Here is a 71595-nt window from a genome sequence, read left to right on the forward strand (position 1 = left end):
CGGAGACGTGTCCAGGGTTACAGTATCTGTTGTTAACGTAGACAATGAGTCCCCCACCTCTGCTTTTTCCGCTGGCCTGCGTGTCCCTATCGGCTCTCACGGATGTGAAACCGCATAGGTCTACGTTAGCCTGCGGCGTTAGCTCGGTTAGCCACGTCTCCGTGAAGATAAACAAGCTGCACTCACGGTATAGTCTGTGGTTGTTCAGAGCGCACAGTTCGTCAATCTTATTCTGTAACGAGTTCACGTTGCCCATGATCACTGTCGGGATTGATGGTTTGAATCGCCTCCGGTGATCCGCTCTCCTCGCTCCAGCTTTGCAGCCTCTGTAGCTCCTCTTTAGCTCGGCCGGGATGTTGTGTCGCATGCCGGTCTGTCCCTTTGTTCTTAGTGCCAGCAGCTCCGCTCTCGAATAGATGAAGGAGCTGGTTCCAGAAGTTTTGAAAAGTGCATTATCCATCTTGTATCGCTATATCTAAGAGGTATAAGTAGAGGAAGGTGAAAAAAACTTTGAAAAGCCTAGTCTAAAAAAGTTAAAGTTAAGAAAAAAGGTGCGGTGTTGCAGAGCTACTTGGAAAGGCTGCCGTCACTCCAGCGCCATCTTGGATAAATGTGCTATATAAATAAAGTTGTATTCTCTTTGTTATTTCCTGTTCTCAGAAGGAGCATTGAGCTGTTCATAGACTGCATAAACTGCAGTATTAGCAAACTGCACATATAATTTATGTCCACTCAGGACTGTATGCTTGTCTTTTCACGTTCATATGTATATTTATATTTAGTCCCATGTCTCTGTATTCATCTGTTTATCTTAATAGTTTTGTTATCATATCTCTGTTTCTACACTGATTTTATATGTTGTTTCTTGTATATTTGCTGCTATGATAACTCAGTTTCCCTCTGAGATCAATAAAGTTTCTCTGATTCTGATGAAGACGAGTGTATTAGAAACAGCTCGTCCTTGTGGAGAAGCAGCAGCGTGACGAGCTGATGATGTTAACAGGGAAGTGGTGAAGCTGAAGGTATCACTCTGCTGTCGGTCTCCAACATGACAACATGCGGACTTCATCTGTCGCTCTGCTCCTCGGTGAGTCAAACCCTCCCTTCTTCAATTCTTTATCACAGCTCCAACACACACTAAAGGTCAAAGGTAAAGAGCCTATTTTCAGCAGCTGGAAGCTCTCGCTGATAGTTTCTCTCACATGAAATCTGTTCAGATCTGTTGGTTTTGTTTTCCTTAGTGAGAAGAAGTGATCACTACTTCTTTTGTTTATCTAAGGCTGGTTGTATCTGATATTTGTTTGTGTGTTTGGACACAAATCAAGTGGTGTATTTCCTGTAAGCACCTCATATTTAACTCGAGTGTATGAAGATACAGCAAATGACAGAAAACTGTTTCAACTGCATAAACTCTTTAAAATTTAGAAGTTTAACTCTGCGTTTCTCTGTCCTGTAATCTGGACTGACTCACAGAGCTGAAGCTTCATGTCGTGTCTGTAAGAGAGGAAAGTGACCTGTTTTCATCAAACATTAACCTTTACTCAGGAAACCACGGCTCCTAGCTGCATGTACCACATGTTCTCCTTATCTGCCTGTTGTAATCATCACTTCCTCTGTTCAGACCAGATTGACTGAGTCTAACTAAATGACTGAAGATAGTTGGTTTTTCAGAGTTAACGTCGGATTTTCCTCATTTTCTGTACGCTTTGTTCATTTTCTGATGGCGATTTAGACGAGCGGGACTCAAACGACTGTAATGTTTACTAAACAGATTTTTCAGGTCGCTCACTCAGCAGCTGATATTGCCAAAGTCGCCTAACTTTAATCCAGTGATCTCGGTGGTTTGATGGTTCATTAACTCTGATTGCTTTTTAAATGTCTCTTTTTTACTTAGCCAGTAAGAGCTGATTGGGCCTAACCTACCTTCGGCAGCACTGGCTATGGGAACCTGCTAATGTTGGGTTTAATGTTGTGATTAGTAGAATCCGTAGTTTTTTACTTACTGAACAACTACTTAGAAACCTGCAGACGTATCGATATAAAAGAATTAGGGCCTGCAAAACAAGCAGGTCAACCCCAGCAGTTTTAACTGGTCCTGATATAAAACTGCTAGGACAGGTTACTCTCTCCTGGGAAGTTGGCTGCAGCCATGCGGATTTCTGAATGGAAGAGATCCATGTACATGCCGATTTTTTAATCATCCAATGCATTAAAAAACAATAGTCATAAATAAAGTGTTTTGGTTTGTGATTCCTAAATAAACACACTAACACTAGCTACACGTTTTTAAAGGGTCCAAATCCAAGTTTCTAATTCAGTGACTCTGGTCTCCAGAGCTGAAAATAGGTTTGAGGTTCTTTTGAGAATTCTGAAGTTGGTTTAGTCTAAAATGCCTGAGTTGAGAGCAGGTTGGTGTAATTTCAGAATTTCTACCTAAAAAGAAATGAAAAGGAAAAATAGACCATTTTCCATCCCCAATATTTGAATCCATAACAATGGGAATATAACAGTTAATACTAAATGTTAAACATTATTGTGCAGCACATAAGATCAACAGAACACAGTGTGCTTTGAGGTAGGAGCCAAAAAGGGTGTAGTTTGTGGGTGTGATCACCCGTGTGTACACCTGTGAGCATGGACGCGCTTGTTTTTAAAAGGTTCCTTCATGTAATGATCTGCTAGAGGGTGTGGGGGGGCCACAGCCCCGTCCTCCAGGGCATGAAGCAGGTATGGAGGAGATCAAAACTCCAGACATCCAGAGGCCCCCAGAACACAAGAGACCAAGGAAGACCAACAGAGGGGCAGCCGCGCCACTGTCCCAATAAGAGCTGAGGAGAGTCCCAGATGAGGGCTCACTCAGCAGCCGCGGAGCAGAAGCCAGGGGGAGTTGCAGTGACGCGCCCGTGAGCTCCGCCGGCAGCCAGCTGTGCCTGAGTGACCGAGCCCCAGGCCGAGAGGCCGAGGGCACTCCACCCCCGAAGTGGCCCGAGCGAGCCCCAGGCTCCAGGCCCTGATAAGCAGCCGCCAAGGAGTGAGCCGGTGTGTACCTGGACGCCCATCCCCGGACACAAAGAACCACCAACGCACCGATGTCTGAGGGCGTCTGCCACTGGATATGAACTTTTTTCAAGACAGTGAATCTTGAAACCAGAGAAAAAATAGAGAGTTTTAACTTGTTCCATTGGCAGATTTTTTTCACTTATTTCAAGCTAAAATATTTATTAGAATTCAAATTTAGACAGAAACAAAGTGAATAATATTATTTTATTATCACGTTGATGCAGCACATGGTTCAGTTAGCTTTGTATAAACACGTGTTAGAAATGTTCTTCAATCAGCTCTTTTTACTCTCATTTCACAGCCAGTACTTTTTACTTTTACTTGAGTAAAGAAGTTGAATTAGTACTTGGAGTATTTTTAACAGTAGTACTTCTACTTCAGTACAGACTGTGTGTACTTTTACCACCTGTGTCTGAGACCTCCTTCAGGGTCCACCTGAAGCTCTCAGTCTGCTGTGGAAAAAGGAAATCCAGGTGAGTTTCTCCTGATCACCTGAGGCCGTCATTACTGTGTGAACCCACACACCACTCCTCACTCCTCCCACCCGCTGCACACAGTCACTGAGTACAGACCGGCTGATTCCTGTAAAGGGAGAGGCAGGAAGAGGCGGAGCAACAGCTGAAAAACAAGAAGCTCAACGTCATTTTGCAGAAGTGAAAGTGTGAGAGAGCAGCAGCAGAGCTGCAGTCGAGTCCTGTTTGTCTCTAAAAGAAGATTCACTGGAGTCCATCAGGTTTCTCTCAGCAACAGTGGTGAGTGCAGCTGATCACACTTCCTGCTTCTACACAAATCTTCACTCTGTTCACTTCATCAGGGTCTAGAGCGCCACCTCATTTCTCCATGGTGCCACTTAGGCTACGTCCACACTCGCCCGGATAGATTTGAAAACAGCGCTCCGCGTCCACACTAGTGTTTTCAGTCGTTTTCACAGAGTTGTGCGTCCACATTAAGACGGCTGAAAACGCTTACGTTCCAGTCCTGCGCATGCGTGAAACGCAAGACGATTCGACCGGTCTCATTTCTGTCTGCCGCTTATTCACTTTCCGGCTGTTTGAAACGTCGCGGCAAAAGGTGGAGGAAAAGCACCGAGTTTTAAAATGGACTAACAATGAGGTGGAGTTGTTGCTGCGAGTAACACAAAAGTACAAAGTTGCAAAAGCGAGAGAGAAATAAAGAACTTGAAGAAAAGCTCTGTGGAGCATGTGCAGACTGATATTCATCTTTAATAGGACTGTCAAAACTGCTGCTGTATAATGCTCTCCACTATCTTTGTTTAATTGGTCACATGACTGCATCACATGACTAACATGCATCATTGTTTTAGAAAGTCTCTGTTTTCACTGTTCACTGTGACACAAACGCACCGTCTCCAAATTATTTACTTTCCGGCTGTTTGAATCGTCGCAGCAGAGGTGAGCAGCGTGATAGGAGTGGATGTAGCTGTGGGTAATGAGAAAAGATGAAAAGAACGATTGATAACTTTTTCGTTAAGGCCGGTGCTCTGACACGGAGCCATCAACCTCTCAGTGTCTAACACTGGTCTGCAGACGGCATCAGATAATGAGCCACATTAGATGGACTCTGAGCCCACTGACAGTAAAAGGGTGAAGTGTAGACATTTGGAAGAGAGCGGCCTGACCAGTTTCTCTGACTATGATACTGTAAAGCTGACAACATGATGCATTTACTGTGGTGAGTGTGCAAAGACCATGGCAGGTGTTGTGCCAAGGTAGGGATCCCCAACAGGATCTGTTTCCCTGCGTCAGGAACATCGGCTGGGCAGGGAAAGCGGACCCAACGCACTCCGCCTCCATCACGACCAACTAGACGTGGAAGGAGTGATGTTTTAGTGACAACATGAAAGATGAGTGTGACCGTTCAGTTTGTGGGTTACAACAGAAAATTATACATTTATTGTTCTCGTGTGTTATCGGACGGGATCATTTTAACAAACCGAGGACATTTTCCTGATAATTATCTGTATCCTCCTGTAACTTTACTGTTTAAAGAGCTAAAACCTCCAACATTTCAGGATCAATAAGTCCTTATAAGACGTGTTTGTGAGCTAAAAATCAAGAATGTGGGATACTGTTTGTCTGTGTCAGCCAAACAACTTCACATCTTTGTAACGACTGTTAAAAAGATGTTCATCCTGTTGATCCTGTTCATCTGGACGCTGCACTGTACAGCAGACACGACGTTGTTCAGTTTGTGTTTGAGATGAACCAGTTTGTCTCTGAATGTGTTGCTCGGTCTCCACCAGTTACTCTGACAACTGAAGGTTCAAGATTTTTATTTTGACATTTGCACACAGGACCAAGAGTCCATGCACAGTGGAATACTTGTGCAGAGCTTTCCAAGTCAAATCACACTTTAACGATATAAAGACAGAAAAAGCAGAAGGATAGAAATGAAGTCCGGAGTAGGGTAGTCGTACTATTTTCTATATACAAAGAAAAAGAAGAAAATGTACAGACAGTGTGTAGTTCTCTACCTCTTATCACACTCACAGTATTGCACATTTGTTGCACAGATCTGTTTCACAAGTCTGTTGTGAGTGTATTGCCCGATGGTCAGTGAACCGATGATACATTCAAAGTGAGGTTAAGTAGTGCTGTGTTATTTTAAGTGTTCCGTGTGTTTTTGTTTGCCGTCAGTCTGACAGTTGTGGGGAAGAAGCTGTTGAAGAATCGTGTTCTGTGTGTGATGCTGCTGTCCGCTCTGTTGTGTCTGAGATTGTATGTGCAGCTTTGTATGTGCAGGTCCATGGATGCAAGTGTTGTTCCCATAATCCTCTCTGCAGACTTTATGACTCTTTGCAGAGCCTTCCTCTCTGTCTGTGTAGTGTTTCCATACCAGACAGTGATGCCTGCGGTGAGGATGCTGTCTATCAGTCCTCTGCAGGCCTGGGTGAGAGGGTGGTGGTTCATGCCAGCTTTCCTGAGCAGTCGAATGAAATAAAGCCTTTGCTGGGCTTTTTTCACAGTTGCTGTAGTGTTGAGAGTCCAGCTCAGGTCTGATGTAACCTGCAGTCCCAGGAATCTGTGGCTGTTTGCCCTCTCCACCTCCGTCCCTTTGACGATAAGAGGTTGCAGGGGAGGGAGTTCTTCCAAAAGTGCAGTCTTCATTCCTTGGTCCGTGTTGAGGATGAGGTGAAGAAGCTTCTGTGATGAGTAGAAACTTAAAGAAGTCCAGACGCTTTTCTCTCCAAGCTCCTCAGACTACTGACGCTTCACTCAAAAAAATAATTCATTGGATGAACGTAATTTTATCTTGCCACTTATATTCCATCTAAACAAATCATGTTATATTAATCCATCTTGATTGTGTTGTGTCAACACGATACATATGTGTAGGTTTAACATAATATTAACATTAACATTCAATTAATTTGACTTTTGTTCAATCAACATGTTTGCACCACGTTAGTCTAATTAAATTTATGTAAATCCATCTTATCTTGTTTAAACACTTTGGCACATCAAAAATCAGTCTTGTTACATGAACTAGTAAAATATTTGTTTGTTACACCAATGATAATCTTGTTGAATGAATGAAATGTAACTTATGTCTGTAGTACATGTTGTATTCATATTACATTATGTTCAACCAAAAAAAAAAATCAATGGATTTACAGCAACTTCCAATCCACCCATCTTCTTAGCTTTATCTGGGCTGCGGAAGTAATAGGGCAAGAGGGACAGGGTACATCCTGGACAGGTCGCCAGTCAATCATACAGAGACAAACAATCATTTGCACTTTAACACCTTTGGGCAATTTAGAATAACCAGTTACCCTTACAACTGCATGACTTTTAACTGTGGAGGAAACCAGAGTACGCAGAGAGAACCCACTGCAAACTTCGCCACATTGTGGATTTGAACCCAGGATCTTCTTGCTCTGAGGCAACAGCACGAACCACCATGGCATCAATCTGTCAATACAGACTTAACAAAAGTAGGGAAGCTTGATGATGCTTTATGTTGTTGTTCTTGACAAGTTAAACCATAAGAAATAGTAACAGCATACACGTGGTGTGGTTGTCTTCCTCTTGTAACCCCACTGATTTTCCTGTGGTTTGACATCTAATGTGATCTTGTGAATTTCGTGACTCGACCCCCAAAATCAAATTGGGTGGTTGTTACATGCGTAAGATCCAAACTTGTAATTTGAACTAAATAATTCCATGTTTCTATGGTGAACGTAATTAAATCATGTAGCATCTGCATGAAATTCAGCAACTTAATTTGTTCTTGTTGAGATGACATCATACAAACTAGTAAGAGCGGTTAGTTGCCTGGATCCAGCCACTCTTACTAGATTGTATGATGTCATCTCAACAAGAACAAATTAAGTTGCTGAATTTCATGCAGATGCTACATGATTTAATTACGTTCACCATAGAAACATGGAATTATTTAGTTCAAATTACAAGTTTGGATCTTATGCATGTAACAACCACCCAATTTCATTTTTTTGAGTGTTGTTTCTCTCTTTGTAAAATGAAATTTAAAGAGAATTTTGAATCAAATGTTTCTTTTCTTTCTCCCTCAGAGTGCAGACATGTCTGCTGCCAGCAATCTGCGATCTGAAGATCAGTTTCTGTGCTCCATCTGTCTGGATGTGTTCACTGATCCAGTCTCTACACCATGTGGACACAACTTCTGCAAAACCTGCATCAGTCAGCACTGGGACATGAATCAGAGCTGTCAGTGTCCCATGTGTAAAGAGACTTTCTACACTCGACCTCAGCTGAAGATCAACACTTTGTTCTCTGAGATGGTTGCTCAGTTCAGACATGAAGCTCAGCAGAAAGCCAGCAGCAGCAGCTCAGAGCAACAAGCTGCCAAACCAGGAGAAGTTCCCTGTGACGTCTGCACTGGAACCAGACTGAAGGCCCTGAAGTCCTGCCTGGTGTGTCAGACCTCCTACTGCCAGACTCACCTGGAGCCTCATCTGACAGTGAAACGTCTGAAAAGACATCAGCTGGTTGACGCTGTGGAGAACCTGGAAGGCAGGATGTGCACGAAGCACGATAAACTCCTGGAGCTGTTCTGTAAGACCAACCAGACATGTGTCTGCATGCTCTGCCCTGTTTTAGACCACAAGAACCACGAGTTTGTTCCTCTGAGAGAAGAATATGAAGGAAAGAAGGCAGAGCTGGAGAAGACAGAGGCTGAGATTCAGCAGATGATCCAGAAGAGACGACTGAAGATTCAGGAGATCACAGAGTCGGTGAAGATGAGTAAAGATGCTGCAGACAGACAGAAAGCACAAGGTGTTCAGGTCTTCACGGCTCTGATGGAGTCTGTTGAGAGACGCCTGAAGGAGCTCATGAAGGAGATCGAAGACAAACAGGAAGCTACAGAGAAACAGGCTGAAGGTCTCATCAAAGATCTGGAACAGGAAATCTCTGAGCTGATGGAGAGAAGCTCTGAGGTGGAGCAGCTCTCACGCTCTGAAGACCACCTCCACCTCCTCCAAAGCTTCTCCTCCCTGAAAGCTGCTCCACCCAGCAAGGACTGGACAGAGGTCAGAGTTCATCCACCATCATATGAGGGGACTGTGGGGAGAGCTGTGGCTCAGCTGGAGGAGACAGTCTGGAAACCCATGAAGAAGAAGCTGTTAGAGGCTGAGCTGCAGAGGGTGCAGCAGCATGAGGTGGATGTGACTCTGGATCCTGATACAGCTCATCCTGAACTCATCCTGTCTGATGATGGAAAACAAGTTTATCCTAGTGATGTGAGGAAGAATCTTCCAGACAACCCAGAGAGATTTTCTCAGTGTCATTGTGTTTTAGGAGAGCAGAGTTTCTCTTCAGGCAGATTTTACTTTGAGGTTCAGGTTAAAGGAAAGACTGCCTGGACTTTAGGAGTGGCCACAGAGTCGATCAACAGGAAGGGAAAAATCACACTGAGACCTCAGAATGGTTTCTGGACTGTAGTGCTGAGAAATGGAAATGAGTACAAAGCTCGTGCTGGTCCTTCAGTCCGTCTCTGTCTTCATCCTGGTCCTGAGAAGGTGGGGGTGTTTGTGGATTATGAGGAGGGTCTGGTCTCCTTTTATGATGTAGGTGCTGCAGCTCTGATCTACTCCTTTACTGGCTGCTCCTTCACTCACAAACTCCACCCATACTTCAATCCCTGTATGAATGATGGAGGTAAAAACTCTGCACCTCTGATCATCTGTCCTGTCAATCAAACTGATCAACGACTGATTTTATTGGATGAATGATTGATTTTTCTTGAAGGGAACAAATGAACATATTGAGTGTAAATCCTCTACAGTCTCCATGTTTCTATAGAATCTGATCATCAGGACTCTGATTCACACTTTGATTCTCATGGAGTTTGATTTGAACAGAAGAAAAGTTGAATCAGGAAATGTTCCCACTGATGGAGACTCGAGCTGAAGAGCAAATATCAGAGAACAAATGTCCAAAAGCTTCATTTACAATAAAGTTTGTTTAATGCTTTGAGTGAATCCAGACTCATGTGTGGCTGTTATACGGAGCATCAGAGTCCAGCTGAGTTATGTTGGATACAAACTGCTTATTTTGGCTCTGTGAGGAGTTTTGTTCACTGAAAACTGATGAGACGGATAATATTCAAAGAACTCTGTAGAGATTCATGCATCCATGTTCTCCACCTGCAGGTGTGGAGGAGAAAGGTGGAGCACAGACTGCTGCATCCTTCCAGTCACATCATTTTGATGATTATATTTCCATGTTGTGATGATTTGGGTTAAAGACAAACAGAGTTGAACGGCTGCAGTCACAGCATGAAGACGATGCTGAAGCTGAGCTGTCAGTGAACGTGTTTCACACACAATAATTTGAGGTCTCTACCAGTGTCTACAGTGGTTTTAAACATACAATCTACTGAAACATGTTTTTCTTTATGCTGTACAAACTATTTGATCACAACATCTTTGCTTTTTTCCTCCAATCGTTTATTCTGATTATTTTATTTAGTTTAACTAACAAAAGCTTAAAATTTAACTCTTAACCTGATTTAAACGTTTAAATCAAGTAACGCGTTACTGCCCATCTCTGCTCCTGACACAACAGTATCACTACAGGTTTTGACAAAAGTCCAGCTGGAATTAGCGATGGGATTTCCGGCTCTTTTTAGAGAACCGTCTCGCTCGGCTCACTAAAAAGAGCCGGCTCTTTCGGCTCCCAAGCGGCTCTTCAGGTTGTTTTCTTGCTTTAATTAATTTATTATTAACAACAATACAAAATTATGCACAAAAGGGATTACTAATGTAAAAAAAACCCTGTGGTTTTATTTATATATGTTTATATATAAATATATACGCTGGCCCCTAGAGACAAAGTGTCACAATGTTTGAAACAGACTCACGCACAGACCAGGTATCCTTGGTAAAGAGAGAGTGCGTTTATTTACAGTGAGACACCAGGTGAGAATATATATACAGTGTGGCGGGGGAAAGGGTCCAGGGTCCGGGGGGAAGCAGGGATTAATCCCATACATGCTCTCAGTGGGTTCCAAACACACACACACTCGCTCGGGTCCAGGGCAGATCTATATACACACAGAGAAAGATGTCCAGGTTAGGGATAGTCTCAAACTCACAGATACAGGTTCAGGTCCGCCGTCATAAATAGTGCTCCAAATCAGCTGGGATCGGCTGCAGGTGTGACGGTGAGCACAGGTGCGTGGGCCAGGGGCGGGAGCCCGTAATGAGCACCGCCCCAGCAGAGGAGAGAGAGCGCAAAGGAAAAAAAAACAAACAAAACATGTTGCCAAACACAGAGTGAGCCAGCGAGGCACGAGGACCACGACACAAAGCAAACTCCAAAACACATTTCTAGCTTTAACTGAACTTCCAAACAGAGCAGATCACTTAAATTACACAATAGAAAGCATGTGTGTATTGTTTGTGAATTTATACTAGTGATGTTCGATTCGTGAACGAATCGTTCAATACTTCAGAATCACTTTACTGACTCGTGAATGATTCACAAGCCCAACTGACTCACTGACTCATCCCTGTTGCTGTTAGCAAACTAACATATATTTCTAATAGTAGAAATATAGTACTCTAATAGTACTCACCCCCTCCCTTCCTGTGCTGAATCGTAAGCAGTGTTGGGACTAACGCGTTATTAAGTAACGCGTTACAGTAACTACGTTATTATTGTGGTAACGAGCACGGTAACTAGTTATTATGCCAAAACCGGGAACGCGTTAGTCGTTACTGGGATTTAGATAGGCTCGTTATTTGTTACTTCGTGTGGTGGCTATCGCGGAGCTTCCACAGATTCAGGAACATTAGCAAGTGGTGGAGGCAGCAGGTGGATGAAGGAAAAGGGAGGCAAGAGGAGAGACCCGAAGCGGCCGCCGGTCCGAGTGTGAACTGAACTTCAGGTAAGAAGTTATAACCTGCAGTCCATCTGGGTCAGATATGAACCAAGTTTAGTTGGAGTTTATTTTCGTTATGTTGACTTTTCCGTACTGCGTGCTAGCTAGCATGACGGAGTTTCTATACAGCTGGGTGGTGCTATGTTACTGATGTTGAACTTTATTTTGTTCATAGGTTAATTATTAGAGTTGCCAACCGTCCCGTAAAAAACAGAATCGTCTGGTATTCAGAGAAAATATTACTTTTCGTCTTGAGGTGAAAAGGAACAGTTTGCCCCGGACTTCAGCTACAATGAAAAAGACACAAAGCTGGAGTTATTCTGTGTTTACGCTGCACAGCTGCCTCTTCTCCTCTCATTCTCTGCCCCTCCCTCTCCTGTTGCTACTTCAATCATGAAACTGATCAATGATCAGCTGATCGGCTTTTCTCTCTTGTTTGTTTATCGCCCACTTTGCGCCAGAAAGAGGAAACCAGCGGATGTCGCGCTAAACAACAGCAGCGCGTTTAAGCTTGATCAGCTGTTGTTAGAATTTATTTAATATTAATTTCTAGTATCAGCTGATGTTTGCTGGAGCCACAGCTGTAAAGCTGCTGGTCATGATATGGTTTGGATATGTGGTGAGAGGGAAACATGAAGATGAAACCAGGAGATGTTCTTACTGGATCATCAAAGCTGAACAGGTGATGGAGAAACAGGTTTACCTTTTAGGTGACATGAATGAGTTGAAGGGAAGTTATGAACTGTTTCTGAGAGACAAATAACACCAGGATCCTTTTCTAAGTAGCTGACAGCTGGTAACTGTGGAGGGGCGGGTCTAGCAAAGTGTTGCCAGGGGGGCAGGTAGGGCATTAACGGGGAGAGGGGGGCACAAGGAAATACTTTCTTATTCTCATTTAAAATGTCTCACTTTTAAAAAAATAATTATCTGAATCTTGCAACAAACAATTGATAGATTGATGCATATATACCATCAGAACAGTGTACATCACTGTCACAACAGTGTTTGTTTTCATTCAAAGGCTTTATGATTTTTCCTATAATGGTGGGCCGGTCTCTAGTCAAAATGCCCGGGCCAATTTTCTGTCCCAGTCCAGCCCTGTATGCAGCTCATCTGCAGTCTGGTGTTACCTACATCTTCCTACTCAGAAGGCAGAATTTCAGAGTTCTGAGTACAATCGAAAGCACCACGACTGCAGTTTTTGTGTTGAGTGTAACATGACGCTGTGACGTAGGCTAGAATCATGGCAGCAGTCAACGACGGTCCAGGCGTGGGATTTCTCTCGTGGAAATATGCACATTATCTTTTCCTTTCTATTGGTAGGTGGCACAGTGCACTGTGGCAAGTAAGCAAACTAGAAGACTGGCAAAGTTATGGAAGAAACACATTAACAAGAGAATTCTGAGTAAAACCAAAGTTACTTTCCCTAGTAACTAGTTACTCTGAAAGTAACAAGTAACTTGAAGTAACTGAGTTACTTTAAATTAGTAACTTAGTTACATTACTAGTTACTCCTATCAAAAGTAACTTACCCAACACTGATCGTAAGCATAAGCGAATCACTCAGGACTTGCTCATATATATTCAAATAATTTTAAAAAATGTTCATTTACCTGTTACTACCACACACCAAATCCGGTCGTTGGTACTTCCTGGCTTGTGTAGCCACTAGGTAACAAAACATCAACACTGCCCCCTAGCATCCTGGAGCACTTCTTATGTACGTGCTTCGGAGTTTGTATGTGCTTTGTCTGTAGGGGCCACCATAAATATACTTTTTTATTCACTCCACATAAAATGTAATAAATAAATCATATAATACAAAAAACAACTAGTCACAGTTCAACTTTTAACTATTTAATAATATGAAATATAATATGAAAACAAAAAGAACATGCATATTCTGTGTCATATCGGCCTGCATGAATAAACTTTCTGAATCCTTTATCATCTGCAACTGGATCCACGGCTCGCGATAAGGATCCGGCTCGTGTCGTTCACTTCAAAGAGTCGGCTCTGAGAGTTTCCTTCGCGACCGACACATCACTAGCTGGGATAACCACATTTACTCAGGGCCTTCTTGATGTGATGTTCCTCCTGGCCGCTGTGTCTGTGGGGATGGTGTTCGCTCTGTGTTGTAGCGTCCTGATGACTCCCAGTTTGTGCTCCATGCTGGCAGACGTCTTCGGTTTAGAATCTTTTATTATTTGTCTCTTGACAAGACACAAATGAAAAACTACAGGCCGATCTCAAATCTCCCATTTTTAAGTAAGATCATTGAAAAAGCAGTTTCTCAACAGCTCAGTTACTTCTTAAAACAGAATAACTGCTACGATGCCTTCCAGTCAGGTTTTAGACAGAACCACAGCACTGAAACCGCTCTGACAAAAGTGTTTAATGACATATGTCTGAACACAGACAGTGGAAAAATGTCAGTCCTAGTTTTACTGGATCTCAGTGCAGCATTTGATACAGTTGACCACAACATATTACTCAAACGACTGGAGAACTGGACAGGTCTTTCAGGAACTGTACTAAACTGGTTCAAAACATACTTAGAAAACAGGAAATACTTTGTATCAATAGGTAACTTCACATCTGAGCAGACAAGTATCACATGTGGAGTTCCCCAAGGTTCCATCTTGGGACCCCCTCTGTTTAACATTTACATGCTCCCACTGGCACAGATTATAAAGAACAACAAAATAAACTACCACAGCTATGCAGATGACACACAAATATATATCACAATGTCACCAGGAGACCGAGGTCCTGTACAGGCTCTTGGTAAATGCATTGAGGAAATTAATGACTGGTTGTGCCACAATTTTCTCCAACTAAACAAAAACAAACTGAGGTAATAGTCTTTGGCGCCAAAGAAAAACGATTACAGGTCACCAGAGAACTTCAATCTATACATCTAAAAACCACAAACCAGGCGAGAAATTTGGGTGTAGTGATGGATGCAGACCTAAACTTAGAAAAACACATTAAGACAATAACAAAATCAGCTTACTATCACCTCAAGAATATTTCAAGGATAAAAGATCTGATGTCTCAACAGGACCTGGAAAAACTAGTCCATGCATTCATCTTTAGTAGGCTTGATTACTGTAACAGCATCTTTACAGGTCTACCTAAAAAATCAGTCAGACAACTACAGCTCATTCAGAACTCTGCTGCTCGAGTCCTCACTAAGACCAAAAAAGTGGACCACATCAGTCCAGCTCTGAGGTCTTTACACTGGCTGCCTGTCCGTCAGAGGATAGACTTTAAAGTCCTGATGCTGGTCTATAAAGCTCTGAATGGTTTAGGACCAAAATACATCAGTGACCTCCTGACCCAGTATGAACCTTCCAGATCCCTCAGGTCATCTGGATCCGGTCTTTTATCAGTTCCCAGAGTCAGAACCAGACACGGAGAAGCTGCATTCAGCTTTTATGCTCCTTATATCTGGAACAAACTCCCAGAAAGCCTCAGATCAGCTGAAACACTCAGTTTATTTAAATCCAGGTTGAAGACTCACCTGTTCTCAGCTGCATTTGAATAAAGCACCAAATCCACACTTTTAAGCTTAAATTTCAAAACTTACATTAACTACTGATCTTATCTATTTCTGATTTTATCTGTTTTGATTTTATATACTGTTTTGTTTGTTTGTTAAGCTTAAATTTCAAAACTTACATTAACTACTGATTTTATCTACTGTTCTGATTTTATCTGTTTTGATTTTATATACTGTTTTGTTTGTTTGTTTGTTTGTTAAGTGGGTTTAGAGCTCTGGGTAGCTCCCCAGCTGGGTCTAGACTGGGTCTAGAGAGTATTTTAAATTCAGGGAATTTAAAATAGAAAGTAGCTCGTCCACAGAAGGACTGGTAGCTCCCCTTACGATAAGGGTTCAGATCGCGCAAACAGGTGTGAAATGTGTGTGTTTAGTTAGTTTGTTTGTTTTAATCAATTTTAAATCATGCTTTTTATTTGTTTTTGTTTCTAATGTCTCTGTAAAGCACTTTGAATCACCTTGTTGTTGAATTGTGCTATACAAATAAATTTGCCTTGCCTTGCCTTGCCTTGTTTAAATCCTCGTCTTTCTCATTCCTGCAGAAAGGACGCTGTCATCAAGTCTGAGTCAAGTCACCTATCAGGATATGAACTTCAGACAATCAGCCAATAAAATTACAGATACACACTCACATGTTGTTTTCTCCAGTCTGAGGACACTGCAGGTACACATTCAGCTGTTATCCAACAAGCTGTTGCTTCACAAAATATGACTATAACCCTTTGTCCACTGTGGATCCTTGTGATAATTTCTTTGCTCCTCTATTCTTCTTGTCTTTTCATCTCCTGGATTCTCTTTTAACCATCTACTCATTCTCGTTCTCTTGTGCATCAGGGCTGAGTTACTGATGGAGTTTCCCAGATCAAATTTAAAGGAGGATGGGAAGAAGAGGATTTTCTCTCTGCCAGTCCCGTCAGCTCCCTGCTAAGATTTAGAGCTTGTCCTGTTTTTCAGTATGAAGGCCCTGGTCATCTGTTTTTCTTGCCATTGCTTAAAAAGTGTACATTCTGCATCCAAATGTCCAGCTGCCTTCAACTTTGATGTTTGTCTTGGCCAAAAATAAGCCTTTAGTTTATTCCTTTGTTTAAATAAAAATCTCTTGCTGATAAACTGAACTCTGGCTGTGGCGTCAGAGAAGCGCTATATAAGTGCTACATAAGAACCAGTCCTTCTACCATTTACTAAAAGCAGGCTTTTGCCAGAGATGCAAAGGGATTTGTAAAGAATTAATTTTTAGTGTACTATATTTCAGGCAGTTGTTGCATGGAAGTGGCTGTTACTGAAAGTCCAGCACAGCCTTGTAGTGACAGCCAGTGATTGGCATTTTGAAATGATAATAATAGCATAATGATTTAAAATTCCAGGTTCCTAATGAAGGTCTTGCAGATAAACACACAGCAAATTCAAAAATGTTAAATGTTTTGGTGTTAATAGTCTTCTTGCAAAAGTAGAGTTAATTTTACTCTAAGCAGAGTCACATTCTTTTAATGTAACTCTGAGGTGTAAAATGATAGTAGTTAAAATCGAGTGTTAAAAATGAGTGTTTCTCTGTCAAATCTGGAGGTGTTACAATGGAAACATTAACTCTCGACCTCTTAACTCTGAACTCCTACGGGGGCTATGACACCAATAGAGTAAATTCACAGACTCCGCCCCCAGCACGGCTCCAATCGAAGCTGAAGTGAAGCCGTTTCAGAACATTTTGCTCTACATATTTGAGTTGTTTGCCATGCTTGGTAAGTCATTTTTTCAAAGATTGTTTCAATTATTATTATGAGCTTTTACTTCTGTGGCTCTTTGGAGTTGAGACAAAGCTGTGTGAAAGGCATTAGCCATGTTGCTCGCTGATAGCATAATATTCTGTTTTAGCTAGCTGAAAGGTATTGTTTGCGGGCAAATACCACAGCCTTGAAAAAGTTTGCATGTGAATTTTCAGTCAAACTTTTGGTCAAACACACCTAAAACAATGTGTAGAATGTGAAATGTTGGTATAATGGTGCTACTTGAAGCCTGAAAACGATCGCCCATAAAAAAAAACACGAGCAAACAGCAGTAGCTGACGTCCTGACTGGGTTCTATGTTAGCATAGATCCCTCCAGAGTTTTGTGCACACGGTTTAGGTAAAAATGAAAAAGGTTGAGGTTTTACATTTAGTTCAGTATTACCTGTTGCCTGTGTCCTTGTCTTTTGGGAAAATACTTTACACAAGTAATGGCTCAAAGAGGATTCCTTTTTTTTTACTGTGCTGCAATTGTTTACTGGATTATTTGTGCCATTAATTAGTGTCAACTAATTTTTATTCAATCTCCGCACAGGATATGCTTGTGAAGATGGAATATGGGGGAGAGCAGAGGTGCGTTGAAGTTCCACAAAGGGATGAATGAAGGACATGCATATTGTATTGAAGAAATAAGTGATGAGAATGCTGTTATTTGCATTTACCATGTCAGACCTTTTGATAAACAAAATTCTAATGAAAGTGAGAACATGTATACTGTTACATCTTTCAGAAAATGTTTTGAAATTGTGGTGCGCAGTTCAGAATAAATGTTTTTCAAAAACCATTGCATCTTTTTAGTAAATGTTTATTTCCAAAAGAAATTTCTAGAAGTTCAGAACAGTAAAATTCCCGCTTTTTAGAATGAATTAGAAGATAACTCTTACGTAGTTAAACTAAAATACTCTTTGAGAGTTAATATAGAAACTCTTAACACCAAGTGTTAAATTATCAACTCCAGACAGATTTGGTGTTTAACACTAAATCAGAGTTGACGTACCAACTCTCCAAAAAGAGTTAAATTAACACTCTCTGGTGTGGACCCATATAGACACTTTAATAGTGTTGAAATCAAATCCGACAGTGTTAATTTGGACATGCTGGATTTGCTGTGCACCCAAAGCTGCTGAGAGCCTGAGTGGGGAGCAACAACTCAAACAAACAACAAATCAGTGGAGTTTACTGGTGTGTCATTCCGTTACAATCGAGGTCAGTGGCTTTTTGATTTTTGGCAATCAGGCTGGAGATATTTAAGCCTCACACTGACGTTCCTTCTCCACCAGTTAGTCAGCTACTCCATGTTGGAGCTGGCTTTTATGTCCCTTGGTGTCGTGTGCCTTAGTTTTCCACATCTCTTACTCTACCTTAAGCTCATCCCTTGGACCTCGAACAACTTACCTTCACTCTGGAAATCTCTCCGTGCCTCACCGGCCTGCCATCCCGCTCCATCCAAACCTGTGGAACGTAGATCAGCCAGCTCACACCATCCAACTCACCTGGACTCACACTGCACCTCCCTCAAAGCGTTTTTCACTCCAACTCCCAGTGAGCTATAAATACAGCTAAACTTACCCTCTCCAGTGTTTCCCCTTCTTCTAACTCCGTTCTCCTGACAGCTAGACCTAAGTTGTCACGCTCCAGTTACCCCTCCAACCCAATTTGCCCTTTTGGTCCACAACCACGTTACCAGGTTTCTCATGCCAAGTCACTGTTACATTCTGTGTCACTGTTTTCAGCTACTGCCAAGTGTTAACCTGTGCTACACCAATAAATGTTGTTAAACCCTGCTTCTCCTCCAGGGTTCTGCTCAGTTCTGGCCCTCATGACACGTTCATTTAATCATCAGAATAACAGCACGCTGTTTTAATTTTTATATAAAGAAAGGATCCTGACATCCTGACACTTCCTGAAAAGACAGGAAGTGATGTCACTCTACGCTGCAAAGACAAAACTGGTGGCATAGTCACTGCTTATTTCTAATTTAATGGACAACTAACCGAAACAGAGCACCATGATTAATGTGCAGCAGTCTGATGAAGGTCTCTACTGATGAATTTGGATCATCTCCTCAGAGTTTTCTGAGGGTCAAAGGTCATAACACTGACATCACCTCCTGTATAAAGACAATCTGCTGAGCTGATCATAAACTGACTGAACCAGCTTTATCATGTCTCCTGCAGGTCCTCCAACCACAGCCTCCGTTACAACAACAAACACTCACACCACCTATTCTCCTCCTCCAGCTCTTTCTTCTTCCTCCTCCTTCATCATCACAGTCATGGCTGCTGTGGATTTTCTGGTCGTTCTGGTTTTGGTTCAACTTCTATGAAAGAAACACAGAAGTATGAAGTCTATCAGACACTACATCAGTTCTTCTGGGTGAAGCAGCTGATTTAGCTGATTACACCTGAGACAATCTAAGGCGGCCAACTGGAAGCTGTTTAACAAATACACGTTTACCTGTTTTCTGACAGGTGATGTAAATGTGAGATAAAAACAGAACCAGAGGAAGAGAGCTAAATATTTATATCTGCAAAGAGGTCATTAAGAGTAACTGTGTCTGTTTCTACATTGAAACTGTGACACTAACCTCTGTCCTGAAGGTCATTGACTGAATATTGATCGTGTGAGTCATCACACGAGCAGAGGTGTGAATACAGGCGTAGGTCATTACAGGTGAACAGGTGAAGCCTCCATGAGACATTGATCTCAAGACTACTGACAAACGTGATCTTCTTCACAGTGCTGCTTCAGCTCACTGACGTTTATGTACGTTATGCACAGCTCTCTGAAATCCCACCAACACATTTCATTCAATGTTAGGGTCTCGGCTTTGGACCATCAAAGCACCTCAATTTCAAGACATAATGTGGATTGCACAACACTGGACACTATATTCTTCATTTCCAGTTAATATTTGTACAGCTGCTGTTATTGTGTATATATTTATTTATACTTCTTCATACATTCTTATATAGTTCTATATTGTGTATTGTGTAATTTGTTGTACAGTTATTTTATTTTCAACTTTAATTTATATATTTTATCTTATTCTTTCCCAGTTAAATTTACCCTTCATTCTAATTTGTGTTGTACAGTTATTTCCTTTTTAACCTTAATTTATATTTTATTCCTTCCTAGTAAAATTTACCCTTTTTAATTTTTCATATTTATTTCCTATCTTATTCATAGCCTTTTCCTTTTTTGTTTTCTTTAGGTCACGAGCAGTTGTCCAAGCATTTCACTGCATATCGTACTGTGTATGACTGTGTACATGACAAATAAAATTTGAATTTGAATTTGAAAAATGGACAAATGAACAAAAGCATTTTGTTCTCAGACATTCAGACTGTCTCTAAACATTCTCAGTAAAAAAAAACCCAAATAATCCGAGTTCACTTCAACAGACAGAAACTCTGAAGTGAAAATCAAACTCAGTCCTTCACTCACTCATACACAACAACACTGACGTCGCCACACAGGTGAGAACGAAGGTAGGCTGGGCGTACCTGTATGTGGACTAACCACAGAGGTCCAGAGAATCATGAACAAATGAATTCATCTTTAGAAAGTGAACAAATCCTGACTGTGGTTTGTATTTATGCACCAAACAACAGTTGAGAGCAGCTAGTCTGTTGGGGGTCACTGGGTGGGGTACTCAAGGGTTCTTCATCCAGTGAATCTTTGGAGACTTTAGAGCTCATGTGGACAATGACAGTGAGACCTGGGTGGCGTGACTGGGCACATCATGCGAAGGCCCAGGTCTTTGGGGCCTACAGACACCACAAAAGAAGAAGATCAAATGGAAAACGAATGATGGAAACTGAGGTCAGAGCTGCAGACTTGCTGGTGAGGAGAGGTAATGATCTTCAGGCAAGGCAAGCGCTGTTCAGTCCTCTCCTCATCTTCCTCGTGCTCCTTTGTATATTCCATGTAGCATTAAAGGCACGAATGAGTTTAAACAGGTAAAGTCAGGTAAATGGATCCTGGTTATTGATTCAAAGTGACTAAAGTCAGTAAAGAATAAATGTTTAGGCTTTATTGTGTCAGTCAGACAAACATTAACAGTAACCTGTCTCTTCTATCAGACACAGAGATGAGTGATGACATCAGAAATAAACCTGAGTGCAAACAAAGGGAAATGTTTCTTCTGTGAGCTGTGTGACGTTAGCACTGACCAGCAGAGGGCGTCGGAGTCACATGATTGAAAATAAAGGCATAAATTGTCCAAAATTAACTTTCTTTATTTCTGTTCCCTTTATGTGTCTCCTTTCATCTTGCCTCCTTGTCTCCTCCCTCCTTCCACCATGTCTTCCCCACTCTCACATTCTTACTTCTCCAGTCTCATTGTTCCTTCCTCCTCTATGTATGTCTCCTTCATCGCTTCTTTACTCTTTTTACCCTTCTCTTCTTTCACTTTATCTCCTGCCTCCTCCTATGTTGCCTCTATCTTCTTGTCTCAAAGTTTCCTTCATCCTTCACTCCTCCTTCGTTGCCTACTCTCTCCTTGTCTCAAAGTTTCCTTCATCCTTCACTCCTCCTTCGTTGCCTACTCTCTCCTTGTCTCATTTATTTCACTCTTCTTTATTTTCTTCTTTTCAGTTTCCTCCTTGTCTCTCATTGGTTCCTGCCTCCCTGTCTCCTCCTCCCTTGACTGTGAGGATTCGTGAAGGTGAAACATGTTCAACACAAACTGATTCTCCACACACATCTATGGGCTCAAATTGTGGTCATAAATATTTTGTACTTGTAAATCTGACCGACTAGTTGTGAACTGAGTTTTGTAACCTTGTAAACCAAAATATCTAAAACATTTATGTTTGTGTATCTATAGATGCAAATTGGTGTGTGTGCAAAAAAGATTTGGGTTTTTTTGTTGTTGTTTTTTAAAAGAAAGAAAAGAAAAATAATAATAACAATAACTATTATTGTTACCAGCCTAATAATAATTAGGCTGAAGAACCAACAATTTTAGCCCATAAGAACCATAAGAATGAACTACCTCCAGGACCTGAAGCTCAGTAAAGCACCCCTCCAACAGCCAAACCTATCTGTTCTCTCATTGGATTGTTAAATTTGTGATTGACATGACGTTAACCAATCAGCTGAAAGGAAGAAAAATTCGGTCAAAATTTGTACTTTGAGGTTGTGTGATCCCCTTACAGTCTGAGCACACCCTTCACTCCCCAATATTTAAATATGGGGACCACTACCCGAGTCTGAGAGTCAAGGGCCCCAGATATGCAACGTTACAAAGGCCTGTCAACCAAGTGAGCCCTACAACATCGAGAGCCTTCAGGAACTCAGAGTGAATCCCATCCACACTACAGGCTCTGCCACCAACCAGGTGTTTAATTGTGTGGATGCTTTACACTATTGAGTTCCTGTTTCTCTTTATTCTTTATACTTTATTATTCTAGTTGCTTCCGTACACTTTTTGGCACTTAACTACTTCCACAATTTTCAGCCGATTTTCACCGTTCAAATTTTAAACTATTCTGCTATTTTTTGCTCTTTCCGGCTATATCTTTTGGTATTTTTAACTATTATACTTTTTGAGATATTGAATTTTTTTTGCAATATTTTTGCCCATTGAAATGAATGGAAGACATTATCAATGTGGTCACTTATTTCTGCTCGCCGAGCTGAGCTGTGTTTTAGCTCAGTGAGATGAGCATCCGTTCTCAGACTGGGTGGCCCGGGTTCAAATCCCACTTATGGCAACATTTCTTTCAGTTAACAGTTAAACTTTTTTAACTCTTTTCAACACAAATTTCAGCTTTTTCATCCCTTTTCAGCAGAATTTTCAGTTTTTTCACCACTTTTCAGCACAAATCCCAGCTTTTTCAGCTGTTTTCAGCAAAAACCTCTTTTCAGCAGAATTCTGCTCATTCACCTCTTTTCAGCAGAAATTCTGCTGATTGAACTCTTTTAAGCAAAATTTTCAGAATTTTCACCTCTTTTCTGCCCAAATTCTGCTTATTCACCTCTTCTGCAAAATTTTCAGCCTTTTCACCTCTTATTAGCACAAATCTCAGCTGTTTTCAGAAAAAAAACTCTTTTGAGCAGAAATTCTGCTGATTCATCTCTTTTCTGCAAAGTTTTAGCCTTTTCACCTCTTTTCACCTTAATTCTCTGCAGCTTCTGCTCATTTCAGCAGAATTGTCAGTCTCTCCACCTCTTCTTTGTGAGAAAGAGTTTGGCGCAGTGAGATGAGTAGCTTCCTTGAGACTAGAATGGCCAGGTTCGAATCCTGCTCAGTGCAGCATTTTTTTTTCAACTTTTTCAGCTTTTTTCAGCAGACAGCTTCAGCTTTAAAGCATCCACACTGCATTTTCACAGGAAATGCAAATTTTTCTAGTTGCCTCATTGATTCCAGACTCACTTCCCTTACAGAAGATCATCTGTGGGATTAGGACGGCTTGAAAAAGTCTTCATACCCCTTGAAAATTTACAGCCAGGACACCCAGAGCCACTGGGACACTGATGGGAACTTATAACACAATGAAAACATGAAAATTACATGATGTTAACATAAAATGATTAACACTCTGTGACACTCCATGTGATTTTGAATCTCTTTGCACTGACCTCCACCTTTGACCCACTGAACCTGCAGTTCCACTCTTGACTGACCCAGTTCTACTCCAAACTTACGGATGGTGCAAGTGTAGCTGCCGCTGTCAGACAGCTGAAGCTTTGCCAGATTAAGAGTGAGTCTCCGGTTTCCAGAGCGTCGGGATTCATGGATGTTTGGCCGCTGAACTGCTCATTTTGGTTCTGAAGGTCATCGCCTTCTCGTCGATGCAGGTGCACTGTGGAGGGATTGAGGTCATAGCGACTCCACACAGCTGTGGATTCTTTTTCTTCAAAAGTTGGAAACTCACAGGGCAGGAGAACAAACTCCGCCCCCTCTAGTACCTCCACTCTTGAGGCACACTGGGAAACTGAGGAGACAGACGTAGACAAAGACCTTATTGATCCCACATAAAAATAGAAAAAATAAATAATAAAAAGATTCTGTGCAACTATATGCAGAAAAATAACACAAGATGTTTTATGTGCACATAAAGTGCAGGCAGTGATAGTTATACACACATATTTATAAACAGTGTTCATCCTGTTTATAATGTTACAGCCTGGCTTCTGTCAGGATGAAGGACCTGTGATAGCGCTCCGTCCACAGTCTCCATCCACAGTCTCCATCCACAGTCTCCGTCCACAGTCTCCGTCCACAGTCTCCATCCACAGTCTCATGCAGGGATGAGAGATGTTGTGCATAATAGCCCACCCACCTCCTTTATGGGGTCTAGGGGACTGTCCAGGACAGAGCTGGCCCTCTTCACCAGGCTATTTAGCTGTTACCTGCCCCTCTCTCTGCTGCCGCCTCCACAGCAGAGCTCTGGATAAAAGATTGCAGACATCCTCAGTAATGTCCTGCAGACTTCAGCCTGTCAGCACAGTCGACTTTGGTCCTGGTGCCGAGTTTGAGTGTTTTCTGAGCAGTCCAGGTTATTGTTAAGGTGAACACCCAGTAGCTTGTACGTGGTGACCACCTCCATGCCCAAACTTTGGATGAGGTGTGGTTTACTCGGGAGGTTGACCACCACCTGCTTCGTCTGATCATTTGCCTCAGATACACATCCAAGGATGGCTGTATCAACGGATTCAGTTTATCTGCCCACCAGTGACAGATGTGGATTCTACATGCTCAAAGACTATTTCCAAGACGTTTCTCCTGTCTATAATAATGCCGTGTGTGTGTGTGTGTGTGTGTGTGTGTGTGTGTGTGTGTGTGTGTGTGTGTGTGTGTGTGTGTGTGTTTACCTTTGCTGTTTTTATATTTTGTCTGTCATCTCTCCCCCTTGCCTGTGATATTTTACCCACTGACTGTCTTACTGTTCAGAACTCTGGCCTGGATTAAAGCTGGACTTCAGTTTCAGTGTGTTTGTGTTTGAGTCCCGTCATTGTTTTAAAAGAAATGAGAGGACTACAGTTCAGTTTTTTCTCATTTACATACTTCTTATGGTAAAAGTCTGGTGCAAACATACACTTGGTCCTAAAACAAAAAACAATTCTCTCTTTTGGCTTTAACTATGCGAGAATAACCTGCGGCATTTGAGAACTTATCTTCCAGATCAACATGCACAAACCTGTCTGACTGTTTCTGTAAGCAAAACCAGTGTGTGTGTGCTTGTGTAAATATGTGTGTGTGTCATAAGTGTAAAAGAAACTTTTTGTACCGTACAGGAGGATCACAAACAAATCCAAAATCTTCATGTTGCTATACATAGAGTAGACATCTACAAAGTTAATCTTCAACCTGAACCGACTAAGAGATTAAATAATCCTGCCAAGAAGCCAAAGGTGTTTTCTGGCTGCTCTCCATGTCACACATCACACCTGTGGATTGCTTTCATTCAGGAAGAGGAAACACTTTTTTAAAAGCAGGAGGAGGAGGAGTGTTCACAAAAGCCTCAGCCAGTAAAGAAGAAACTGTTTGAATGAAAGAAGCATTCATTAGAGTAAAAACCTAAATAACCTATTTGCACATTTAAAAACTTCCTGCTTCAAATCTGAGATTTTAATCTGTTATGCATAACTTTAATCATGACACTTTTTCAACATGAATCACTAAAATAAATGTTTCCAGTTTTGGATCTGTTGATTCCCACTCTCTTTTAACTATTTTCCCACCATCTAAGTGCATCTAAGCACAGCTGGGATTGATCTTTATTTTCACTTCTCTTTAAATGTAACTTTTAATCATAAATATTATAGGATAGATTTAAATTCTAGTTACAAAACTGAAGAAAACGGCAAAAACAACAACAAAAAATCTAGAAGAAGAAGAAGAAGAAGAAGAGTTTAAAACTCAGAAAGAGAAGAAGCCTGCCTAATGTGCAAGGGCAGATCGTTCCACAACTTTGGAGCTGCTACAGCCAAAGCAAATTAATGCTTACTAAGGGAGTGGGAAGGTGTATATGGCTGTTGCATCTCAGAGAGGTGGGGGCAGGCTATAAGAGATTTAAAAACAAATAGAGAACTTTAAGAAGGACCCTAAAACGTACAGGTAGTGTCATGGTCTCCGTGCCTGCCCGGCCGGCCCACAAGGCTGCATGTGGTGTTTGGTTTTCTCTCTCTCTGCCTGGGCGGAGCTCACTGTGGGCTCCTGCCCTTGGCCCACACACCTGACAACAATCAGCTGTCACTATTTGAGGCTGGAACACAGATCCTCTCATCGCTGGATGATTGTACTACAGACGTTAGTGATTCTCCCAGCTCCTGTGAACCTGTGCTTGAGTATACCTGTGATTCGTGATTTGTGAGTGACTTCCCTTTCCTCTGCTACAGACTTTCCTCCCCGGACCTCCCTGTCGTGTGAGCGTGTGTGAGTTTGGGCAAGAAGACGTGAGCGAGTGTGAGAGAGCTTCCCTGTGATTCCCTGGAGTTTGGATTTTCCCTTCACTGTATATATCGTGCACTGGTGCTGTAAATAAACTGTTTTTGGAGACGTCACACCGCTCTGCTCTTGAGTTCCTACTACCAGTTTGTGACAGGAAGTCAGTGAGTGAAATTAAAATGGGGGTAATGTGCTCAGACCTTTTTGTTCCAGTTAAAAGATGTGCTTCATAACCTGCAGACGCCTAACAGATGCATCACTAACCCCACTATAAAGTGCGTTACAATAATGGAGTCTAGAAAATTCCCACATGTGGGACTAATAAAGGTACATCTTATCTCATCTCTTATCTTAGATGTAACAAAGACATGGATTACTGTCTCAAAAAGCTGCTCTGATAAGAGGGGCTTTATTTTTGCCAGTTGTCTCAAATGAAAAAAAAAGACAGATTTTACAACAGCTCTGACCTGGCTTTCAACTTCATCATCTGCCTCCATTTAAACTCCCAGGTTAGTGGTGATTGGTTTAACAAACTGTGCCAGCAAACCAAGATCCATAGTAGTGGTCTCAGAAGTGCCACCAAAAACCATCACTTCTGTTTTCTGCTCATTAAAATGTAAAAAGTTCAAAGGCACCCAGTCCCTTATTTCATCAAGACATCTGAGCAGAGGGCCTACTGAGAAACCATTTATCTTTTAAGTGGGAAACAAATCTGGGAGTCATCGGCAAAACAGTAGAAAGAAATCCCATGTTTCCTGAAAATATACTCGGGTGGTATCAGATATAAGGAGAAAAGAAGCGGGCCTAAAACTGAACCCTGTGGAACCCCACATTGAAAAGAAGCAGCAGAGGATACAAACTCACCAAGTTTCACAGAGAAAATTTGGTCTGCCAATTAGGATCTGAACCACTGCAGTACTCCTAACACCCACCACCTGCTCTAAACTGCAAATTAAAATCTTATGATCCACTGTATCAAAGGCAGCTGTTAAATCTAAAAGCACGATCATAACACAGTCATGTGATGCAGTTCCTAAAAAAATTATTAAAAACTCTTAAAAGGGCAGATTCTGTACTATGCAAAGCTTTAAAACCAGATTGAAAAACTTCCCAAATACAACATTTTTCTAAAAATGGATATTCATGGCTTGTAAACTACCTTTTCAAGAATTTTTGAGATAAAACTCAATTTGGAAATAGGTCTGTAATTTGCAGTCATTTCAGGATGTGAATTCCAGTAATACTGTAATATTTGCTGACACCTGAAGTTCATCCTTCTTCCGTTTACGTTCAGCTCTCTACACTTTCTTCTGGCTTCACAGGAGCCTTCATTCAGCCATGGTTCAGATATGGCTTTTACTTATCTAAGATTAAGGAATCCCAACAGCCACTTCATAAATGTATGGCACAGCATAGAAGAGCCACCTCCACGGGACAAGACTCAGCAGTCCATCTGCATCTAAAGGACAAAGGTCACTCTTTTGAGGATGCCAAAGTTCACAAGCCATCTATGTCCACTGTGAGTGACCATCTTTGAACAGAGGCGGTGGTTTATGACACCAACTATCAGCCATCTATAATCCAGTTTTGAGATCCTTCCCAGACGCCTCAACGGCCACTCACACCCTGGGCCATCTGACCTCAGGAAATCACATGATAGGGTGGCGTTAGGTTTCACAATGAACTCACCCAAAAACCTTGGCTGATTGTGACCTACACCCGTTTTCACGCCATTGTCCCTCTTGGGGGGACACTCCCACAGGGCTTAAATCTGGGATTTTCCACGGTTCGACCCTAGAACTGAAGAAGCTTCGCGGATGAAACGTCTTCAAGAAACAGCTGTGAGGACAGAGCAACTCCTTGGTAAATAATGCACTTGATGGTGACTCATGAAGGTCCTTGCAGTCCAGTTGATCTTGCGCACTTCCAGGATCCCTGTGTGAGGCACAGAGTCATAGGCTTTCTTGTAGTAAATGCAGGTGGTGCAGATGTTGGTCAGTGTAGTTTTCCTTTGTGTGCCCCACTCACATATTAATCCTTATTCCTCTTTGTTGCTATGCCTAACAGGAACTTATATGAAGTACCGAGGTATTCGGGTGAGACCACTTGCTTCTTGGGATCCTTTGGCATCAGGGCTGTCTCCGGCCTCCACTACATAGCACTGAGGCGGCACTTTTAAGGATTTTTAACGCTATTCTTTTAACTCTGGACTCTGGCAGCCCTGCTGCCCTTTTATTGTTGGACTTGTAAGCAGCTTTTGACACGGTCGACCATGACATCCTGTTATCACGGCTAGAATTTCATGCTGGCCTAAAAGGATCTGCCTTACAGTGGTTTCGGTCCTATCTGTCAGAAAGGTTTTTTTTATGTCAGTATGAGCCCCCACAACTCCAAAATAGCCCCTCTTAAATACGGTGTACCTCAAGGCTCTATTTTGGGTCCTGCCCTGTTCGCACTCTATTTGTTGCCATTGGGCTCCATCTTCTCACGGTACAGCATTTCATTTCATTGTTTTGCTGATGATTTGCAGATTTATCTACCTTTAAAAGCAGGGTCAGACCATCCCCAGCTCTTATTACGCTGCCTTGATGATGTCAAACAGTGGTTGTCATTAAATTTTTTAAAGCTAAATGAAAATAAAACTGAGGTTGTCATTTTTGGCAACTTTAATCATATCGACAGCACTCTGGGCCCCTTTCCTCGTATTGTAAAACACATGTAAAAAACCTCGGTGTCTACACTGATGGTTCTTTTAAATTGAATAAGCAGGTGAGTGCAGTAGTTCAGTCCTGTTTTTTTTAGTTAAGACAGCTAGCCAAGGTAAAGCCATCCCTTCCGGCTAATGTCTTTGAGCGTGTTATTCACCTTTTTCTTACTTGCAGATTGGACTACTGCAATTCATTGTATTATGGTCTAGATCAGGCCACCATCCATCATCTTCAGATGGTTCAAAATGCAGCTGCTCGCCTGCTAACTGGTACCAAACGGAGAGAGCATATAACTCCACTTTTAGCTTCTTTACACTGGCTTCCTGTCTCCTACAGGATCCAATTTAAACTTTTACTTTTTGTTTTTAAGTCACTTAACGCCCGAGCCCCTCCTTACCTGTCTGAGCTCCTCTCTGCCTATGCTCCAGGAAAAACCACGAGGTCTAGCTCAAAACTAATGTTGTCCATCCCACGGACTAACCTCAAATCCTGTGGTGATAGATCCTTCTCTGTGGCAGGTCCCAGACTTTGGAATAGTCTCCCCTTAAATATTAGATCTGCAAAAACACTTGAGCAATTTAAATCTTTACTAAAGACACATTTCTATGCCCTGGCTTTTAACACACTATGACCCAAGCATTTTTGCATTTTGATCTTATTTGAATCAGTTTAGTTATTGTTTTAATTCTTTTACTGTCCTATTATTGTTTTTTATTGTTATTATTGTATTACATTGTTGCTTTTTAATACCATTTTTATATTGTTAAGCACTTTGTGCAGCATCGGCTGTTTGAAATGTGCTATATAAATAAATTTGACCTTGACCTTAAGGTAGGAGCCAAAAAGGGTGTAGTTTGTGTGTGAGCACCCGTGTGTACACCTGTGAGCATGGACGCGCTTGTTTTTAAAAGGTTCCTTCATGTAATGATCTGTTAGAGGGTGTGGGGGGTGTGGGGGGGCCGCAGCCCCGTCCTCCAGGGCATGAAGCAGGTATGGAGGAGATCAAAACTCCAGACATCCAGAGGCCCCCAGAACACAAGAGACCAAGGAAGACCAACAGAGGGGCAGCCGCGCCACTGTCCCAGAAAGAGCTGAGGAGAGTCCCAGATGAGGGCTCACTCAGCAGCCGCGGAGCAGAAGCCAGGGGGGGTTGCAGTGACGCGCCCGTGAGCTCCGCCGGCAGCCAGCTGTGCCTGAGTGACCGAGCCTCAGGCCAAGGGGCCGGGGGCACCCCACCCCCGAAGTGGCCCGAGCAAGCCCCAGGCTCCAGGCCCCGATAAGCACCCACCAAGGAGTGAGCCGGTGTGTACCTGGACGCCCATCCCCGGACACAAAGAACCACCAACGCACCGACGTCTGAGGGCGTCTGCCACCGGATATGAACTTTTTTCAAGACAGTGAATCTTGAAACCAGAGAAAAAATAGAGAGTTTTAACTTGTTCCATTGGCAGATTTTTTTCACTTATTTCAAGCTAAATTATTTATTAGAAACAAAGTGAATAATATTATTTTATTATCACGTTGATGCAGCACATGGTTCAGTCAGCTTTGTATAAACACGTGTTAGAAATGTTCTTCAATCAGCTCTTTTTACTCTCATTTCACAGCCAGTACTTTTTACTTTTACTTGAGTAAAGAAGTTGAATTAGTACTTGGAGTATTTTTAACAGTAGTACTTCTACTTCAGTACAGACTGTGTGTACTTTTACCACCTGTGTCTGAGACCTCCTTCAGGGTCCACCTGAAGCTCTCAGTCTGCTGTGGAAAAAGGAAATCCAGGTGAGTTTCTCCTGATCACCTGAGGCCGTCATTACTGTGTGAACCCACACACCACTCCTCACTCCTCCCACCCGCTGCACACAGTCACTGAGTACAGACCGGCTGATTCCTGTAAAGGGAGAGGCAGGAAGAGGCGGAGCAACACCTGAAAAACAAGAAGCTCAACGTCATTTTGCAGAAGTGAAAGTGTGAGAGAGCAGCAGCAGAGCTGCAGTCGAGTCCTGTTTGTCTCTAAAAGAAGATTCACTGGAGTCCATCAGGTTTCTCTCAGCAACAGTGGTGAGTGCAGCTGATCACACTTCCTGCTTCTACACAAATCTTCACTCTGTTCACTTCATCAGGGTCTAGAGCGCCACCTCATTTCTCCATGGTGCCACTTAGGCTACGTCCACACTCGCCCGGATAGATTTGAAAACAGCGCTCCGCGTCCACACTGGTGTTTTCAGTCGTTTTCACAGAGTTGTGCGTCCACATTAAGACGGCTGAAAACATTTACGCTCCAGTCCTGCGCATGCGTGAAACGCAAGACGATTCGACCGGTCTCATTTCTGTCTGCCGCTTATTCACTTTCCAGCTGTTTGAAACGTCGCGGCAAAAGGTGGAGGAGAAAAAAAAACAAACAGAAAATTATACATTTATTGTTCTCGTGTGTTATCGGACGGGATCATTTTAACAAACCGAGGACATTTTCCTGATAATTATCTGTATCCTCCTGTAACTTTACTGTTTAAAGAGCTAAAACCTCCAACACTTCAGGATCAATAAGTCCTTATAAGACGTGTTTGTGAGCTAAAAATCAAGAATGTGGGATACTGTTTGTCTGTGTCAGCCAAACAACTTCACATCTTTGTAACGACTGTTAAAAAGATGTTCATCCTGTTGATCCTGTTCATCTGGACGCTGCACTGTACAGCAGACACGACGTTGTTCAGTTTGTGTTTGAGATGAACCAGTTTGTGTCTGAGTGTGTTGCTGGGTCTCCACCAGTTACTCTGACAACTGAAGGTTCAAGATTTTTATTTTGACATTTGCACACAGGACCAACAGTCCATGCACAGTGGAATACTTGTGCAGAGCTTTCCAAGTCAAATCACACTTTAACAATATAAAGACAGAAAAAGCAGAAGGATAGAAATGAAGTCCGGAGTAGGGTAGTCGTACTATTTTCTATATACAAAGAAAAAGAAGAAAATGTACAGAGAGTGTGTAGTTCTCTACCTCTTATCGCACTCACAGTATTGCACATTTTTTCCACAGATCTGTTTCACAAGTCTGTTGTGAGTGTGTTGCCCGATGGTCAGTGAACCGATGATACATTCAAAGTGAGGTTAAGTAGTGCTGTGTTATTTTAAGTGTTCAGTGTGTTTTTGTTTGCCGTCAGTCTGACAGTTGTGGGGAAGAAGCCGTTGAAGAATCGTGTTCTGTGTGTGATGCTGCTGTCCGCTCTGTTGTGTCTGAGATTGTATGTGCAGCTTTGTATGTGCAGGTCCATGGATGCAAGTGTTGTTCCCATAATCCTCTCTGCAGACTTTCTGACTCTGCAGAGCCTTCCTCTCTGTCTGTGTAGTGTTTCCATACCACACAGTGATGCCTGCGGTGAGGATGCTGTCTATCAGTCCTCTGCAGGCCTGGGTGAGAGGGTGGTGGTTCATGCCGGCTTTCCTGAGTAGCCGAATGAAATAAAGCCTTTGCTGGGCTTTTTTCACAGTTGCTGTAGTGTTGAGAGTCCAGCTCAGGTCTGATGTAACCTGCAGTCCCAGGAATCTGTGGCTGTTTGCCCTCTCCACCTCCGTCCCTTTGACGATAAGAGGTTGCAGGGGAGGGAGTTCTTCCAAAAGTGCAGTATTCATTCCTTGGTCCGTGTTGAGGATGAGGTGAAGAAGCTTCTGTGATGAGTAGAAACTTAAAGAAGTCCAGACGCTTTTCTCTCCAAGCTCCTCAGACTACTGACGCTTGTTTCTCTCTTTGTAAAAATGAAATCTAAAGTGAATCTTGAATCAAATGTTTCTTTTCTTTCTCCCTCAGAGTGCAGACATGTCTGCTGCCAGCAATCTGCGATCTGAAGATCAGTTTCTGTGCTCCATCTGTCTGGATGTGTTCACTGATCCAGTCTCTACACCATGTGGACACAACTTCTGCAAAACCTGCATCAGTCAGCACTGGGACACTAATGGCAGAAAGAAGTGTCCTATGTGTAACAGAGTGTTCAAGAGACGACCTGAACTAGACATCAACACTTTGTTCTCTGAGATGGTTGCTCAGTTCAGACGTGAAGCTCAGCAGAAAGCCAGCAGCAGCAGCTCAGAGCAACAAGCTGCCAAACCAGGAGAAGTTCCCTGTGACGTCTGCACTGCAACCAGACTGAAGGCCCTGAAGTCCTGCCTGGTGTGTCAGACCTCCTACTGTCAGACTCACCTGGAGCCTCATCTGACACTGAAACGTCTGAAAAGACATCAGCTGGTTGATGCTGTGGAAAACCTGGAAGGCAGGATGTGCACGAAGCACGATAACCTTCTGCAGCTGTTCTGTAAGACCGACCAGACATGTGTCTGCGTGCTCTGCTCTGTTTTAGACCACAAGAACCACAAGTTTGTTCCTCTGAGAGAAGAATATGAAGGGAAGAAGGCAGAGCTGGAGAAGACAGAGGCTGAGATTCAGCAGATGATCCAGAAGAGACGACTGAAGATTCAGGAGATCACAGAGTCGGTGAAGATGAGTAAAGATGCTGCAGACAGACAGAAAGCAGGTGTTCAGGTCCTCACGGCTCTGATGGAGTCTGTTGAGAGACGCCTGAAGGAGCTCATGAAGGAGATCGAAGACAAACAGGAAGCTACAGAGAAACAGGCTGAAGGTCTCATCAAAGATCTGGAACAGGAAATCTCTGAGCTGATGGAGAGAAGCTCTGAGGTGGAGCAGCTCTCACGCTCTGAAGACCACCTCCACCTCCTCCAAAGCTTCTCCTCCCTGAAAGCTGCTCCACCCAGCAAGGACTGGACAGAGGTCAGAGTTCATCCACCATCATATGAGGGGACTGTGGGGAGAGCTGTGGCTCAGCTGGAGGAGACAGTCTGGAAACCCATGAAGAAGAAGCTGTTAGAGGCTGAGCTGCAGAGGGTGCAGCAGCATGAGGTGGATGTGACTCTGGATCCTGATACAGCTCATCCTGCTCTCATCCTGTCTGATGATGGAAAACAAGTGCACTGTGGTGATGTGAGGAAGAAACTTCCAGACAACCCAGAGAGATTTTCTCAGTGTGGTATGGTTTTAGGAGAGCAGAGTTTCTCTTCAGGCAGATTTTACTTTGAGGTTCAGGTTAAAGGAAAGACTGAGTGGACTTTAGGAGTGTCCACAGAGTCGATCAACAGGAAGGGACAAATTACACTCAGACCTCAGGATGGTCTCTGGACTGTGAGGCTGAGAAATGGAAATGAGTACAAAGCTCTTGCTGGTCCTCCAGTCCGTCTCTGTCTTCATCCTGGTCCTGAGAAGGTGGGGGTGTTTGTGGATTATGAGGAGGGTCTGGTCTCCTTTTATGATGTAGGTGCTGCAGCTCTGATCTACTCCTTTACTGGCTGCTCCTTCACTCACAGACTCCACCCATTTTTCAGTCCCTGTAACAATGATGGAGGTAAAAACTCTGCACCTCTGATCATCTGTCCTGTCAATCAAACTGATCAACGACTGATTTTATTGGATGAATGATTGATTTTTCTTGAAGGGAACAAATGAACATGTTGAGTGTAAATCCTCTACAGTCTCCATGTTTCTATAGAATCTGATCATCAGGACTCTGATTCACACTTTGATTCTCATGGAGTTTGATTTGAACAGAAGAAAAGTTGAATCAGGAAATGTTCCCACTGATGGAGACTCGAGCTGAAGAGCAAATATCAGAGAACAAATGTCCAAAAGCTTCATTTACAATAAAGTTTGTTCAATGCTTTGAGTGAATCCAGACTCATGTGTGGCTGTTATACGGAGCATCAGAGTCCAGCTGAGTTATGTTGGATACAAACTGCTTATTTTGGCTCTGTGAGGAGTTTTGTTCACTGAAAACTGATGAGACGGATAATATTCAAAGAACTCTGTAGAGATTCATGCATCCATGTTCTCCACCTGCAGGTGTGGAGGAGAAAGGTGGAGCACAGACTGCTGCATCCTTCCAGTCACATCATTTTGATGATTATATTTGCACTGTTGTGATGATTTGGGTTAAAGACAAACAGAGTTGAACGGCTGCAGTCACAGCATGAAGACGATGCTGAAGCTGAGCTGTCAGTGAACATGTTTCACTGTGATTTGATTTGAAGAATAGAAAGTGTGTGTGGCTGCTGACAGCTGCAGTCTCTGCTAGTCTGCATAACACACACACAACTTTCCCCCTGAGGCAACGATGCAGCAACAACACAAAGAACAGCTGCAGACACACACACACACTGTTAAAGAACACTTTACTGTTTAAGGCAGAATTCCTCAGTAACAATGATTTGAGTCTACTGTGTCTACTGTGGTTTCCAACATACAATCTACTGAAACATGTTTTTCTTTCTGCCGTACAAACTATTTGATCACAACATCTTTGCTTTTTTCCTCCAATCGTTTATTCTGATTATTTTATTTAGTTTAACTAAGAAAAGCTTAAAATTTAACTCTTAACCTGATTTAAACGTTTAATTTCTCATTAACTCAGACTTTTAATTTATTTCCTTGTTTAATGTATTATTTCTTTATCCTTGTTTAAGTTTTGCCGATCCTTTCTGTGTAACCTGTTTAATCTGACCTTTGACCTTTAAATTTTAACTTAACAGTACTCTTGTTTTGACCTTTGACCTCTTTATTCCTTATAACCAAAAAAACCCTTTTATCTGATATTTTCACCTTATTGATTGATTATATATATCTATTATATTTTCTCACCTTATTTTGACCTTTGACCTATGTCCTTGTTAGCCTTGATCTTCCTTCATCAAAGGTGAAATTTCTTTCACCTTTGAACTTAAAGCTTAAATCAAACCTTTGTTAAAAAGCTTCTTACCAACTTGTAATTCCAACTTTCTGCATTAAACACGTATCTTATCATATAAACACTGGATCACTGAGAGAACTTTAGGCAGAACCAAATGAAGCAGCTGACCTCGTCAAACTCACAGCGACAGTAACTGACAGTGAATTATTTTAATCGTCTTCATTGTATTTGTTAGAAACATTTATTTTCCTTTAATTGGACTTTGGTTAAGTTAAATCCGATGTATTAACCGACCTTTGAGGTGAAGTGCAGCTGCGAAGAACGCTACGGCAGGCAATGAGGTGCGTTTAATGTCGCTCTGTTAATTTGAGCGTCCATAAACTGAATGTCTTATTTTTTCTTACTTTATTATTGCTAATTTATTGGAGAATTTGGCCATTTAATTAAGACAGATTTTATGTTGTTGGTGGTAAAGATCTGGATGGATGTTTTATTTTATTCTGTGTTTCTATTTTTCAGTTTTACTTTTCAAGACTTGGTGAATTGCCTTTTTCTACTTTTTGTTTAGTTTTGTTAAAATTAGCAGCAGTGAGAAGTGTTGTTGTCGGTCTTGAATATATTTGATGTAGCCCATACTGTTAAGGTAAGTGTCATGTTTTTAGTTGTTAGTCTGATGAAGAATCTTTTATTTTTCTCCAAAAGTTGATTGTGTTTATCTGGACATAGTGTTTTTCAGGTCCAGCTGAATGCAGGTTTCCCAGTCTTATACGTGTCAGGAGCATCAGCACAGCTGAAATGCATTTTTCCTAAGCACCGCGTCTCTGTGGCTTTTAAACCCCAAAACACGCTAAAACAAAAATGGGTCCACCCCAAGGATGGGGTCCCCCGGTGTAGTAACCTCGTTTCTTCGAACATCGACGTTCATTCAGGAAACCACAGCTGCTAGTTGCACTCACCACACGTTTGTCTAATCTGCCTATTATGTAGCCTTCACTTCCTTTAATAAGAGCAAATTTTCCACTATAAACACAGAGTCTAACAAAAGACTGGAGACTGTTTTGGTCATTTCCCTCAGAGTTTGTATGTTTTGTTGTTTTTCTGGTGATGAGCTTCAAACAGCAGCAGGTTGAGACTCAAATAGAACCTAATAAAATCGTGAAGCTATTCATTGCTCATGTAATCCATCAGGGAGTCACTTTAATATCATTACATTGTTTGCTTTTAGTAAATGTGGAAATTGAATATGAATTCATTTTATGTTTTTCTTTTCTTTTTTATTTCTTAATACCTAACTGCTGTACCTGTACTGCCCGTATCGCTGCAGATATACTGTATAGCCACTCAAAACTGATGTTCAGATAGAGGGTGGGAGCTGCCTGTTTTCTCTCTCCACTATAGTTCCTGACAATTTTATTAGTTTGGGCGACCTTTACATGTAGGTTGTTGGGATCACAGCAGAGATAGAACAGAGGGGACATGGTGTTTGTTAAATGTCCGAATGGCCCAGGTGGAAGAAGCTGTTAGTGAATCTGGAGATGTGGGACCTGAGGTACCAACATACAACTGTAAAAAATGACGGATTCCACCAAAGAGTCACAGAAGGTCTTCAAAGCGCTCCCTGGACTCCAAATGACCTCAGCCGCCTCAGCAACTGCGTTTTCTAAGGACAGCGCTAGCAAACGCTCTCCACTTGCGAGTGAAAAAGAAAAAACACCACTTCCCTTCCTTATTCATGTTGAAGTGTACCATGTCCACCAATCAAAAAATGATATGGCAACATGTGGCGTTTGGTTGTTTAGGAAGAGGGAGAAGTTTTAGGAGTGACACCAATGAGAGAGAGAGAGCGAAAGAAAGAGAGAGAGCGAGTTTTCACATGTGAGAGATTAGTGACGTTTAGTGTGTTTGGAGGCTGTAGTTAGTGTGTTATGAAGTTATTGGGTTTTTGTGAGTTATACTAGTGAATGTCACAGGTTGCTGTCAGACCTTGTGGTGTTCTCCTGTTTTATAGTGGACAGGACCTATTCTTTGGGAGTTGCATGAATACTTTGTGTGCCTTCTTATTTGATGCAACACACCTGATTGTTCTGTAAATAGTTTGAAATGATTGTGCAAAAAATCTGAGGCCTTGGCTGCATTTTGGGGTAAATAGCAACATTTTACTTTGTTGTTTGCATCATTTTTAAAAATGTGTAATTTCTATTTGCATTTCAAGTTATGAAAGGTATTCATTAAACATGTTTATGTTTTTTTTTTCTTTAACTGTTTGCCACTCGGATTATTCAAGAGGTTGAAGATACTATTACATACGGAGAGAACTCCACACCGGGTGTAGGCTTGCATGACTAAGAAACTATTTGAGGCAATTTTGTGAAGTTTGAGGTTGGACTCGGCTGCACATGTGTGCTTAAGCCGATCGATGGCTGCAGCCTCTGTGGGAACTGAAATCAGCCCGTCATCGATGCAGAAGTGTCTCTCGACAAAGTGTCTTGTGTCTGCTCCAAAGTTTGTCTCGCCTTCCCAGGTGGCTCGTCATAGCTAATAGATGGTTACTACTGGTGACGGGCTATTACCAAAAATATGCACCCAGGCGTGGTCTTCCTGCACCTTGTCACATGAGTAGAAGTAATCAACAAGTTTTTATTCATTTTTATTCTTATGAGCACGAGAGAGAGAGAGGGGGGGGGCAGGTACACAGTCACTAAAGATGAATAGCACAGCATTTAGTTGAATAGACGTTAAAAGAGAAGGTGTTTCAACAGCTGTTGTCTACACCCTTGACACAGGAGAACAGAAGACTTCACCACCAGGACCTCCCCACCAACTGGGTGTCACCAACGTTCTCACAACACCTAACTGTGACCTACACAGATAACCAGTGTGCAGCTTTGAAATATAACATCCAGAGTCTATGTGACAAATGGCTAAACAAGTGCCATCATAGCAGGGTGAAGGGTGAACATGGTAACATAGAAGATGCTCTCCCAGGCCTATTACTGCCTTCTGGTCATAATGTCCAATGTCTTTCAGTGACCTCTCACCTTTAATATCCTATGACCTTCATTGACCTCTGACCTTCAGTGACCTCTGACCTCCTGTTGCAGGTGTGTGTGTGCTGCTGCTGTCTGCACTGACTGTTTGTGCAGGTGAGTAGATGAAGTGCAACATGGTCCAGGGCCCTATTTCAGGAAGCCGGTTTAGTGCAAACTCTGAGTAAGTATACCCTGAGTTAACGAAAACTCTGGGTTTTCGGTTTCACAAAGCGAGTTTAGATTAATCCCGAGTGAGTTACTATGACGACACACTCCGTGAAGCTCTCCGCCGGGAGAGAGTGATTAGAGCGCGTTTGGACATTTTATCATTTCCTGATGATTTTCTGTGTGAACGTTACCGTTTTTCAGCACAATCTATAAGTTATTTGAATAACATCCTCAGGCCTAATATTGCTCATGTGACACATCGCGGACATTCTCTCAGTTCTGTAGATATTATTTGTATTGCACTTCGGTTTTTTGCAAACGGGAGCTTTCTGTATAATATTGGTGACGCTGAGCACGTTTCCAAGGCTACCGTCTGTCGGGCAGTCAGGAATGTTACAGTTGCACTGAAACGTCTCCTGTACTCGTTTGTGGTGTTCCCCGGTCATAGACCCACAAGATTTATCAAAGAGGGATTCCACAAAGTTGCAGGTATCAGGATGAACGAAACTTAATTCATGATGTGGTGATACTTGAACTACTACTTAAATTTTACATTTATTCCCACGGTTCCCAGGCGTGATTGGCTGTATAGATGGCACTCACATTCCAATCATTGCTCCTTCAGTAAATGAAGGAGACTATGTGAACAGGAAGTCTTTCCACAGCATTAATGTACAGGTACATAGCTCCCTGTAGCATTTCAAACTAACAAATTATTTCATTATAGTAATGGATGCTAATTTGTGTTCTCTGCACTGTGAAGATCATATGTGATGCTGCCAACATTATCACAAATGTGGAAGCCAACTGCTCAGCCTCTGTGAGTGGTGGTGGTGGAGGACCCCCACCTGTTTTTCGGGCCTCCGCTTTTTTTTCTGTTGGCTATAACGGGTCACATTTGAGCATACAGAGTAAGCAAATATGTACTTGTAATGTGCTCAGATAATTTCAATAAGTGCTTACAGAAAGAAAATTAATGTAGCCTCTAACTGCAATTGATTTACATCGGACAAACAGACCAAGCACTATGGCTCATAATACAATTACACCTTACCTGTTTGGACTATATTTTTATATTTCATTTTTACTTGCTGCCAGGAACGTTTGGGGCCTGTTGGGTTGCACCTGCGCTCAAATCACGTCACAAAATCAAATGTATGAAATAAAAAATAAAATAAAATATAATAAAATAACGTGTTGAATGGGTGGAAATCCCTAGATCAATGTTTAAATTAACACTCACGCATTGACTCTGTCGGCTATGTTTTGCCATGCATGCTCCCTTTCTTTTGCAGCTGAGGCTGTGTTACTTTTTTTCTGCAAAATTTGCATGTTATCGGCATATGCTGCCATCAGAATTTCGGCCTCAAGCGCTGTAAAATACATTGACCGCGCCTTCTTTCCCTCCGTCTCCATGGTGACTCGCTTAATCTGTGCTCCACTAATCAGGGCTTTATGTATCCTCGTGCGCGTGCTTAACTTGGGGTTAAAGCAACTCCGCGTTGACTGAACTACTTGTTATCAGCCTTTCTGAAACCGAATATTCCGAGTTGGACAGTTCGGGGTTACTCAACCCTGAGTATCGTTTTTCACTCTGAGTTTTCTAAACCGGCTTCCTGAAACAGACCCCTGGACACTAAACACGGACACACAGGTGAGCTGCTTCCTGGAAGAAGGCGGGACTTCACCTGAAGCACAAAAGGTGGGAGGGAGATTGAGAAAACTGTTGATAGAAGCAGTTCTAAGAATTGCTGTAGAAATAAGTCACTTATTTAAAGGTTTATTACCCACATGATCAGATCAGGCAGAGTGCATCTATTTTACTGTTTATAAAAAAACAAGGAAATATACTACAAGATAATGAGAGGTGTTTGTGTTCATCTGTTACTCGTCTACATTTCAGTGTAAAAACAGGACAAAAAATCTCTGTTGGAGTCAAATTGTTAAATGTTGTCATTGTGTTACTTAAGTTTGTAAGTCTTGGTTCAAGCAGCCTGATCAAAGACGTTCCTTTGTCTCTGACCACCTCTCCAGTCAGTTTGTTGGTGGGGAGGCTGCAGTGTTTTGTTATAGGCACATCTATGTGAGGGCTCTGTTTGCTGCTTAGTAAGCTTCCTGCTTTATCATCCTTTGTGGGCAGGAGGTCACACAAACGCACCCCAAACACACACACACACATAGTGCCATATGTTTGTTGACCATAGGGGGGTTTTACAATGGGTGGTGCTTGTGTGTACTGTAACTGTTTCCAGTTAAAGGTCGTCTGTGGTTGGATTCAGTGCTTTCCTGAGACACCGAGCGGTCCTCCCTTGCTAGCAAGTAAAAGCTGTTCGTCTTGTTTCCGTTAACAGGAACAAGTTTCTAAACCAGCGGGGCCTGTGGAAGCACAGACACAACACTCTGGCTGAGGAAAGGTTGAAGATGGAGGTGAGAACGTGGACTAACTCTGAATGCAGAGCTGGCTTGGAGCTGTGGAGACTTACTGAGGAGTAAAGTGGACATGAAGGAGTCACAGAGGGAGGAGGAGGTGAACAGTGATGTTTGTTAGACAGGATCAGACTGAAGAGGGAACATAAGAAGAGTTTCATGCTGGATTTGAACAGGACAGGAAGATAAGCTCCGCCCAGCAGCTGAGTCCTCTCTGCTCACACTGGTGTTGGACTGCAACATCAGGGAGTCTGCTTCCACATCTGGTTTCCACAGCTGGAGGAAGCTGGCCCACGAGCACACCTACGCCCCTCTGTCATTACTGAAGTAGTGATGGTGTTTAATCAGTGTGAGACTGTTTCACTGGTCCAAGCAGAGATTTACATAAATGAGCTTTTATGAGTTCTTATATTATCTGATCAGGCCGTTTGCTCCTGTTAAAGATAAATGTGCATCGAACTTTGTGGGTATTCATGAGTTGTGGGGATGAACAAAAGTATTTTACCAGCACAATATAATCTGCAGTCTGATCATTGCTTTAACAATGTAACCGATAGTTTTAAGATGGCCTTAGGAGGCTTATGCATACTGTTATCATTAACATTATACATTAACCTTGTATTCCAGATGCAGTTATAACTATTTTATACATATTGCATATCTGTGCTTATTTTGAGTTGATGTTCGGTTCATTAAGGGTCTTAAGCTTCACTGGCGTGACTGTCCAGGTGATCCATGCTGAGGGAAACTAGAACATATAAGGAATTGCAATACATGCTTACAAAACACTTCTAGCAGGTCATTTTTATTATCGTTTATAAGTTCATATTCTTGTATTAAGCCTTTAGTAGAGGTTCTTGATTAAAACATTTATTTAGTAGATGACATATACATAGTTTCAGTTCGGTTATTACATATATGAGAGTGGCTTCTGTCTCTCTGTCTGGTGAGAGGTCAGGAGCTGGTCAGCGAGGTGAAATAGGGTGCAATTGTGGTTAGCACACAGACACACACACACACACACACACACACACACACAGTTAGAGAGAATCATTTATAGGTGGAAGTTTAATCATGTTTTGCTCGGGGTTGCAAAAGAGCAGTTTGTCGCAGAACTGCTGCTGATGTGTCAAGATGATAAGCGAGCATCCGGCAGTGACAGGAAGTACCTGCCATGAAGACGAAGACAATGTTCTTTTTAAACTGTGTTAAAAGTCATTGTGGTTTTGATCTGACCTATGTATGAAATTGATTTGACGTTGAGGGGCGTCATTAAATTCAAACCCTGATGGTATAAAATATCTGTTTATGTTTTGAGTAGTCGGAGATCAGCCCTGTCTGTGAACGGCGCTGGTCTTCCCACGCGTGTATTTCATTAAAATCAATTGTTTGACCAAGCTCTTGGACCATGGTTGTTTGTACTCTCCTTCCTCAATATTTGAACCTTAACAGAGTCTAACAGTTTAAACCTGTGTGTGACTGTGTCCTTGAACGGCCCTGACAGACGGCTGTAGTCCATAATATTAATGTTTCTTGCTGACTAAAATAAGCAGCTGAGCTCTGTGAGGGCAGAGCTGCTGCTAACAGGTGAGTCTGTTACCTGGACTGGACTGAGTGAGCTGCTGTGTCACAGCTTTATCAGTGACACACTCAGCATGTGTGTGTGTGATATGTCACAGTGCTTGAAACACACATGAAAATATATTAAAGGTTGAATCTTTTTTCTTTTGGTTTGTGGAACAAAAATCAGCAACGAAGAAACGCGAGCGTAAAAAAAAAGCTGTAGTGCCTTTCACTGTGCAATACTTTTGTTAATATCCACCGGTGCAAAAGACTCACAAAACTTGAAATGTGCAATTCCCTTGTATTCTTATTTACTCTATGATCTATGATCCGTTCTGTTGTGGCCATTTTTGTTGAATGTTTATAAAATGCAATTTGTATTCATTTTTTTTTTTTCTTGACCTGGTTTTGTTATGTAAATTTGTAATTAATTTTATTGGAGAAGCTTTTGGAAAGTGATTGGTTTATTAGGTTATGGACCCTCCCATTAATCAAGAGATTAAGAGCACCCTGGATGGGTGTGGTAAAGAGCTTTTGTTTTTTGTTTGCCAAATGTCAGATGGGAAGACGGGAGGGTTAGAAAATGATTTTTTGACCACTTTTGAAGTTGTTAAAGCAAATTAAGTTAACTTTCGTTTAATTTTAAGTTTTAAGAAGTTATTTGGTTGATTTTTGTTTATAATTTTGCACGAAATAAACCACATATGATTTTTAAACAATGGAGTCAGAAGTGCGTTCTAAAACAAACCTCCCGTTGCCACCCATGGCCTTTTCTTGGACTTTTTTGGTGTTTGGAACGTAAAAGGCCGCGACACGTTCTGTATACTCTGTATTTATATATGTATATATATGTCTCTGTATTTATACATGTGTATATATGGTATATTTCAGCTCACATTCTGTAACTTCTGTCGGTGCTGTGCTATTAGAAGCCACCTGAGGGATTAATAAAGTTTTATCTAATATAATCTAAAAACTTGATATAGAAGTGCAACAAATGTAAGCTGGCTCATTTGACGCTGTGAAGCTTGAAAAGGATTTGCGCATCTACATCATTATTTACGGTTTTAAATTGTGCTGCCTTCAGGTGCACCTGGTAAATTCAGGAATCTCTACTCCAAACCACAGCAGGTTGTTTTAGAGGCTTTTCTGGGTTAATGTTTGTTTGTTGGCAGAAACATGTCTGTGATCGCTGTGTTGTTCTTTTTGATGCAGGATTTCATGTAACTCGGTGCTAAAATCATAACAATGAAGTTTAACAGTTCTAGTGCTCATGCGTCAGCTAGCATGCGTCAGCTAGCATGCAGCCTGTTTCAGTCGCTCCTGCTTTTACTCTTTACTCTAATATTTTCTTACATTTTTTTTGTCCTTTACTGAGTGTGTTCATCTGTTTAAAAGCTTTCTTTTCAAACATGTGGATCGAGAGAGTTTTTGTCCTGCTGTTGCTTTCACTGAGGAATGGGACCGCAGCACAGCAGCTACACACCAGAGATCAGCTGAGCCGCCTGATGCTGCTGTTGCAGATTAACTGGTGTCTCAGATTAACTGGAGACGGTCAAACAGATGTGTGACAGACTTTAAGGAGCTGCTGCCAACAAACCAGCAAATAAACACTGAATATTTCATGTGTGACATTTGTGAGGTGGCCTTAAACACAGTCCGTCAGTCTTTTTGCTCTTGAACAGTGAAATATTAAAAACTGTCTGGAGTTTATTTGGTGATGTTCTCGTGCACGAGGCGAAAACAGCAAACAAACGTCACAGTAAATCTTTCCAGCTGATGTTAGGCATCCTCCACCTGCTGAATCCACTTCAGCCTCTTCCTGCTCATGTTCCTGTTTAGAGGCACAGTCGGCCTGTAAATGGAGAAAACTGAACACAGGAATATTTGGATTTCCTTCTTTTTCTCTGCTCATGTTCAACTTGTCTGATTCAAGCTGGGAATATTTATTAGAAACAAAGTGAATAATATTATTTATTAATATTATTTTATATATTATATTTGTATAAACACGTGTTAGAAAGGTTCTTCAATCAGCTCTTTTTACTCTCATTTCACAGCCAGTACTTTTTACTTTTACTTGAGTAAAGAAGTTGAATTAGTACTTGGAGTATTTTTGACAGTAGTACTTCTACTTTAGTACACACTGTGTGTACTTTTACCACCTGTGTCTGAGACCTCCTTCAGGGTCCACCTGAAGCTCTCAGTCTGCTGTGGAAAAAGGAAATCCAGGTGAGTTTCTCCTGATCACCTGAGGCCGTCATTACTGTGTGAACCCACACACCACTCCTCACTCCTCCCACCCGCTGCACACAGTCACTGAGTACAGACCGGCTGATTCCTGTAAAGGGAGAGGCAGGAAGAGGCGGAGCAACAGCTGAAAACCAAGAAGCTCAACGTCATTTTGCAGAAGTGAAAGTGTGAGAGAGCAGCAGCAGAGCTGCAGTCGAGTCCTGTTTGTCTCTAAAAGAAGATTCACTGGAGTCCATCAGGTTTCTCTCAGCAACAGTGGTGAGTGCAGCTGATCACACTTCCTGTTTCTACACAAATCTTCACTCTGTTCACTTCATCAGGACTCATCACAGTCACACTGGATCCATAGAAATCTGCTCATGTAACCACAGATCCACTGTAGGAGCATCGAGCTGCTGCTTCAGTCTCACTGTGGCTCTGCTCAGGACGGTGGACTCAGGCTGTGCTCTGGACTTCAGACTGACTCCACACTTCCTGGTTATTCATCACTTCCTGTTCCTATTAGATTGATTCTGGATCTGATTGATCATAAGGATTACAGACGTGAAAACACCTATTTATTCTTTATTGATATAAAGCCTTTGATACTGTAAACCAGCAGATTTTGGTCAGTACTTCAAAAAGTCATTCACACATTTTACAAAGATTATCTGACTTAGTGTATCCTGTAAGAGTCACAGATGTTCCTCAATCATTCAGAAAGCAGTCGATGCTGCACTTTATAACTTTGTGTGGAAACATGAATCTCATTATTTAGACAGATGTGTTTGAATCATCCTGATAATCAGGCTTTAAACATGTCAGAGTTCCACACATCAGCTGTGATATTCAAGCTGACCTGGATCAAACATGTCATCAGACACAAACATAGATGATGCTGTTTAATCCCAAAGCTTATTTAAACAAACTGGAGGACAGAATTCCTCCTTAAATGTGATTTTGATCAAATGCACTGATCTCATTTTCACACACAGGCTTTATCATGGTGGCTTCTTCTCTACTAACATCAACCTTTGATTTGGACAAACAAATATGTGAAACACAAAAATAAATCAATGTTTTCTGAGGATCCAGAATAACATGAATGATGTATCCCAGCGAGTGACTGGGAAAGTTCATCTTCTTCCACATCCTGAGTTTGTGAGGAGCTGTGATGTTCCAGTATCTGTGAGAGAAAACAGGACAGTTTTTACTGACGCACAAATGGACCAAATATACAGACTCTGAATAAACATGTTCTCATCAATGCCATTAAAATACTGGATCAACAGTTAATAACACATTTCTGAGGTTTGTGATTCATCGTCCTCCTCACTGTCAGCTCTACTGGAACAGTCACTGTTTAATATTAATGGCTCGTTGATCTGGACGTACAATAAGAAGTATTCAGTCACCAACAAGGTCGAAGTTTACTTCACAGTAATTGATGGAATATATCCAACAAACTGATTTATTCAAGTACACAAATGATCTGGATGAATCTTGGACCTTCTGTAAAACAGTCAGAGAAACAATTTCACATCTTTGTAACGACTGTATTTATCTTCATCCCCAAACGTTGATCCTGTTCATCTGGACGCTGCACTGTACAGCAGACACTACGATGTTAGGTTTGTGTTTGGATGAACCAGTTTGTGTCTGAGTGTGTTGCTGGGTCTCCACCAGTTACTCTGAGAACTGAAGAAGCTTCTCTGATGAAACGTCTTCAAGAAACTCAAAGAAGTCCAGACGCTTTTCTCTCCAAGCTCCTCAGACTACTGACGCTTGTTTCTCTCTTTGTAAAAATGAAATCTAAAGTGAATCTTGAATCAAATGTTTCTCTTCCTTCTCCCTCAGAGTGCAGACATGTCTGCTGCCAGCAATCTGCGATCTGAAGATCAGTTTCTGTGCTCCATCTGTCTGGATGTGTTCACTGATCCAGTCTCTACACCATGTGGACACAACTTCTGCAAAACCTGCATCAGTCAGCACTGGGACACTAATGGCAGAAAGAAGTGTCCTATGTGTAACAGAGTGTTCAAGAGACGACCTGAACTAGACATCAACACTTTGTTCTCTGAGATGGTTGCTCAGTTCAGACGTGAAGCTCAGCAGAAAGCCAGCAGCAGCAGCTCAGAGCAACAAGCTGCCAAACCAGGAGAAGTTCCCTGTGACGTCTGCACTGCAACCAGACTGAAGGCCCTGAAGTCCTGCCTGGTGTGTCAGACCTCCTACTGTCAGACTCACCTGGAGCCTCATCTGACAGTGAAACGTCTGAAAAGACATCAGCTGGTTGATGCTGTGGAGAACCTGGAAGGCAGGATGTGCACGAAGCACGATAACCTTCTGCAGCTGTTCTGTAAGACCGACCAGACATGTGTCTGCATGCTCTGCTCTGTTTTAGACCACAAGAACCACGAGTTGGTTCCTCTGAGAGAAGAATATGAAGGAAAGAAGGCAGAGCTGGAGAAGACAGAGGCTGAGATTCAGCAGATGATCCAGAAGAGACGACTGAAGATTCAGGAGATCACAGAGTCGATGAAGATGAGTAAAGATGCTGCAGACAGACAGAAAGCAGAAGGTGTTCAGGTCCTCACGGCTCTGATGGAGTCTGTTGAGAGACGCCTGAAGGAGCTCATGAAGGAGATCGAAGACAAACAGGAAGCTACAGAGAAACAGGCTGAAGGTCTCATCAAAGATCTGGAACAGGAAATCTCTGAGCTGATGGAGAGAAGCTCTGAGGTGGAGCAGCTCTCACGCTCTGAAGACCACCTCCACCTCCTCCAAAGCTTCTCCTCCCTGAAAGCTCCACCCAGCAAGGACTGGACAGAGGTCAGAGTTCATCCACCATCATATGAGGGGACTGTGGGGAGAGCTGTGGCTCAGCTGGAGGAGACAGTCTGGAAACCCATGAAGAAGAAGCTGTTTGAGGCTGCAGAGCTGCAGAGGGTGCAGCAGCATGAGGTGGATGTGACTCTGGATCCTGATACAGCTCATCCTAAACTCATCCTGTCTGATGACGGAAAACAAGTGCACTATGGTGATGTGAGGAAGAATCTTCCAGACAACCCAGAGAGATTTTCTAAGTGTGTTTGTGTTTTAGGAGAGCAGAGTTTCTCTTCAGGGAGATTTTACTTTGAGGTTCAGGTTAAAGAAAAGACTAAATGGGCTTTAGGAGTGGCCACAGAGTCGATCAACAGGAAGGGAATAATCACACTGAGACCTCAGGATGGTTTCTGGACTGTAGCGCTGAGAAATGGAAATGAGTACGAAGCTCTTGCTTCCCCTTCAGTCCGTCTCTGTCTCCATCCTGGTCCTGAGAAGGTGGGGGTGTTTGTGGATTATGAGGAGGGTCTGGTCTCCTTTTATGATGTAGGTGCTGCAGCTCTGATCTACTCCTTTACTGGCTGCTCCTTCACTCACAGACTCCACCCATTCTTCAATCCCTGTTTCAATGATGGAGGTAAAAACTCTGCACCTCTGATCATCTGTCCTGTCAATCAAACATTAATCTATCCTCGAATCCCTTTCATTGGAAGAACCGCTTGATTTCTATTCTGATTCTGATTAAAGGGAACAAATGAACATGTTGAGTGTAAATCCTCTACAGTCTCCATGTTTCTATAGAATCTGATCATCAGGACTCTGATCCACACTTTGATTCTCATGGAGTTTGATTTGAACAGAAGAAAAGTTGAATCAGGAAATGTTCCCACTGATGGAGACTCGAGCTGAAGAGCAAATATCAGAGAACAAATGTCCAAAAGCTTCATTTACAATAAAGTTTGTTCAATGCTTTGAGTGAATCCAGACTCATGTGTGGCTGTTATACGGAGCATCAGAGTCCAGCTGACTTATGTTGGATACAAACTGCTTATTTTGGCTCTGTGAGGAGTTTTGTTCACTGAAAACTGATGAGACGGATAATATTCAAAGAACTCTGTAGAGATTCATGCATCCATGTTCTCCACCTGCAGGTGTGGAGGAGAAAGGTGGAGCACAGACTGCTGCATCCTTCCAGTCACATCATTTTGATGATTATATTTGCATGTTGTGATGATTTGGGTTAAAGACAAACAGAGTTGAACGGCTGCAGTCACAGCATGAAGACGATGCTGAAGCTGAGCTGTCAGTGAACATGTTTCACTGTGATTTGATTTGAAGAATAGAAAGTGTGTGTGGCTGCTGACAGCTGCAGTCTCTGTGAGTCTGCATAACACACACACAACTTTCCCCCTGAGGCAACGATGCAGCAACAACACAAAGAACAGCTGCAGACACACACACACACTGTTAAAGAACACTTTACTGTTTAAGGCAGAATTCCTCAGTAACAATGATTTGAGTCTACTGTGTCTACTGTGGTTTCCAACATACAATCTACTGAAACATGTTTTTCTTTCTGCCGTACAAACTATTTGATCACAACATCTTTGCTTTTTTCCTCCAATCGTTTATTCTGATTATTTTATTTAGTTTAACTAAGAAAAGCTTAAAATTTAACTCTTAACCTGATTTAAACGTTTAATTTCTCATTAACTCAGACTTTTAATTTATTTCCTTGTTTAATGTATTATTTCTTTATCCTTGTTTAAGTTTTGCCGATCCTTTCTGTGTAACCTGTTTAATCTGACCTTTGACCTTTTAATTTTAACTTAACAGTACTCTTGTTTTGACCTTTGACCTCTTTATTCCTTATAACCAAAAAAACCCTTTTATCTGATATTTTCACCTTATTGATTGATTATATATATCTATTATATTTTCTCACCTTACCTTATTTTGACCTTTGACCTATGTCCTTGTTAGCCTTGATCTTCCTTCATCAAAGGTGAAATTTCTTTCACCTTTGAACTTAAAGCTTAAATCAAACCTTTGTTAAAAAGCTTCTTACCAACTTGTAATTCCAACTTTCTGCATTAAACACGTATCTTATCATATAAACACTGGATCACTGAGAGAACTTTAGGCAGAACCAAATGAAGCAGCTGACCTCGTCAAACTCACAGCGACAGTAACTGACAGTGAATTATTTTAATCTTCTTCATTGTATTTGTTAGAAACATTTATTTTCCTTTAATTGGACTTTGGTTAAGTTCAATCCGATGTATTAAGCGACCTTTGAGGTGAAGTGCAGCTGCGAAGAACGCTACGGCAGGCAATGAGGTGCGTTTATTGTCGCTCTGTTAATTTGAGCGTCCATAAATTGAATGTCTTATTTTTTCTTACTTTATTATTGCTAATTTATTGGAGAATTAGGCCATTTAATTAAGATAGATTTTATGTTGTTGGTGGTAAAGATCTGGATGGATGTTTTATTTTATTCTGTCTTTCTATTTTTCAGTTTTACTTTTCAAGACTTGGTGAATTGCCTTTTTCTACTTTTTGTTTAGTTTTGTTAAAATTAGCAGCAGTGAGAAGTGTTGTTGTCGGTCTTGAATATATTTGATGTAGCCCATACTGTTAAGGTAAGTGTCATGTTTTTAGTTGTTAGTCTGATGAAGAATCTTTTACTTTTCTCCAAAAGTTGATTGTGTTTATCTGGACATAGTGTTTTTCAGTTCCAGCTGAATGCAGGTTTCCCCAGTCTTATACGTGTCAGGAGCATCAGCACAGCTGAAATGCATTTTTCCTAAGCACCGCGTCTCTGTGGCTTTTAAACCCCAAAACACGCTAAAACAAAAATGGGTCCACCCCAAGGATGGGGTCCCCCGGTGTAGTTTCCACTGTGACAGACTGTGGGCTTCCTCAGAGTGAGGCTGAGAGCGGCAGGCCCAGCTGGAGTCTGACCCGTGTCACACAGTGGAGGTCAAACCTTCTGTGCCACAAACACCAGATTAACCAGTTTCACTCATCATCCTTCTACTGTCAGATTTTACTGGTGCAGGTTTGATGAATCACCATCTGAGAACGTCTCTGATGTGGGCGCCACTCACAGGGATCACTTCCTGTAGAAGGGTCACATGACCTGTTATAGGCCCCTTTATGATGATGACAGCGACGCCCCTTTCGTGTGAGGTTAAACCCAGAGAGCTTCGTGTGACCTCTGACCCTGATCACCAGCGTCAGGGTCAGTGAAGGAGAGATACCGTGTGACAGGAGGAGGAACAATACAGTTTTATTTGTACGAACACGTAGAACAGATGAAGTCAGAACGAAGCAGGTGGAGCTCAGTCAGGGTGGAGGTGCAGACAGGTGTATCAGTTCCGTTGTAAAAGCCAACTTCTTCCAGCTCAGGGCAAAAAATAAGAACATTTTGTAATCGGCTGACGTTGAGAAAGTTATTCATGCATTTATTTAATCCAGGCTTGATTACTGTGATGGTCTTTATTTTGGTATCAGCCAGGCTCTGCTCTCTCATCTTCAGCTTGTTCAGAATGCTGAATCCCAGTGGGATAAGGTAGAGATTTCCTGTCCTCTGTTGATTTCCCCTCCACGATATTCATTTGATCTTAATGCGCCTTGCTGCTGCATTTATGGTGGCCCATGAAGGATTCGCGAGACCCATCCTTCAAATCTGGGGAGACAGAGGACGCATTTGTGGGCCACATTTGGAGGAGCCTTCAAATATGAACAACCTTCATCGCCTCACTGTGACGTATTCGGCCTACAAATGCGGCCTCTGAATTTGGCAACAGCCAAAGACTATGTGACTGTAACATTAAATTAACAGTGTCTTTAAATGACCTCTGACCTTCAGTGACCTCTGACCTCCTGTTGCAGGTGTGTGTGTGCTGCTGCTGTCTGCACTGCAGGTGAGTTGATGAAGTGAACCATGGTCCAGGACAAACACTGAGTGTAAACACTGAAGTGCTTCACTCATCTGTCACATATAGACTAACAGAGTGTGAGCTCTCACTGACTGACTCTAAAATCAAATCTGTTCAGGTCTGTCCACAGTTTCATGTGTTGGTCAGGCGACAGGAAGAGTTCACTCATCTTCTTTTGTGTTTTGGTTTTATTTGATATTTGTTTGTCATGTTGTGAAGAGGAAATCAAGTAGAGATGTTTCCAGTGTCTGTAACATGATGGTTTGTATAGATATTCAAATTCAAATTCAAATTCAAATTTTATTTGTCACACACACACAACCATACACAGTATGACATGGGGGTGAAATGCTTGTAGCTGTACAATGCCTGACCATTAAATGACAGAAGAAAAGTTTTACAATATTTACAATTTACTCCTCCTCATTCTCTCTGTTTTGGCCTTAAGGGAGCGGAAGCCCTTCCCAGACCTCAACAGTGAGAAGAGTCCATTGTTGGGATGGGAGAGGTCCATCATAATCTTCCTAGCTTTGGACTTGCACCGCTTGGTGTAGATGGACAGCAGGTCAGGGAGCTCTGATTGAATGATGAGTTCGGCTGAGCGCACCACCCTTTGCAGATCTCGTCTCTCCTGCTTGGTGCTGTTCCCAAACCAGGTGCAGATGTTTGCCGTCAGGACGCTCTCGATGGTGCAGGAGTAGAAGTTCTTGAGCACCTTCAGTGGCAGATGGAAGTCTCTAAGTCTTCTGAGGAAGAAGAGACGCTGACGGGCTTTCTTAACCAGGGTGTTGATGTGACAGGACCATGACAGGTCCTGAGTGATGTGGACACCCAGGTATCGGAAACTGTCCACTCTCTCCACTGGCGTGCCACTGATGATGAGGGGTTTGTAATTCCTCGCCTGCTTTGTAGTGAAGTCCACGATCAGCTCCTTAGTCTTGCTGATGTTTAGGAGGAGATTATTCTCCTGGCACCAGGTCTCCAGGTTCCTAATCTCCTCCAGGTAGGCCGTCTCGATGTTGTCGGAGATCAGGCCCACAACAGCAGTGTCGTCAGCAAACTTGACAATGGAGGTGGTGTCGGATGTGGCTACACAGTCATAAGTGTACAGTGAGTACAGCAGGGGGCTTAAAACACAGCCCTGAGGCACTCCAGTGCTGAGTGAGATGGAGGGGGAGACTTGTTTTCCCACCCTCACTGATTGGGGTCTGTCTGTGAGGAAGTTGAGGATCCACTGACACAGTGATGAGCTGAGTCCTAGATCCGTCAACTTGGTGAAAAGCTTAGAGGGAAGATATCAGCCAACAATCATCAGATATCAGCTTTCACTCAGGAAACCGCAGCTGCTAGCTGCATGTACTAAATGTTTGTCTGACCGGCCTTTGTTGTATAGTCTTCACTTCCTCTTCTGTATACAAATTTTCCATCATGTCAACTGAGTCTAACTTGATTTCTCTCAGAGTTTGCTTTGTTACTTTCTGATGATGAGCTTCAAATATGAGCAAAGTGAGACTCAAACAGGACGTAAACCTGCAAATAGAATCCATGAAACAGCTTTTTCACACTGTTCATCCCACAGCTGAGGTGGAATAAACATCTAACCTTCAAGAATGTGCTTTTTTATTTTGCAAGACCTGCCTGCAATACCTTTACTGTCCACTCACCCAAAGCTGCTGAGAGCCTGAGTGGGGAGCATCAACTCAAACAAACAACAAATCAGTGGAGTTTACTGGTGTGTCATTCCGTTACAATCGAGGTGAGTGGCTGCAAATTTCCACCAGGTTCTTCAACCTCTTTCATATCTGCCCCCAAGCAGGCCCATAATCTCTTCATCTGCTCCACTCACCTGGAGCTGATTTTTGGCAATCAGGCTGGAGATATTTAAGCCTCACACTGACGCTCCTTCTCCACCAGTTAGTCAGCTACTCCATGTTGGAGCTGGCTTTTATGTCCCTTGTTCTCGTGTGCCTTAGTTTTCCACGTCTCTTACTCTACCTTAAGCTCATCCCTTGGACCTCGAACAACTTACCTTCACTCTGGAAATCTCTCCGTGCCTCACCGGCCTGCCATCCCGCTCCATCCAAACCTGTGGAACGTAGATCAGCCAGCTCAGACCATCCAACTCACCTGGACTCACACTGCCCCTCCCTCAAAGCGTTTTTCACTCCAACTCCCAGTGAGCTATAAATACAGCTAAACTTACCCTCTCCAGTGTTTCCCCTTCTTCTAACTCCGTTCTCCTGACAGCTAGACCTAAGCTGTCACGCTCCAGTTACCCTTCCAGCCCAATTTCCGCTTTTGGTCCACGACCACGTTACCAGGTTTCTCATGCCAAGTCACTGTTACATTCTGTGTCGCTGTTTTCTGCTACTGCCAAGTGTTAACCTGTGCTAGACCAATAAATGTTGTTAAACCCTGCTTCTCCTCCAGGGTTCTGCTCAGTTCTGGCCCTCATGACACGTTCATTTAATCATCAGAATAACAGCACGCTGTTTTAATTTTTATATAAAGAAAGGATCCTGACATCCTGACACTTCCTGAAAAGACAGGAAGTGATGTCACTCTACGCTGCAAAGACAAAACTGGTGGCATAGTCACTGCTTATTTCTACTTTAATGGACAACTAACCGAAACAGAGCACCATGATTAATGTGCAGCAGTCTGATGAAGGTCTCTACTAATGAATTTGGATCATCTCCTCAGAGCTTTCTGAGGGTCAAAGGTCATAACACTGACATCACTTCCTGTATAAAGACAATCTGCTGAGCTGATCATAAACTGACTGAACCAGCTTTATCATGTCTCCTGCAGGTCCTCCAACCACAGCCTCCGTTACAACAACAAACACTCACACCACCTATTCTCCTCCTCCAGCTCTTTCTTCTTCCTCCTCCTTCATCATCACAGTCATGGCTGCTGTGGTTTTTCTGGTCGTTCTGGTTCTGGTTCAACTTCTATGAAAGAAACACAGAAGTATGAAGTCTATCAGACACTACATCAGTTCTTCTGGGTGAAGCAGCTGATTTAGCTGATTACACCTGAGACAATCTAAGGCGGCCAACTAGAAGCTGTTTAACAAGTACACGTTTACCTGTTTTCTGACAGGTGATGTAAATGTGAGATAAAAACAGAACCAGAGGAAGAGAACTAAATATTTATATCTGCAAAGAGGTCATTAAGAGTAACTGTGTCTGTTTCTACATTGAAACTGTGACACTAACCTCTGTCCTGAAGGTCATTGACCGAATATTGATCATGTGAGTCATCACACGAGCAGAGGTGTGAATACAGGCGTAGGTCATTACAGGTGAACAGGTGAAGCCTCCATGAGACATTGATCTCAAGACTACTGACAAACGTGATCTTCTTCACAGTGCTGCTTCAGCTCACTGACGTTTATGTACGTTATGAACAGCTCTCTGAAATCCCACCAACACATTTCATTCAATGTTAGGGTCTCGGCTTTGGACCATCAAAGCACCACAATTTCAAAAATGGACAAATGAACAAAAGCATTTTGTTCTCAGACATTCAGACTGTCTCTAAACATTCTCAGTAAAAACAAAATTACAAATAATCTGAGTTCAGTTCAACAGACAGAAACTCAAACTCAGTCCTTCACTCACTCATACACAACAACACTGACGTCGCCACACAGGTGAGAACGAAGGTAGGCTGGGCGTACCTGTATGTGGACTAACCACAGAGGTCCAGAGAATCATGAACAAATGAATTCATCTTTAGAAAGTGAAGAAATCCTGACTGTGGTTTGTATTTATGCACCAAACAACAGTTGAGAGCAGCCAGTCTGTTGGGGGTAACTGGGTGGGGTACTCAAGTTCTTCATCCAGTGAATCTTTGGAGACTTTAGAGCTCATGTGGACAATGACAGTGAGACCTGGGTGGCGTGACTGGGCACATCATGCGAAGGCCCAGGTCTTTGGGGCCTACAGACACCACAAAAGAAGAAGATCAAACGGAAAATGAATGATGGAAACTGAGGTCAGAGCTGCAGACTTGCTGGTGAGGAGAGGTAATGATCTTCAGGCAAGGCAAGCACTGTTCAGTCCTCTCCTCATCTTCCTCGTGCTCCTTTGTATATTCCATGTAGCATTAAAGGCACAAATGAGTTTAAACAGGTAAAGTCAGGTAAATGGATCCTGGTTATTGATTCAAAGTGATTAAAGTCAGTAAAGAATAAATGTTTAGGCTTTATTGTGTCAGTCAGACAAACATTAACAGTAACCTGTCTCTTCTATCAGACACAGAGATGAGTGATGACATCAGAAATAAACCTGAGTGCAAACAAAGGGAAATGTTTCTTCTGTGAGCTGTGTGACGTTAGCACTGACCAGCAGAGGGCGTCGGAGTCACATGATTGAAAATAAAGGCATAAATTGTCCAAAATTAACTTTCTTTATTCCTGTTCCCTTTATGTGTCTCCTTTCATCTTGCCTCCTTGTCTCCTCCCTCCTTCCACCATGTCTTCCCCACTCTCACATTCTTACTTCTCCAGTCTCATTGTTCCTTCCTCCTTCCTCCTCTATGTATGTCTCCTTCATCGCTTCTTTACTCTTTTTACCCTTCTCTTCTTTCACTTTATCTCCTGCCTCCTCCTATGTTGCCTCTATCTTCTTGTCTCAAAGTTTCCTTCATCCTTCACTCCTCCTTCGTTGCCTACTCTCTCCTTGTCTCATTTATTTCACTCTTCTTTATTTTCTTCTTTTCAGTTTCCTCCTTGTCTCTCATTGGTTCCTGCCTCCCTGTCTCCTCCTCCCTTGTCTGTGAGGATTCGTGAAGGTGAAACATGTTCAACACAAACTGATTCTCCACACACATCTATGGGCTCAAATTGTGGTCATAAATATTTTGTACTTGTAAATCTGACCGACTAGTTGTGAACTGAGTTTTGTAACCTTGTAAACCAAAATATCTAAAACATTTATGTTTGTGCATCTGTAGATGCAAATTGGTGTGTGTGCAAAAAAGATTTGAGTTTTTTTGTTGTTGTTTTTTAAAAGAAAGAAAAGAAAAATAATAATAACAATAATTATTATTGTTACCAGCCTAATAATAATTAGGCTGAAGAACCAACAATTTTAGCCCATAAGAACCATAAGAATGAACTACCTCCAGGACCTGAAGCTCAGTAAAGCACCCCTCCAACAGCCAAACCTATCTGTTCTCTCATTGGATTGTCACCTTTGTGATTGACATGACGTTAACCAATCAGCTGAAAGGAAGAAAAATTCGGTCAAAATTTGTACTTTGAGGTTGTGTGATCCCCTTATAGTCTGAGCACACCTTTCACTCCCCAATATTTAAATATGGGGACCACTACCCGAGTCTGAGAGTCAAGGGCCCCAGATATGCAACGTTGCAAAGGCCTGTCAACCAAGTGAGCCCTACAACATCGAGAGCCTTCAGGAACTCAGAGTGAATCCCATCCACACTACAGGCTCTGCCACCAACCAGGTGTTTAATTGCCTCATTGATTCCAGACTCACTTCCCTTACAGAAGATCATCTGTGGGATTAAGGACGGCTTGAAAAAGTCTTCATACCCCTTGAAAATTTACACATTTTTTCACCTTAAAACCACAAACTTAAATGTTTTTATTTATGTTTTTAGTAATAGGCAGAGGCTAGCCTGTTTGGCACCCTGGGCGAACACTCCATTAAAAAAAGATGATCTGATGTCTTCTCTGCTTAATAAGGTAATTAAAGAAGCACTGACACATTTTTCTGTATGTTTTTACATAATTCCACCATTTCTGGTTATAGATGCAGAAAATTCATGAAATGAAAAATCTTCCTGATCACAACCTCAGTCTTGTTCTAAATGACTTCTGCATACTATTGTGAATAAAAAATGAAATCTGAGATTTGTGAAACAGTTCTTTCTGTTGTTATTTACATTTTACGAAGGCCCCCAGATCTTGTGTAACTGGGTTTGTAAAGGCAGTTGTTCAAGCTCAGCACAGCCTTGCAGTGACAGTCGGTCACAGGACTTTCATAGCGATCTGAAACTGCAGCTTCCCAGTGAGAAGCTTACAGGTAAAGTCACAGGAGTCATAATTTAATAAAAAGATTTACTCAATCTAGCCTTCCCTAGTTATTGTCTGTATCCTGTAAATGTTCTTTTATGTAGTTTTAATTATTTTATTTTATTGTTGAATAATCTCCTAGTCGAGTTGTGTTTGTATTTTCTTTTACATATTTTCACTGCACTGCAGCTAATTAGTGCGCTCCACCTGTTGGTGTATTTATTCGCTTTTAATGTTTCCCTCCTATAAATGATCGTATTACTGTAAAACACTTTGGGGTACTGCTGGTTTTAAATGTGCTGTATAAATAAAGTTGTATTCTCTTTGTTATTTCCTGTTCATTGAGCTGTTCATAGACTGCATGAACTGCAGTATTAGCAAACTGCACATATAATTTATGTCCACTCAGGACTGTATGCTTGTCTTTCCACGTTCATATGTATATTTATATTTAGACCCATGTCTCTGTATTCATCTGTTTATCTTAATAGTTTTGTTATCATATCTCTGTTTCTACACTGATTTTATATGTTGTTTCTTGTATATTTGCTGCTATGATAACTCAGTTTCCCTCTGAGATCAATAAAGTTTCTCTGATTCTGATGAAGACGAGTGTATTAGAAACAGCTCGTCCTTGTGGAGAAGCAGCAGCGTGACGAGCTGATGATGTTAACAGGGAAGTGGTGAAGCTGAAGGTATCACTCTGCTGTCGGTCTCCAACATGACAACATGCGGACTTCATCTGTCGCTCTGCTCCTCGGTGAGTCAAACCCTCCCTTCTTCAATTCTTTATCACAGCTCCAACACACACTAAAGGTCAAAGGTAAAGAGCCTATTTTCAGCAGCTGGAAGCTCTCGCTGATAGTTTCTCTCACATGAAATCTGTTCAGATCTGTTGGTTTTGTTTTCCTTAGTGAGAAGAAGTGATCACTACTTCTTTTGTTTATCTAAGGCTGGTTGTGTCTGATATTTGTTTGTGTGTTTGGACACAAATCAAGTGGTGTATTTCCTGTAAGCACCTCATATTTAACTCGAGTGTATGAAGATACAGCAAATGACAGAAAACTGTTTCAACTGCATAAACTCTTTAAAATTTAGAAGTTTGACTCTGCGTTTCTCTGTAATCTGGACTGACTCACAGAGCTGAAGCTTCATGTCGTGTCTGTAAGAGAGGAAAGTGACCTGTTTTCATCAAACATTAACCTTTACTCAGGAAACCACGGCTCCTAGCTGCATGTACCACATGTTCTCCTTATCTGCCTGTTGTAATCATCACTTCCTCTGTTCAGACCAGATTGACTGAGTCTAACTAAATGACTGAAGATAGTTGGTTTTTCAGAATTAACGTCGGATTTTCCTCATTTTCTGTACGCTTTGTTAATTTTCTGATGGCGATTTAGACGAGCGGGACTCAAACGACTGTAATGTTTACTAAACAGATTTATCAGGTCGCTCACTCAGCAGCTGATATTGCCAAAGTCGCCTAACTTTAATCCAGTGATCTCGGTGGTTTGATGGTTCATTAACTCTGATTGCTTTTTTAAATGTCTCTGTTTTACTTAGCCAGTAAGAGCTGATTGGGCCTAACCTACCTTCGGCAGCACTGGCTATGGGAACCTGCTAATGTTGGGTTTAATGTTGTGATTAGTAGAATCTGTAGTTTTTTACTTACTGAACAACTACTTAGAAACCTGCAGACGTATCAATATAAAAGAATTAGGGCCTGCAAAACAAGCAGGTCAAATTTCAGAATTTCTACCTAAAAAGAAATTAAAAGGAAAAATAGTCCATTTGAATTCAGCTCGAGCATTTTACACCAGATCTGCTTGGTCAGGTTTGAATGATGTTTCCAGAACCACACAGGAACAGATTACAATTTCCTGCCCTCTGACCTTCAGTGACCTCTGACCTCCTGTTACAGGTGTGTGTGTGCTGCTGCTGTCTGCACTGCCTGTTTGTGCAGGTGAGTAGATGAAGTGCACCATGGTCCAGGACAAACACTGAGTGTAAACACTGATAGAAACTGTCCGTCTGTCCTCCAGTCTCTCTGAGCGTCAGTCCAAACCTTCAGCAGTTCTTCACAGCAGCCTCAGTGTCTCTGACATGTGACGGTCAGCTGGGCTCTGATGGATGGACGGTGAAGAGGGACACAGGAAGTGGGACTGAGTCATGTGGAGCAGGTGGGTGGGGCTTTGGGAGGATAAATGGTTCATCCTGTGTTTTTGATGAGTTCAAGCCAGTCAGTGGAGTTTACTGGTGTGAAGGTGAAGCTGGAGAGAAGAGTGAAGAAGTCAACATCACTGTATCAGGTAATGAAGTAATTCATTTCATCATCAGACTAACAGCACACTGTTATACCACCTCTACATCACTCTGTGGGTCTTTTCTTCAGATAAACATGTGATCCTGGAGATCCCTGCACTTCCTGTGAGGACAGGAAGTGATGTCACTCTACGCTGTAAATACAAAATTGGTGGCACAGCCGCAGCTTATTTCTACTTTAATGGACGTCCTGTTGGACCTACATCAGAGAAACTCATCACCATTAACGTGCAGCAGTCTGATGAAGGTCTCTACTGGTGTTCTACTGATGAGTTTGGATCATCTCCTCAGAGCTTTCTGAGGGTCAGAGGTCAGAACACTGACATCACTTCCTGTCTGCTGAGCTGATGATAAATTTACTGAATCAGCGTCATTATCTCTCCTGCAGGTCCTCTTCCTCCCACAACAACAACAACAACAACAACATACACTGATGTCTCCCATCCACCTTCTCCTTCTCTTCCTCCTCCTCCTCTCCAGCCCTTCATCATCCCAGTCGTAGCTGCTGTGGTTTCTCTGGTTCTGGTTCTGGTCCGGCTCCTTTGGAAGAAACACACAGGTATAGAGTCTGTCCGACCCAACTGAGCACTTGTAAGTGAAGCAGTATACATGTATGTATGTGTTGTATGGGATCAGTCATTCTTGGTCTTATCACTCTCATGCTGCCTTCGTGGCTCTGCCTAGTCCACAATGAGGCTCCTTCAAATGATGTCACCTACTCTGAGGTCACCAGTAGAGAGTCATCCAATAAGATGCCAGTCATCCAACCAGAAATGGTTTACTCCACCCTGAGGACAAACACTACAGGTACGGAAATGAGGGATAAAAGCAGGAAAACTAGAGATACACTTAGGTTAATACATCTTTTGTGATGTTGTATAAATAAAGCCAGAATGCAATGATTTGTGTATCTTATAAAAGCATATTTTAATAAATAGAACACAGTAAAGGGATTGAATGCACAAATGGAGAAAAAGCAGGTGGTCCCAAAGACAAACAGGTGGAGGAACACTTCCTGAAACTGTGTCTGTGAGCATTGTTCACCTGCCTTCCACAAATGCAGGTTGAAGCTCTATAATGCAAAGAAGAACCACATGTGAGCACGCTCCAGAATCAGCCTCTTCTTTGTGGTTTTCTTATCTCAGCTTATTTCTTATCTCATGATAAAATACAGGTTTGTGAGATTTGCACATCATTTAGTCTGTGTTTGCACAGGGTCCCTGTGGTTTTTAAGAATTGGAGTAAACTGTGGTCGTGGAAACATTGACTTATATTTTCCTCAAATGCATCAAAACAAAGAGGAACTGTGACTCAACGGCTTCAAGCTTTATGAAACATAAACTCTCTTTAGTTTCCTGTCTGACAGTAAAACATGTTACTGGTTTCACGTCTGAACCTTACTGTGGTTTCACTGGTCGAGTCGCAGTTTGTAAAAATGGGTCAGTGTCAGAGAAAACCATGGCAGCAATCCTGCAGCTCAATCAGAACGCTGTAATGGAAGGAAGTGATTGGTGCATGATGTGGAAGATTAGTGTGTATGACACCATGCAGCATGAACTGTCTGATTGAACTCCAGTGTGAAAATGATTTGGGGAGATTTTGTCACAGCATGCAGCAGCACACTATGAATTTGAGGAGTGGACCCAAAATCCTGACACGAACGAACATAGAAGATAAACAAAAGGGGAGCCGTCTAACAAGGCTGATAAAAACATCTGGAAATAAAAGACAGAGGTGAAGCTAAACAATAACATAAGCGTGGAACATGAAAGCACAAGCCACCGATGTTTCACTGGCATGTAAGTTTGGGGTTATACACATAAAAACAAGGTTAGGCCATGAAGACTCTGTGAAAGAGACGATGAAGAGAGAGAAGAATTTGTTCAAGAATTACACCTCGTAGTAGAAAGGAGCTGAGGAAGACTCACTTTGATTGACGAGGATGTTTCGATTCACTGTGTTGGGGCAGCAGTCAGATGTAAAAGCACGTACATGGTGAAGTCACCTGAGTTTGTAGTTCCCAGAGTCGAGTGTTTATTTTCACCCACATCAGAACAGGTGCTGCTCGTGTGGTTAGCTGATGAGAGAAGCTGAAATCTTTGTGTGACAGAGCTTCCTTGTTGTGACCATGAAGTGTTTTATCTGTTTACGTTTAGTTTAACAGCTGTTTGAATGATGTGGAGTCCAAAGAGTGCATGTCAGCAGATACTGAACCTGAAGCTTTGCTGAATCATATTGTTTCACATTGTTCTTCAGTGTTATCAATAACAAAAATAATAGTTTGACTTGAGTTCAGCAGACAAGGTTTGATGGGAACTCCAAGTTCACAGTGAGATGAAAATGAATCCCAGATGTTCGGTCACACAGTGGCTTGTTTCTGTCTTTGATCCCTTCAGCGCAGTGACCAACGTGCATGACAGGTGAGGACACGGGTAGGGTGTGCTGTGATATTCACGTCCCGTTGTTATTATACACTGAACACATATACACAACATTACTGTGGATGATGACTAATCCATTCAAAAGAAAACCGAGAAACATTTTGGGGTTAAAGTATTTTATTATCTGAGCTTCGGTTTAACAATTTGGCCCAAAGTTTCAGGTCCAGTTTTTTTTTTTTCAACCAACCGCAAGGTTTGAAATATTAAATGTGGACTTTTAACAAGGTCTGTTTTTAAGTTGGTAGGACAGTAAATCCCTCACCATCTGAGTGACCTGTCCCATGACTGCACACTCAACTGTCCCATTTTTACAGAAGGTGGAGGAACCACAGACGCCACAGAAGAAATTAAAAAGTGAAAGAAACGACGAGTTTCTCTGTGTAAACAGGAAGCTGAGGACAGACCTGCAGATGTGTCGGTCTCACCGTGGGAACATTTACAGTCATCAGCTTCCTCCTTTCTTCATTCACTCCCATTTAATCCAATCAATGGAGTCATGATGGCAGCAAGTGAGGAAGGCGTCCTGTTTCCAGTTCCTCCAGAGAAACCAGGAGGAGGAACTGAAGAGATCAAACTGCTGCTGGTTTGAGTCTCTGCAGCTTGAACTCTGACAAAGGTCGTCTACGATGGAGCTGCTTCCTTCATTTCAATCTGATCAATACTCTGAACTCCTGCTATAATTTCAGCAGGTGTGATTTAACACAGATTTAATGAACAGACAGATCTGCATCGATCAGGAACTTTCCTGTTTATATCAGGAAGAGAGGGGGCACACTTAATTATCTCTTTGGGTACAGCCAGTGATTTTCAGGAGGGGCCCAGCAGTAATAAATGCATCAACTAGTTTTTCAGCATTTTACTCTGAGATGGGAAGTTCTGTTTTTGGAGACAGCAGAATCTGAATGCTTCGTTATGTTTGATTTATTTAATATTCTTATTGGTATCTGAATATTGTGCTGGAGTGGACAGGGGTTAAGGAAGAAAAAGGCCCACTCCAACAACACAAAGCACACTTAAATCATACACAACGCCTGAAGGACAAAACAGACAAAACGCAAACAAATGTACATTTTTACAGAGTGTGTTTGTGAGTGTCTGTGTATGAGTGTTTGTCATGAAACGTACTTGAAAGGTGAAATTCTGTAATGACTGTAGAAATGTAATAATTATGATGCGATTAAAAAGGAGAAACAAAGGCTGCACAGCACATCCAGGTCCTGCCAGCTGTGGCTCTGCAGCTCATGTCCCCAAAGGACAGAGACGACTGTACTGCTTAAGTGGAACGAGGCAGCTTGAGTGATTAATATGAAACTGATATGACAAAATACTGCAGAGGACGACACATATGACAGATTACAGTCGTAACCAAGAGCTTCAGTTTTATCAATGTTTAGTTTGAGAAAGTTTAAGGACAACAATGATTTAACTTCCATGAGGCAGTCGCAGCAGGAGATGGGTGGAATTATGTTTGTAAGAAATACACAGCTGAGTGTCGTCTGCATAAAAATGAAGGCTAATGTTATATTTCCAATATATGTGGCAGATTTGAAGTGTGTAAATTATGAATAAAACGGCCCCGATAGATAAAAATATTTGCTTTGAGTTTCTCTTTGAGTTCATTGGAGCAGCGGCTCGGCCTCACTGTGACGAAGCTGCTGGTGCTAACAGGGAAGTGGTGAAGCTGAAGCTGCTGTCAGTCGTCGTCTCCACAACATGAAGACTTCATGTGTGTCTCTGCTCCTCGGTGAGTCAAACACTCATATTCATCCATTCATTTACTGTACTTCCACACTCTGTAAAGGAGAACACATCGTCAGCTCTCACTGGCTGAGCTGAAACTTCCACTGAAATCAAATCTGTGTAGATCTGCTGGTTTGCTTCGTTTAGGAAGACTTCGCTCTGCTTCTTTGTTTACTTGGCTCCACCTTAAAGCTGGTCAGCTGGACAGGAAACAAAACAAGATGATATTTATGTATGAGCATCACGCTTTAACTCGAACACACAAAGAGTCAGTGAATAACAGAAAACAGTTTCAAACTTGCTGCTTTATAGTAATGAAAGTTTGTTTTTACTATGATTCAAATTTGTCTCATTAACATCCAAAACCTGCTGAATGCTCAGAACTGAATCTAATGAAAGTCGAGCAGCTCGACTGAGTCAGTGAAGCTTCAGTTAGTGTGTGTAGCATGAAGGCAGACGACCTCATTCATGAAACAGGAAACCACAGCTGCTGCGTTAAGCTTCTTCTGATTGGCTCTGTGTGTAGACGATATTTCCTTTATTACGAACAAATTTTCCAATGTGTGGACAGTCAATAATCGTCCTGTGTCTCTCAGGACTCTGGAGCTTCACTGATCTGTTTTCAGATCTAAATGTTGCCAAAGTCACTGTTTGGGTCAGTTTAGGCACCAAACTCTAAATAAGCACGTAAAATGTAAGCCTGCATTAATAATGCATAAACATCAAACCCTCATTTACATGAGGTGACACATGTCAGCCATGCTGATGGTTTGTTTTCATGAGCGGTGCTTGATGACCTGTGATGGTACCCTCCTTTCATAAAGATGGTCGAGTGTGTGTTAAAATAAAAGAAATGATGAAGCTCCTTTCATCCTCAACTTGAAAAGCTCGATGATGCAGAGACTTCAGGAAATTACAAAGTTTCCTGAAAGAAAAAACTATGTGACTATAACATCAGAGTGTCTCTAAATGACCTCTGACCTGTTGCAGGTGTGTGTGTGCTGCTGCTGTCTGCACTGACTGTTTGTGCAGGTGAGTAGATGAAGTGCACCATGGTCCAGGACAAACACTGAGTGTAAACACTGATAGAAACTGTCCGTCTGTCCTCCAGTCTCTCTGAGCGTCAGTCCAAACCTTCAGCAGTTCTTCACAGCAGCCTCAGTGTCTCTGACATGTGACGGTCAGCTGGGCTCTGATGGATGGACGGTGAAGAGGGACACAGGAAGTGGGACTGAGTCATGTGGAGCAGGTGGGCGGGGCTTCGGGAGGATAAATGGTCCATCCTGTTTCTTTGATGAGTTCAGCCCAGTCAGTGGAGTTTACTGGTGTGAAGGTGAAGCTGGAGAGAAGAGTGAAGAAGTCAACATCACTGTATCAGGTAATGAAGTCATTCATTTCATCATCAGACTAACAGCAGACTGTTATACCACCTCTAACTCACTCTGTGTGTCTTTTCCTCAGATAAACATGTGATCCTGGAGATCCCTGCACTTCCTGTGAGGACAGGAAGTGATGTCACTCTACGCTGTAAAAAGAAAACTGGTGGCATAGCCGCAGCTTATTTCTACTTTAATGGACGTCCTGTTGGACCTACATCAGAGCACATAATCACCATTAACGTGCAGCAGTCTGATGAAGGTCTCTACTGGTGTTCTACTGATGGTTTTGGATCATCTCCTCAGAGCTTTCTGAGGGTCAGAGGTCAGATCACTGACATCACTTCCTGTTTAAAGCCAATCTGCTAAGCTGATGATAAACTGACTGAACCAGCTTCCTCATTTCTCCTGCAGGTTCTGTGACACCAATCTCTGTTGCAACAACAGAAAGAGCAACAACAACAACCACCACCACCATCACCACTCATATCTCCCATCCTTCTCCTTCTTCCTCCTCCTCCTCCTCCTCCTCCTCCTCCTCCTCCCTTCCAGTCATGGCAGCTGTAGTTTTTCTGTGTCTCCTGGATCTGATTCTGGTTGTAGTTCTGCTGACAGGGTGGAGACAAACAGGTATGAAGTGTGTCAACGTCTTCAGAGCTTGTGATGAAACATTGCACCAAAACACTTCTTTATCTCATCCTGTAACATATGATATTGAAATGTCTGCTTTTATATTTGTGTCTCATTGTGTGATTCAAGGAAACATTATTTACATGAAAAATACAAAATATTCACCTTAGATATATGTAGGAGGTCACTGATTGGCCCAAACTTCAACCTATCACATCATTGCACAAATAAAATCATTCTATTGTTCATGTTTTCAGGGGCATTTAGCCAAAAGGTTCCTTCACATGTAAATTTGTTAAAATGTTTAAGAAATGTTTGTATTATAAATGCATGTTAGGTAAATGATATTTCTCAGAGTTATATCTCATGTATTATACTCACATACCGTGTGCAGGAGAACAGTGGCGAGCCGTCTGATATCACAATAAGACACATGTGGGTTTGAACCTGCTGGGTGTCCAAATGATGTGTACGAGGTTAAAGTGAGCGTAGTTTCACTTAATTAATCAAAATCATTGATCCTGAGTCTATTGAATCTATATTCTTTTCATTGCTGCAGGAAGAACTCTGCCATCACTTCAGAGGAAAGTCGTCTACGAGGGTCTCACCTTAAAAAAAACAGCCAATAAGATTTCAATCATCCAGTCACATGTTGTTTTTTCCAGTCTGAGGACAAACGCTGCAGGTAAACACTCAGTTTGTATCTAACAAGCTGGTAAAAGATAAATCAGTGAAAATAAAAGTTAATGTTTACACATTATTTATTTTCACTGTGATCTCCGTTCCTCAGATTCCTGCCATTAATTAATGCTTCAGTCTTAAATATGGTAAACCTCTCTACTAATCATCTACACAGGCCTTCAAGTCTGAAGTAGTTAAACTGTTACTTAAAAAGCCATCTCTAACCCCAGCAGCTTCAGCTAGTTATAGGCCAAACTCTAACCTTCCTTTCATGTCAGAAGTTCTTCACGCATGTTGATGCGTGCTCAACCATCCAGGTAAGTAAATTCCAAATGTTTGATTCTGTTCACCTGGACGTGGCGATTTCAGTGGGAGAAACGTCCAAGTGACTTCTTCAGTCTCAAAGTTGCGGCTGACGATGAACAGAATCAACCTTCACACGTGTTCTCCTGGTTTAAAAAGAGGTCAATGATAGCCTGGGACACCTGATGTTCTGCACCAATCACATCCCACATATAGTTCTTATTCAAGCCTTTACTGTTGTGCAACATATTGGTGACACACATAATGTGACAGATCCTGTCTTAACAATAAAAATCCCTAACTTACAGCGGGGTGAGGGTGTAGCTACACACTCTGCAGTGTTTACTGCCGCTCTCCTTTCTTTCCCTCTTTTCTCTCCTCTCATCTCCTCTCTCTCTCATTACAGGTGTGTCAGAAGAAGGTAACCGATGGGCTGTCCAACCTCTTTTTAAAGGAAACAACAAGCACTCATTTAAAATGAGTGTAGAAACTGACAGATGAACCTTCAGTTAATATCTTTGTTTAATTAAAACTTGTTTAAATAAAACTCTTGTTAATGAGTCTCCTGTTGTTTTTCTCATTGGCCTTATATCAGCAGGTTTAATAACAAGCATATGACTTTCTAAAGAACTGATTTATGATTTTTCAGGTCTTGCATTTGGTTGTAGCACAAACTGAAAGAAGTTTTTAAACTTCAGCATAAACGTGATAGGAGGTCATTAGAATTTCAAAGCACCAGTCTAGCATGAAGCTAAAGTTTCCAAATGAAAGCCTTGCAGACTCACAACAACATATATAATATTTTAATAATAATATAACCTTTATTTAAACAAACAAAAGAAAACTTTAATCACTTCTATATCCACGAGGCAGCCAGTCAAATGTTCTCTATTTGAACCTCTGAAAGTCTGACAGTTTTTTGAACGAGCTGGAGGCAGAGATGCGCTTTTGACTGAGAAGTGAGGAGGATGTTTTCAAGATGTGCTTAAAAGATGAATAAATACAACTGCTGTAAACTGAAGTACTGAGTCAACATCTGTGCTGAAATAAAAGTTGAAAAAACACTTCAAAAACGTCCCTTTATGCTCGCTCCTCTTCAGCAGGGCTAGGTAGATGCTAAAGTACCGCAACTGCAACTTATGGGCACCTGCAGTGGTTCCAGAGTGGGACAAAGAAACATAAATAAATAAAAAATATGTTCCACTTTAACCCACGACTTTAGCATGCATCATCTCTATTTGTTTAAAAATGTGGGCAGTAAAACTGAAAAGCAGTGAGAAAAAAACTACTCAAGTAAAATACAGATACATGAAAATGTACTAAACAGTAAATAAACACAAATCTCTGATTTATGAAAATCTTCAGACCTGAGTCTGTGAGGAAACTCAGCAGAACAGATGGGAAGCAGCAAACTAGACATTAGAAATGGATGCCAGAGAAACCTGAGGACCAGGTTTGTGCAGCTGGTGCAGGAGTTGAAACAGTAACTGGTGGTTTTCAGTAAGACACAACTGGTGAAAGATTGATTGTTAAACGTTTCTAGAACATACCCACGTACCCGTGCACATAATTAAAAGCTGTTGGTGTATTTGGGGATTTTATTTTTTATTTATTAATACGCTGTTCTTGTTTTTGTTTCAAATACACTAAACTTACTGTTACTCTGGGTTTTCACTTCTTGGCTACCATGCCAACCCCCAATCCCATCCCTAAAACTTCCCCCATCTCTGCACAGGATGGAGAAGAACCCGTCTCTTCTCTTTAAACAAATGTAGAACTCACACAGACTGTGAGTAAAAACAAATGATGACCACCGCACTGTTTGAAAAGATTTAAACAAAACAACAATTTCCCAAGTAATGAGGTTAATAACAAAAAGAAATCCTAATTAGAGGTGAAGAAAAAGAAAGGAGAACATCTTAAGTGAAACCCAAATCAGAAGAAAAAAGACGTTACAAACACAACAGTGATCATAGCCCAGTTTATGTTTAACATATCAACAACACTTTTATTAAAGCAGGTAAATCTGTGTTTACTTTGAAACATTAAAGAGCTCAATAAAAACTCACACTGACACAAGTTACACAGCTCAGTCATCCTGAAGCTGAAGAACATTTCTTATCTGAAAATCTTTCAGACCCACTCTGATCAACACTGTTACTGTTCTACCACCAGACACTTTATTAGGTACACCTGTTCAACTGACCCTAACTGCAAATATCCAATCAGTCAATCACATGGCAGCAAACCAGCTCATTAAGGCACGTAGACAGCATCAAGCCAGCCGACTCCAGTTCAAACTGAGCATCAGAATGATGACAAAAGGTGACATAAGAGACTTTGAATGTGACAGTCTGGTCTGCGTATTTCAGAAGATGCTGATCTGCTGGGATACTCCCAACAACCATCTGTGGTGTTCACAGAGGACGGTCTAAAAAAGAGAAAATATCCAGTGAACAGCAGCTCTCTGAGAAAAAATACTTTGATGTCAGAGCTCAGAGGAGAATGGACAAACTGCTTCAATAGCTCTCATTATAACCAAGGTCTGCAGAAGAGCATATGCTAATTCACAGCCCGATGAACCTTGAAGCAGATGGGCTACAGCAGCAGAAGACCACACTGGAGCAGAAATGAGCTTCTCCCTTGGAGGTAGGGGGAGAAGTTCAGCCATCCAGGAGGTGCTCAGAGTAGAGCCGCTGCTCCTCCATAAAAAGGAGCCAGTTGAGATGGTACAGGCATGTCCCACTGGGAGGAGTCCCCAGAGCAGACCCAGGACATGCTGGAGAAGTTATATCTCTCAAGTGGCCTGGGAAGACCTTGTTGTGTCACTGGACAAGCTGGGGAGAGGCAGGCCTGGGCTTGTTTGCTTAGGCTGCTGCCCTGGCAACCCGGCCCCAGAGAAGCAGAAGAGGATGGATGGATGGATGGAGTATCATGTAAGGTAACCACCGATGGTGTTTTTGAAATTAATTATTTAAAGTGATGATGTTTCAGTGTTTCTTGTGTAGTTTGTGAGTTTGTCTTATTTCCTGTTCTCTACAAACTTGATTTAATCATTTTATGGGAAAGAGCAAAAATCAAAATGAGCTTTCTGCACATTACTCACAAACTCTGAAACTTTACACTTATGAACTGAACTGTTACCTTAGAGTTGCTGTGAATGCATCTCATGCAGTTTATTTACTGTCCTCACGGTCCAGAAGCAGCAGCGTGACGAGCTGATGAAGGTAACAGGGAAGTGGTGAAGCTGAGGATGTCAGTTTTCTGTCAGTCGTCCTGGCAACATGAAGATTACATCTGTGTCTCTGCTCCTCGGTGAGTCAAACACTGAAGCGCTTCACTCATCTATCACAGATGTCAGCTTTCACTCAGGAAACCACAGCTGCTAGCTGCATGTGCTAAATGTTGACCAGCCTTTGTTACGCAGTCTTCACTTCCTCTGTTGTAAACAAATTGTCCGTTATCTGCACTTAATCTAATTTCATTTCTCTGAGAGTTCGTATGCTTGTTATTTTGATGATTCAAACATGAGCAGACCGAGACTCACACAGGACGTAAACCTGCAAATAACAGCAATAAAAACAGCTTCTGCAGGCTGTTCATCCACAGCTGAGGTGGAATGAACAGCTAGAAACCATGAGCAGAGTGGGAACTCAGAGTTCCTTCGTGTCCTCATGTCAGCTGACATCGAGAAGGCCCAACAGCAGCTGCACTTCTCCTTGTGTCCTGTCTTAATTTTTTATAAGTTAGCTTCCTTAGTTCTGTTCCCTCTTTATGCCTCCTTCTCTTCTTCCCACTCTCACATCCTTACTTCTTGTCTCCAGTCTCCTTGTTCCTTCCTTCTTTACTCTTTTACCCTTTTTTCTTTCAGCTCTCTCCTGCCTCCTTGTGCGTTCTTGTCTCAAAGTTTCCTTCACCCTTGACTCCTGCCTCATTACCTCCTCTCTCCTTGTCTCCTCAATAATTTCACTCTTCTTTAATCTCTTCTTTTCTGTCTCCTCCATGTGTCTCCTTGATTCCTGCCTCCATGTTTCCTCCTCCCTTGTCTGTGAGGTTGCATGAAGGTGAAACATGTTCAACACAAACTGATTCTTCACACACATCTGGTGCAAATGTGTGTGTGTTGATGAAGTGTGAAATTCACAGCAGCCTAATTGAATTAGACACACACTCGTTTGTCTGACGAGATCTTTTCCAACAGATGTGAGCAGATGTGTGTGTGTG

The 71595-nt window shown here is 42.0% G+C and overlaps 3 protein-coding genes across 6 annotated transcripts; all 3 read left to right on the forward strand.

Moving 5' to 3' along the window:
- Positions 1 to 993: 993 nt before the first annotated feature.
- Positions 994 to 34628, forward strand: LOC120720372 (E3 ubiquitin-protein ligase TRIM21-like). Of its 4 annotated transcripts, XM_040010038.1 has the most exons (3): positions 994 to 1087; positions 7616 to 7819; positions 32907 to 34628. In XM_040010038.1, exons 1-3 carry the CDS (start codon positions 1049 to 1051, stop codon positions 34377 to 34379), a joined length of 1716 nt encoding a protein of 571 aa, XP_039865972.1. In that variant the 5' UTR covers positions 994 to 1048; the 3' UTR covers positions 34380 to 34628. The 4 variants fall into 4 exon arrangements, with proteins under 4 accessions (XP_039865972.1, XP_039865971.1, XP_039865973.1 ...); XM_040010037.1 differs by lacking the exon at positions 32907 to 34628 and having other exon boundaries at positions 997 to 1087; positions 7616 to 9535; XM_040010039.1 differs by lacking the exons at positions 994 to 1087; positions 32907 to 34628 and adding an exon at positions 3444 to 3812 and having other exon boundaries at positions 7616 to 9535.
- Positions 34629 to 45221: 10593 nt separating this feature from the next.
- LOC120720373 (E3 ubiquitin-protein ligase TRIM39-like) lies at positions 45222 to 48868 on the forward strand. The gene is made up of 2 exons (XM_040010041.1): positions 45222 to 45341; positions 46920 to 48868. Exon 2 carries the CDS (start codon positions 46929 to 46931, stop codon positions 48609 to 48611), a length of 1683 nt encoding a protein of 560 aa, XP_039865975.1. The 5' UTR covers positions 45222 to 45341; positions 46920 to 46928; the 3' UTR covers positions 48612 to 48868.
- Positions 48869 to 58468: 9600 nt separating this feature from the next.
- LOC120720374 lies at positions 58469 to 67927 on the forward strand. Its single transcript, XM_040010042.1, has 12 exons — positions 58469 to 59841; positions 59921 to 60187; positions 60271 to 60510; positions 60589 to 60759; positions 60885 to 61007; positions 62956 to 64385; positions 65372 to 65413; positions 65493 to 65759; positions 65843 to 66082; positions 66172 to 66387; positions 66947 to 67072; positions 67778 to 67927. Exons 6-12 carry the CDS (start codon positions 64355 to 64357, stop codon positions 67870 to 67872), a joined length of 1017 nt encoding a protein of 338 aa, XP_039865976.1. The 5' UTR covers positions 58469 to 59841; positions 59921 to 60187; positions 60271 to 60510; positions 60589 to 60759; positions 60885 to 61007; positions 62956 to 64354; the 3' UTR covers positions 67873 to 67927.
- The last annotated feature ends 3668 nt before the right edge of the window (positions 67928 to 71595 follow it).

The sequence above is a fragment of the Simochromis diagramma genome, unplaced genomic scaffold (genome assembly GCF_900408965.1).
Source record: "Simochromis diagramma unplaced genomic scaffold, fSimDia1.1 OVJJ01000580.1, whole genome shotgun sequence".
NCBI classification, from domain to species: Eukaryota; Metazoa; Chordata; class Actinopteri; order Cichliformes; family Cichlidae; genus Simochromis; species Simochromis diagramma.

Coding starts and splice junctions, on each gene's coding strand:
- LOC120720372 (XM_040010037.1), top strand. CDS start 1,049: ATGACAACATGCGGACTTCATCTGTCGCTCTGCTCCTCG. Junction 1,088..7,615: donor ATCTGTCGCTCTGCTCCTCG/GTGAGTCAAACC, acceptor TTTCTCCCTCAG/AGTGCAGACATGTCTGCTGC.
- LOC120720374 (XM_040010042.1), top strand. CDS start 64,355: ATGAAGACTTCATGTGTGTCTCTGCTCCTCG. Junction 65,414..65,492: donor TGCACTGACTGTTTGTGCAG/GTGAGTAGATGA, acceptor TCTGTCCTCCAG/TCTCTCTGAGCGTCAGTCCA. Junction 66,083..66,171: donor GAGCTTTCTGAGGGTCAGAG/GTCAGATCACTG, acceptor TTTCTCCTGCAG/GTTCTGTGACACCAATCTCT.
- LOC120720373 (XM_040010041.1), top strand. CDS start 46,929: ATGTCTGCTGCCAGCAATCTGCGATCTGAAGATCAGTTTCTGTGCTCC.